Raw genomic sequence first — 72,089 nt, forward strand, 5'->3', positions numbered from 1 at the left:
CCGGAGATTACTTTACACTTGTTATTGTGTGCTGAATTAAATGATGATCATGTCATTACTTGTAGGCTATTATTAACAAATAGTTCATTTCAGGCACACATGTGAATGGTAAAATAACAGTGACATCCAAACAAAATGTCATCATTGAACACCAAGGCCCACTAGGTAATAGCCCTGTTACTTTTCAATTAAATAAAGTCTACAAAAGAGTCAGCAACCACATTGTTTTGAATGAAATTGACAGTTAAACTTATAAGGATCTGATCCTGCCTGTAGCTCAGGACCTGATGCAAGGATATGCATATCCTTGATACCATTTGAAAGGAAACACTTTGAAGTTTGTGTAAATGTGAAATTAATGTAGGAGAATATAACACATTAGATCTGGTAAAAGATAATACAAAGAAACATATATATTTTTTGTACCATCATCTTCGAAATGCAAGAGAAAGGACATAACGTATAATTCCAGCCCAGGTGCAATTTAGATTTTGGCCACTAGATGGCAGCAGTGTATGTGCAAAGTTCAAACTGTTCCAATAAACCATTACATATCTGTTCAAAATGTTGTATCAAAACTGTCCAAATGTGCCTAATTGGTTCATTAATACATTTTCAAGTTCATAATTGAGCACTCTCCTCAAACAATAGCATGGTATTATTTCACTGTAATAGCTACTGTAAATTGAACAGTGCAGTTAGATTAACAAAACTTTAAGCTTTCTGGCCATATCAGATACTTCTGTGTCCCACAGGGGGGGGCGATCCCGTAGAGGGTAATTATCATCTACGTTAGAAATACATGTCCCAGTTCCTACTGCTGTCCATTTATTGTGACTTTATGGCATGTCTGGTTCTGATGTTATTTCTGAAGTATTGTACTTTATGACTGACTGTCATACAAACAATTGTTTTGGGTTATGTCCAGTGTTGTTTGGCTTTTAATTTTGTAACCCTTATTTTACCAGGAAAATTGACTGAGAACACATTCTCATTCACAACAATGACCTGGGGAATAGGTACAGGGGATGAATGAGCCAATTGTAAGCTGGGGATGATTAGTTGGCCATGATGGCATGAAGGCCAGATTTGGAAATTAGCCAGGACACCGGGGTTAACACCGCTACTCTTACGATTTAAACATTTTAAATTGAACCTTTATTTAACTAGGCAAGTGAGTTAAGAACAATTCTTATTTACAATGACGCTACCCCGGCCAAACCTGTGCGCCGCACAATGGGACTCCCAATCACGGCCAATCATACTGTTTACCAGGGGGCAGGGCTACTGACGTTAAGGCTACGTTAAGGCTGTCTCTGGCCCCCTCCCAATGAGGGGGAGTAATGAGCTCTACAGCAGAGTCTCACAACTCAATCGATGGTTGAAAACTGTTTTCTGCCCCTATCAAAAGATAGAATTTGTAGATAATTGGCCATCTTTCTGGGACTCACCCACAAACATGACCAAGCCTGGCCTGTTGAGGAGTGACGGACTCCATCCTAGCTGGAGGGATACTCACATGTTATCTACAAATATAGACAGGGCTCTAACTCTCCTAGCTCCACAATGAGATAGGGTGCAGGACCGGCAGCAGGCTGTTAGCCAGCCTGCCAGGTTAGTGGAGTCTGCCACTAGCACCGTCAATGTAGTCAGCTCAGCTAACCCCATTTGAGACCGTTTCTGTGCCTCGACCTAGGTTGGGCAAAACTAAACATGGAGGTGTTCGCCTTGATCGCCTCACTGGAAAAAAGACCTCCATTCCTGCCATTATTAAAAGAGATTGTCATACCTCACATCTCAAAATAGGGCTACTTAATGTTAGATCCCTCACTTCCAATGCAGTTATAGTCATTGAAATAATCACTGATCATCATCGTGATGTGATTGGCCTGATTGAAACATTGCTTAAGCCTGGTGAATTTACTGTGTTAAATGAGGAATCACCTCCTGGTTACACTAGTGACCATATCCCCCGCGCATCCCGCAAAGGCGGAGGTGTTGCTAACATTTATGATAGCAAATGTCAATTTATCCAAAAAAAAGTGTTTGTCTTTTGAGCTTCTAGTCATGAAATCTATACAGCCTACACTTTTTATAGCTATTGTTTACAGGCCTCTTGGGCCATATAGGACCTACTGAAGAGATGAGTCTTCAATAAAGACTTAAAGGTTGAGACCGAATCTGCGTCTCGGTTCCTCACTGAGTTCCCTGAATTCCTATTGGACCTTGTAGTCATGGCAGATAATATTCTAATTTCTGGTGACTTTAATATTCACATGGAAAAGTCCACAGACACACTCCAAAAGGCTTTCGGAGCCATCATTGACTCAGTGGGTTTTGTCCAACATGTCTCCGGACCTACTCACTGCCACAGTCGTATTCTGGACCTAGTTTTGTCCCGTAGAATAAATGTTGTGGATCTTAATGTTTTTCCTCAAAATCCTGGACTATCGGACCACCATTTTATTACGTTTGCAATCGCAACAAATCATCTGCTCAGATCTGCCCATACCACAGATCATCAAAAAGTCGTGCCTGTCCAGACTCCCTCCGTCTACCCAAGGACATCAGAGTACAAAAATTGGTTCACCACCTAACTGAGGAACTCAATTTAACCTTGCGCAATATCCTAGATGCAGTCACACCCCTAAAAACAAAACAAAAACATTTGTCACAAGAAACTAGTTCTCTGGTATACAGAAAATACCTGAGCTCTGACGTAAGCTTTCAGAAAATTGGAACGGAAATGGCGTCACACCAAACTGGAAGTCTTCCGACTTCTTGGAAAGACAGTACCGTGCAGTATCGAAGAGCCCTCACTGGTGCTCGATCATCCAAAATGTATTCTTGATACTGTCGCAAAGCTAACTAAAAAGCAGCAACCCGCAAGAGAGGATGGCTTTCACTTCAGCAGTGATAAATTCATGAACCTCTTTGAGGAAAAGATCATGATCATTAGAAAGCAAATTACAGACTCCTCTTTAAATCTGCATATTCCTCCAAAGCTCAGTTGTCCTGAGTCTGCACAACTCTGCCAGGACCTAGGATCAAGGGAGACACTCAAGTGTTTTAGTGCTATATCTCTTGACACATTTATTATACTATATTTATGTTTAGGTATTTATAGGAAATTCTAAGTTAATCATCAATCAGGTCCCAAGAAACAAAGAGATATTCTGTTGAATCTGACAATTAATTTTGATTGTTGTACAGTCGTCTAAAATAAAACTGTGAAGGACCTCAGCGTTACTCTGGACCCTGATCTCTCTTTTGACGAACATATCAAGACCGTTTCAGGGACAGCTTTTTTCCATCTACGTAACATTGCAAAAATCAGAAACTTTCTGTTCAAAAATGATGCAGAAAAATGTATCCATGCTTTTGTCACTTCTAGGTTAGACAACTGCAATGCTCTACTTTCCGGCTACCCGGATAAAGCACTAAATAAACTTCAGTTAGTGCTGAACACGGCTGCTAGAGTCTTGACTAGAAAAAACATTTGATCATATTACTCCAGTGCTAGCCTCTCTACACTGGCTTCCTGTCAAGGCAAGGGCTGATTTCAAGGTTTTACTGCTAACCTACAAAGCATTACATGGGCTTGCTCCTACCTATCTTTCCGATTTGGTCCTGCTGTACATACCAACACGTACCCTACGGTCACAAGACACAGGCCTCCTAACTGTCCCTAAAAATTCTAAGCAAACAGCTAGAGGCAGGGCTTTCTCCTATAGTGCTCCATTTTTATGGAATAGTCTGCTTACCGATGTGAGAGACGCAGATTCGGTCTCAATCTTTAAGTCTTTATTGAAGACGCATCTCTTCAATAGGTCCTATGATTGAGTGTAGTCTGGCCCAGGAGTGTGAAGGTGAACGGAAAGGCTCTGGAGCAACGAACCGCCCTTGCTGTCTCTGCCTGACCCGTTCCCCTATCTCCACTGGGATTTTCTGCCTCTAACCCTATTACAGGGGCTTAGTCACTGGCTTACTGGTGCTCTTCCATGCCGTCTCTAGGAGGGATGCATCACTTGAGTGGGTTGAGTCACTGACGTGATCTTCCTGTCTGGGTTGGCGCCCCCCTTGGGTTGTGCCGTGGTGGAGATCTTTGTGGGCTATACTCGGCCTTGTCTCAGGATGGTAAGTTGGTCTTTGAAGATATCCCTCTAGTGGTGTGGGGGCTGTGCTTTGGAAAAGTGGGTGGGGTTATATCCTGCATCTTTGGCCCTGTCCGGGCGTATCGTCGGATGGGGCCACAGTCTCTCCCGACCCCTCTTGTCACAGCCTCCAGTATTTATGCTGCAGTAGTTTATGTGTCCTGTGTGAATTTAAGTACGCTCTCTCTCTCTTTCTTTCTTTCTTTCTTTCTTTCTTTCTTTCTTTCTTTCTTTCTTTCTTTCTTTCTTTCTCTCTCGGAGGACCTGGCCTGATGACTCCTTGCTGTCCCCAGTCCACCTGGCCATGCTGCTGCTCCAGTTTCAACTGTTCACTGGACATGCTACCTGTTCCAGATCTGCTGTTTTCAACTCTCTAGAGACAGCAGGAGCAGTAGAGATACTCTTAATGATCGGCTATGAAAAGCCAACTGACATTTACTTCTGAGGTGCTGACCTGTTGCACCCTCGACAACCACTGTGATTATTATTATTTAACCCTGCTGGTCATCTATGAACATTTTAACATCTTGGCCATGTTCTGTTATAATCTCCACCCGGCACAGCCAGATAGGACTGGCCACCCCTCATAGCCTGGTTCCTCTCTAGGTTTCATTCCTAGGTTCTGGCCTTTCTAGGGAGTTTTTCCTAGCCACTGTGCCCTCTGCAACTGCATTGCTTGTTTTTTGGGGTTGGGTTTCTGTACAGCACTTTGAGATATCAACCTGATGTAAGAAGGGCTTTATAAATACATTTCATTTGATACAGCCTGGATAAGTGTCATGGAATCTTTAGTGACCACAGAGAGTCAGGACACCCGTTTAACATACCATCTGAAAGACAGCACCCTACAGTACACAGGGCAACATCCCCAATCAGTGCCCTGGGGCATTGGGATATTTTTTTTAGACCAGAGAAAAGGGTGCCTCCTACTGGCCCCACTGCAAGCCAGCAGTGGGATGAATGGTGGTATGCTGCTGGTCAATCCTCTCAACTGTCTTTCATAGGTGTGTTACTGCCATCTTTTGGTTTGTGAGTTTCAGTAATAATATACAGGAGTGAGCAAGGTATTTATGTAATAACTGACTTTTTCACTAGATGGCACTATGTTCACTATTGATTATCATTCAAGCCTATATGGTATATGATTCAATCACTATAGATAATCTACAACTTGTTTCTGGTTATGTTCTGATTCTCCACCCTTTTCTGGAAGTGTGCACATGGGTTTAAATCCATATGAATGGTGTAAGCATTGGCAGTTTCCATCCGCCATTGTAAAATCCATGCAAGAAAGTGTTTAAATGCACACTTTGGGAGAAGGGTGATAATTGATATGCAGCTACTAATGGTCTCCAGAAAAGTGTCTTGTGAATTTAAATATCTGCTACAATTATTTTTGAATGGGACAAAAGTTGGTCAATTATCAAATGTAATTTATTCTTTCTTTTATTAATTATCTTCTTCTTTTTCTTCTTCTTCTTTCCATACTCTGTATTTTTGTTTTCCCTTGACATAACCTGAAGGTTATCAGTTCTCCAGATTAATGGGCTAATAAATTATGTGCCATAAAAATGACTCATCAGCAGAAAACCTCAAGGGGATATTCAATACTGTGCAATGTTCAGAACTTTACAGCAGAAGTCTAATGACCATAACTGACAAGACTATTCATTATGTGGAAGAAAAAGGACTGTGCACTTAATACAAAACACCTTATGCAATATTTTTTAAAGCAATAAAAACATGAAAGCCAATGCACCCCAGTTAAAACACTGCACTATACCCCAATCCAGACACCTTTTGTTTACCCAGTAAGTAAGAATACCTGCATCAGCATGGCAGAATGAAAATTACTTCAACTGGTTCACAGAGGAGTCAGTGCACCACATCACCAAGTAGTGCACTGCTTTGTTGGTAAGGAACTGATACATCCATCTCTCACATCAGGAGGGCAAAGGTCAACAACTACCCATGGAGCTTGACCAAGTGCTCTTTTAAGTTTCTATCGCTAAAGTGTTACAGATTGCGTTATAGAAATGTAAAGGTAATTTCTGATTGAGCCAACAAATGCAGCGTTTACCGTGAATGCAGTCTCCTCTGACGCGGGAACATTGCCTTTAAATTTCAATCATGTTGTAACGCTGAACTTTTGCGATACTGATTAAATAGAGCCCCAACTTTTATATATATATATATATATGTATATATATATATATATATATATATATATATATATATATATATATATATATATGTATATATATATATATATATATATGTATATATATATATAATCAAATTACACCCTATTTAAAAGTAGTACACTAAATGGAGAATAGGGTGTCGTTGAGACAAAGGCCGCCATGCAGGTACTGCATTACCAGCAATGTTAATTATGAGATCAGCTATAATTGTCTTTTTAGAATAATTTGTGAGAGAGAGTGAGAGAGAGAGAGAGAGAGAGAGAGCATTATTACAGTGGCATAATTACCCAGCCTCTTGCAGTGAGAGGTTGCCCTGGTTGCACCATGTGGCTCCAGAGAATCTGCAGAACACTTGAAAAGATAGATTATATTTGCAACAGCTAATTCCACCCTGAAAAAAAACCCTCTTATGGTGAAATGGTAAAGCGAACAAACAACCTACTTACAGCAGTCTATTTGGGCTAAACTATGGATAATTTTTTATTGCTTTGGCACAAAATGCATTCAATGATTACATCTTTCAAATTTCATGAAGAGTTGAAATTCCGTGTTGCCCAGCAACAGCCCCAAAACATCACTGCTCCAGAGTAGATCTGCATGGAGGAATGGGCCAAAATACCAGCAACAGTGTGTGAAAACCTTGTGAATACATACAGTAAACGTTTGACCTCTGTCATTGCCAACAAAGGGTATATAACAAAGTATTGAGATAAACTTTTGTTATTGACCAAATACTACAATGTGATTTTCTGGATTTTTTTTCTCATTTTGTCTGTCATAGTTGAAGTGTACCTATGATGAAAATTACAGGCCTCCCTCATCTTTTAAGTGGGAGAACTTGCACAATTGGTGGCTGACTAAATACTTTTTTACCCCACTGTATGTACAGTTGAAGTTGGAAGTTTACATACACTTAGGATGGAGTCATTAAAACTTGATTTCAACCACTCCACAAATTTCTTGTTAACAAACTATAGTTTTGACAAGTCGGTTAGGACATCTACTTTGTGCAGGACACAAGTAATTTTTCCAACAATTGTTTACAGACAGATTATTTCACTTATAATTCACTGTATCACAATTCCAGTGGGTCAGAAGTTCACATACACTATGTTGACTGTGCCTTTAAACAGTTCGGAAAATTCCAGAAAATTATATCATCAGAAGCTTCTGATAGGCAAAATTACATAATTTGAGTCAATTGGAGGTGTAACTGTGGATATATTGCAAAGCCTACCTTGAGACTCAGTGCCTCTTTACTTGACATCATAGGAAAATCAAAAGAACTCAGCCAATACCTAAAAATGTAGACCTCCACTAGTCTGGTTCACCCTTGGGAGCAAATTTCCAAACGCCTGAAGGTATCACGTTCATCTGTACAGACAATAGTTAGCAAGTATAAACACCATGGGACCACGCAGCCGTCATACCGCTCAGGAAGGAGACGTGTTCTGTCTCCTAGAGATGAACGTACTTTGGTGCGAAAAGTGCAAATCAATCCCAGAACAACAGCAAAGGACCTTGTGAAGATGCTGGAGGAAACAGGTACAAAAGTATCTATATCCACAGTAAAAACGAGTCCTATATCGACATAACCTGAAAGACCGCTCAGCAAGCCAAAGAAGCCACTGCTCCAAAACCGGCCATAAAAAAGACAGACTACAGTTTGCAACTGCACATGGGGACAAAGATCGTACTTTCCTCTGGTCTGATGAAACAAAAATAGAACTGTTTGAACATAATGACCATTATTATGTTTGGAGGAAAAAGCGGGATTCTTGTAAGCCGAAGAACACAATCCCAACCGTGAAGCACGGGGGTGGCAGCATCAAGTAGTGGGGGTGCTTTGCTGCAGGAGGGGCTGGTGCAATTCAAAAAATGGATGGCATCATGAGGCAGACACTTGGCCATCACAGAGCCCTGACTTCAATCCTATAGACAATTTGTGGGCAATAGTTTGTGGGCAATTAGTCAATAGTTTGGCAATAGTTTGTGGGCAATTAGTCTATGTGTCCAAGCCCTGCCACATAAGACGAGCATCAGAGCCGGTGTAGTATGATTCAATCTTAGCCCTGTATTGACACTTTGCCTGTTTGATGGTTTGTCGCAGGGCATAGCAGTATTATAAGCTTCTGGGTTAGAGTCCCGCACCTTGAAAACGGCAGCTCTCCCCTTTAGCTCAGTGCGACTGTTTCCTGTAATCCATGGCTTCTGGTTGGGGTATGTACGTACATTCACTGTGGTGACGATATCCTCGATGCACTTATTGATAAAGCCAGTGACTGATGCGGTGTACTCCTCAATGCCATCGGAAGAATCCAGGAACATGTTCCAGTCTGTGATCGCAAAACAATCCTGTAGTTTAGCATCTGCTTCATCTGACCACTTTTTTATAGACAAAGTCACTGGTGCTTCCTGCTTTAATTTTTGCTTATAAGCAGGAATCAGGAGGACAGAGTTGTGGTCGGATTTACCAAATGGGGGGCGAGGGAGAGCTTTGTACGCGTCTCTGTGTGTGGAGTACAGGTGATCTAGAATGTTTTTCCCTCTGGTTGCACATTTAACATGTTGATAGAGATTTGGTAGAACTGATTTAAGTTTCCCTGCATTAAAGTCTCCTGCCACTAGGAGCACCGCCTCTGGTTGGGTGGTTTCCTGTTTGCTTATTTCCTTATACAGCTGACTGAGTACAGTTTTAGTGCCAACATCTGTCTGTTGTGGTAAATAAACAGCCACTAAAAGTATAGCTGAAAACTCTCTCGGCAAGTAGTGTGGCCTGCAATTTATCACAATATACTCTACTTCAGGCACGTAAAATCTAGACTTCCTCAGATTTCGTGCACCAGCTGTTGTTTACAAATATGTAGACTGCCCCCCCCCCCTCGTCTTGCTGGTGCAGTGTATATCCCAATAGCTGAATATCCATGTCATCATTCAGCCACAATTCCGTGAAACATAGGATATTACAGTTTTTTATGTCCCATTGGTAGGATATTCGTGATCGTACCTCGTCTAATTTATTGTCCAATGATTGCACGTTGGCGAGTAATATTGACGGTAGCAGCAGCTTTCCTACTCGCCTTCTGCAGGTCCTCACGAGGCATCCCGCTCTTTGTCCTCTGTACCTGCTTCCTCTTGCAAATAACGGGGATGTTGGCCCTGTCATGTGTTTGGAGAATGTTCTGTGCGTCTTTCTTGTTGAAGAACAAATCTTAATCTAATCCGAGGTGAGTGATCGCTGTCCTGATATCCAGAAGCTCTTTGTTGCCGTAAGATACGGTTGTAAGAATAAGTTACAAATAACGCGGAAAAAACGCATAATAGCACAATGGGTTGGGTGCCCGTAAAACTGCTGCCATTTCTTCAGGCACCATTTTATTTGACCTATTTGACATAATACAGGGATTTTTTTTATGAGGTTTAAATGTAAAACAAACATTGAAAAAATGTGTTTAAATCTATTTGGCTAAGGTGTTTGTAAACTTCAGACTTCAACTGTACAGTACATGTAGGTAGAGTTATGAAAGTGACTATGCATAGACGGCAACAGAGAGTAGCAGTGGTGAAAAGAGGGGGAGGAGGAGGGCAGTGCAAATACTCTGGGTAGCCATTTGACTAGATATTCAGGAGTCTTATGGCTTGGGGGTAGAAGCTGTTTTAGAAGCCTCTTGGACCAAGACTTGGTGCTCAGATACCGCTTGCCGTGCAGTAGCAGAGAGAACAGTCTATGACTAGGGTGGCTGGAATCTTTGACAATTTTTAAGGCCTTCCTCTGACACCGCCTGGTATAGAGATCCTGGACACTAATATGATACATGTTGCACAAATTGGACAACTTAACATGAGCATCGTTATATGATTCACTCTAAGTATACACACTACAGTATAAGACATTTTCACATAAAACTCCCATATCATGGAGCAAATTTTGAGTCATATACTCTACCAACTGTGGCTTTCTGGGGGGGGGAGAGGAATAGCGCTCAAGCACCGTATTGTGTTTGAAGAGGAAAGATGAGAAAATGTTGAAATGTTCTGCCAAAAAACGGCTGTTTGTCAGTGAGGTATGGGTCTGCAACGCGTCACCAAGCTCTAATAGAATTGCTTCTGATCTTTCCAGAGTAAGCCATCATAACAAAAGCTCTCTAATGTTACAATCCTAAGGCAATGATTAGTCATTGTTATAAATAGATAACCCCAGGAAAGAGGTAGGAGCCAAAAGCACTGGAGGAGAAGCTGGCCACTTGAAAACGTAGTGGGAGCACTGCTGTTAAAAAATATATACTGAATTTTGTGTACTATACTTCGGGCTCCTCTTTACACTGAATTTAAATAGATTTACATTACATAAATATGCAGTAATTTCTACTACAAATGTGTGGAGCTTGTATGTGGAAACCAATTTGCAGTAGCCAGCTAGGAATTGCAATGTTCAATATTGTTTTTATACTACAGTAATCAGGCATATAATCAGGAATGTGATTGGAATAAAAAATAAATTCATGGGTAGAAAGGCTATCGGTCAACTTTGATTGTTAGACACAGGTGTGCGAAACAGCAGTCCTGATTTTCTAAGGTCAAACGGTCAGGAATTCCAGATCAGTCAGGAACGCCAGTAAGTAAAAGCCCATCTCTCAGTAGTTCTTAAGGCAGAAGAAATGTGGTGTACTTAGTCCTTACAAGGTCCTGCCTATGCCTTGTAATAGCATGTGTAGTAGCAGTGCTGGATAGTGGTTGGCCCTAACACTGGCCCTAATCTATCACTCTTGCACTTAAACAGTGGCGTTTGTAAAACACAAATACCTTTCCAAACCATCGTCATGAATAATGCAGAGTAGACACAACCACTCCATGGTTTCTCACAAGAGGACGACATTTAGTGATAAATGTACAAAAAACCTGCAGTTTTAATTAAAACCTTGACAAAGTAGGGCAAGCTTAATATAGGCCTTTTGAAGGGCTACAACTCCTCTGGTTTACAGTAGCTCCACAAAGACACACGTGTTCAATGTGTATGATTAAATAAGATTCTGATTTGCATTCATTATACACATTTGTAGCTTGTGCACCTGTTCATGTGAAAATATATGAATTGTGCAACTGCATGTCCCTTAAAACAGATTTTCCATTACTTTTGAAAGTAGCATTCACGAGTTAAAAGTGGTCCCCGAAAAGGGTGTACTACGTCACATGCAGATATGGGCACCATGACATTATTGCTCGCTCTGCTATCTGCACTGAGCCGTTGGGCCCACCCGCAACCTTATTGGATAACACTAGTTAGGCATCAAATGCGAGGGGCTGAAGTCCAGTGGCTAGAACTCTAAATTGATAGGGGGCTGGCCCCCGGTGGGGGGAAATGTAGGGACAATCGCACAGCACGGCTTCAAGGAAACAGTCGCTCTCAAACTAGGGATTTTGTGGCTAATTGATGTAAAACAGTAATTCTGCTCATAGATTATACATGTATGAAATACACCGACACATTGAGCCCAAAACGGGAGGTTTAAAAAATACTTTCTTAGTCGCCAAAGTACCAGAGCATGTCTTTAAAATGGTTGTGCAGCAATAGGCCCATTACATGCATTTTAATCAAAAACAAAAATGAACTCATGGTATTTGTAGAATCACATATGTTTATGATTATGAAAAGTAATGACGCAATTTAATATACTGATAGCTAGTTTGTGAAGAGAAAACGTGTTGCTGATTCATTCAACTGCAATATCACATATTGATCTGATCAGGATTGTGATCATGTAAAATGCCTCACTAGCTAATGTCTCAGTCTCCATACTGTCTCTAAGTACACATACTGTAAACATGTTAAATCTTATGGACATTAACCATAGCTAATAACCCAATCTCATGGAAGTATTAATATATGAAATGTGAGAAAATGTTTACAAAGCTTGAAATAGGGGCGGCAGGTAGCCTAGTGGTTAGAGCATTGGGCCAGTAACTGAAAGGTTGCTAGATTGACAAGGTAGAAATCTGTCGTTCTGCCCCTGAACAAGGCACACCCACTGAACACGGCACACCCACTGTCCATAGGCTGTCATTGTAAAGAATTTGTTGTTAACTAACTTGCCTACTTAAGTAAAGGTAAAATATTTTTTTTAAATAGAAGAAATGGTCACGTGATAATTTAAAACCAGTGGTGGTGAAGTTCAGTTTTCACCAAGGAAAAAGACTGAACAGAGAAGGGAACATACAGTGTCTTTGAGGCTTTACAAATAGTAGTTCATCTTTATTAATATATTAATATATTTATTAATATACTTTATTCATATTTTTTCATAAAACAAATTTAAGACTGTATCAAAAAATCTGTAAAAACATTAGATTTTTTCAACCATTGTTCCATATGATATAAGATATGAAACTTACATTATTCACTTGTTTTCATCCCCCCCATCGTATTCTTTGCAGTATGCAATATCTTCAGGTGATAGAAAAGTAAAATAAAAATAAATCTCCCTTCCCCCACAAACTATTAAAATTGTCTTTGTTTTATGAAAGCGTGATCATAAATCTAGACAAGCAAAATATAAAATGATTTCCACCCACCCACCCTCCCAAACCAACTCTACTGATAAAACAGTAACATTTTGGAGATCTTCAGTTTCATAGGCACACCATTATGTACATATACTTGCCCCCATGCCTCGTCTCAACTGATAATGACAGAGGCAGGCAGAACACTAACGATACAGTGCAGCAGCAGTGATATTACAGGGAGGGGGGGGTAATACTACAAGCAGGATCAATGAGTTATCCAGCTAACATATTCTGAAATAACTTGTTTTTTGGAAAGATAAGCTTGAAATGGGCATGGTCTAAATGACTCAACAACCAAAAACACATGTCTATGTTTAGCTTTCTTAATGAACCAGAAAATCGATATAATATAAATATATATATATATATTTTTTTAAATCAAAGTCAGCTACCCTACTCATTGATCCTGCTTTGTAGTATACCTCTCTGGTCCAAGGGAGACCTGGTCCCCAAAATTTGCATCAACAACAGCAACAAACAGTTGATCAATCTAGTAGCCTTATTATTTACTTCCGTCAGTTCTCTCTGTTATCTAGTCACAGCATCTCATTGGCCCAGCATTATGGGCCCGAGCCAGCCATGCTTTGCTTTGTCACTACCTTGGCAACCCCGGAATAATCAAAGTCAGCTAGCCTACTCAGTGATCTCTCCGTTTCAGGGACGAGATCAGCAGCAAGTTAATATGCTGAATATAATGTCATTATTACTCCTGTTTTGTAATCCCATTACATCAAGAACAAGTGTGGCTCACTCACTATGAGTCTATGATTTACTTGTTGATCAAGTACCTGTATAGCAGAGAATATTTCAGTCACATGATTTGTTAAAGAAAACATTTTTTTGAATCATGTCCTTTTTAGGCTACCAGTAACAAATTTTTAGTTCTACAAGACACAAAGGGCTAGTTTTATCAAGTGTCTTACACCTGTTATTTTCAAGAGGGGATACAACCGACAAGGATAAACAAATGGTAACATAAGATAAGTTTCCATCCAATTGGAGATAGATTTTCATGCAAATCTATAAAAAAAAATGGCATTAAGGAAACATGAGCAATTTCACATCAGTGGTGTTTTTCTACCAAAATGAACTTGTTGAGGATACAAATCAGTGCGTGATGGAGGAAGTGCACACAAAATGTACTTTTTCGCTTAAGTACAATGTGTTTCCATCGCATTTTGAACTCTATCAATAATTTTGTCCCGAAAACTGTTAAATAGCATATGTACCTTGGTACAGTATGTGTATAGATACAATGCGGGTATGCTGTGCAGGTAGGCTAGTCTACATGATGGGATTATTATGGATAAGAGCGAGAATATTTTTGTCAAATGGCAGTCAAGCATCGATCATCATTGTCATCAGAATAAGACACTCAATATTTATTAGAAAAGAGCATCAAGATCACCATGCACTTTCACCATCCTGTGAAGTTTGTCATAAATGATTTAATCTGTAGCCTAATAAACTGCATGGAGGACCACACACACACACACCATATCATTGTGTGACTCCAAGTTAACATCGATATGATTTATAAAGTGTAACCGAAACTACCTGTTTCGATCACAGCTGCCATGATTTTTATCTTTATTTATACAGATTGACTATACTCTGAGAAAAACTGTGGATGGAAACGTGGCTAGAGATTAAGAGAATAATATAAATGTAGATTATGATGTAAATAAAACATGGTTTTAGTCTGCCGTTTTGTCTTACTCCCTTCTAAAAATAACAGTGGCAAAATCTTAGTAGATCTAGCCCAAAGAAAGATAAAAGCAATACAATGTAATTTGTATAAAGATTCACTTTGTGAATGACAGCCTCCTAGTCTGTTGTCATGGTGACATTTGATCCAAGGCCTCTGCAGCCTGCTCTTCCGCATTTTCATTATTTTCTATACAATAGAAACAGTACATCTTCAAAGATAAAAATGATTATTCTTGGCAAGAACCGATTTAAAATAAGATTATTAAGCTAGATTCGAAAGCACAACTATGATGGACAACAAAAGAAAGAGTGCTGGAGTTTCAAACTGTCTCTGTACAGTTTTCCTGTGCCAGTAGTAGACTTATACAGTACGTTTTCATAGTGGTCGCTCATACAGGTGTGGTCGCCTACTCCATCCATGTCGAAGCCATCTTAATCTACAGTACGTGTGTAAAATCCCTACGTAAATTGTTTTCATACAAACAACTGCTCTCATCCATCCCAAAGCCAAGGCTTTTGAGAGCGTTACGGAGGAACATAGGGAGGTGGTGACCTGTATGATGTCATGTTCTTGGGGCGGGACACTTTCCCCTCAATGGGGACAGTGAAGGGTGGAGGGGGCTGATAGGGGGGTGCATTGGGGTCCTCATCCTGGTAGATGGAGTACTCCAGGAGATCCTGGTTAAGTAGGGTACTGTGAGGGCCAGCCATGTTGGGGTACTCTGGAGGGGGCAGGGGCGGCTTCTCTTCCTGCAGGATTAGGGGGATACTGGAGGGCGGGAGGGATTTGGAGTCGTCTAGCTCATCTGCAAAGATAATGGGCACGCCTTTCTTGATAAAGGTGGCCTGCTCCTCAATGGTCATCTTGCCCTTGCGCTTCTTGCGGTAGCAGACCATTGCGATGACGCCGGCGATCAGCAGTAGTGCCGCCACCACCACAGCCGGGATAACCGTGTGCAGGTAGACATCGTCACTGGTGCTACGACCCGTGCCAGGGGAAGGAGTGGCTGGAGGGGGAACAGGGATGATCACCTCTCCTGGGGGCACAAACGTGTAGGTATGGCACTTGTTGGTGCCGCGAACAGAGATATTGATGGGTTTGAAGTCTGGCTCCATGGCATTGGAGAAGGCCAGAGTTGGCCTGCCCTGGGGGTCTGAGATCTTTCTGCTGAGGACGGTGATCTGGTCCTTGGGACAGGGGCTCTGCTGGAGGCTGTTGTTGGTCCACTCCACCACAATGGAGCCCTTGGTGATGCTCCGCAGGGTCAATGTGCTGGTGTTCCGGTCGCCCAGTGCATATGCCAACTTCTTCGTCAGGAGGATCTTCTTGTGGACGTCGTTGGTCAGTGTATTGGGTTCGCCGTAAAAACGGGCAGCAAAAACGACCGAGGGTTTGTCGTTGACTGACAAACGGTTGACATGGACCTCAAAGGCGTCTATGGTGCTCATGCCTGCCTTGTCGGTGGCCAGCATGAAGTACTCATGTTTGCCCATGTGTTCTCTCTCTGGGAGACCGTAAAGGAGCTGGATGGTGCTGTTGAACTGGATCCAGGAGGTCTCGCTCACCGCCTCGTTGTGGCTCTTCCGCAGAGTCAGACGCAGCTTGTCTGTGGTGCCGTCCTCTTTGTCGAAGAAAGTATCTGGAGGAATCTTCACCTCAAAGTAGGTCCCGACCCAGGCGTTCACCTCGTCGATGGGATTGCGTAACTGGGGCTTCTCGTTGTTGTAGTCAGGAACCGGTGACAAATGGGTGGTGTGTCTGGGTGGCTTAGTCGTGGTTTTAGGTTCCTTAGGCGCTGGAGTGGAGATCTTGGGCTTCTTGGTTTTCTTGCTGGTGGAAGTCTTGGGCCTTCGAGTGGTGCTTGGTGGGGTGGGCAGTGCAGTAGCCTCTGGAATAGCAGGCTGGGTCATAGTAGGCTGTATAAGTATGGTACTGGTGGTGCCCAGGATCCTAGTGGGCTGAGGAACCCCTATAGTAGGAGTGTGGGCTATCTGATCTCTTAGCCTGATAGTGGGCTTCACCGGCAAGGGCAAGGGGCCACGGACAGGGGGGACAGAGCTGTCAGTGGCTAGGGAGATGGAAGGGGATGTGGGGGTAGGAATGATACGAGTAGGGGGCTCGGGATGAGTCGTTGGGGGAGAAGGGAGGGCACAGGAGTGGGGGTGTTTCCCAGCTGCCTCCTGACCCGTTTTACCAAGTGGGGCTTCTTGTTGACGATGTGCCAGCCCACCACTGGGTAGCCTAACTTGAACGACATGGACCCGTCTTTGGCAGGTGATTGGACGCTGTTGATATTCGGAATGTTGGACTGGTCAAGGGCACAGCCAAGCTTCCACGACAACAGGGCCCCATTCTCCACCACCTTCTTGGCATTTCCAGGCCCGGCCATGAAGGCGGACATGTCGAACAGGCGGTTGTTGACGACGGGTACCACCTTCATGTGCTCCAGAGTGACACCGGAAAACGTCTTCATGCTGGCCAGCAGGCCTACCCTCTGCTGGGCGTCCATCTTGGTGAGGTCAGCATCCAAGATGATGGTGAGGACAGTGACGGGCTCCTCGTTGCCGCAGATGAAGGACTGGAGGTTGTTGCTCTCAGCCTGGAGGGCAAAAAGGGCCGGCTCAGTGTCGGCTCGCTCTTCTAGATGCACCTCAATAGAGAAGGCCTCCAGACCATGGCCACTGTTAATCTCAGAGCGGGAGATATGGTGGACACCTTTGTCCTGCTCCAGGGCTAGGCCTTGTAGGATGCAGCTCCCAGTGTCCCAGTGCAGCCAGGAGGGTAAGCTGTCCTTTCCCACCTCAGTTAACTGCAAAAGGAGAGAAGAAAGCTTTAGAGATGAGGGGAAGTTATGGCTCATAGATAAAACACTGAAAAGAGAGGGTGTTTCACACAAAAGGTAGATTCTGCCAATAAAAACTTACCCAACTGTACAGTAATCTTAAGGGTATTATTATAAAAGGGTTTATCATACAGCCCTGAAGATGGAAAACCCAGTCTCACTTTTTCCATTCAATCATTTCATCTGTGTATTGCTGTCTCTACCAACCTTTTGTTGAAGTGAGCAGGAAGCTCTGCTCAGTTACCACCTATTCACAAAATGACAGCAGCCCGAGTCATCACCCCTTCATTTTGAGACATTACGATGTGACAGGATATCATTCCCAATAATACAAGGAGCCAATATTAATCTTATCCCATTCATAAACTCCTTATTGAACAAATTGCACTTCAGTAAAACTCATTCAGCAGTGATATAGTGAGAGAAAAAAACACACAGACATAATATTATGCATAGCATTGCAAATATGTAAATATTTGTATAGTTATTGAGAAGCCAAAGGCTGAAATAAATTGCTGCAACAGAATAATCTGGCCTAGAGTATGTTAAATATCACACAGAAAAATGTGCAGTAAGGTTCAAAATAGCCATACGAGCTGGGAGAAGTAGAAGGGGAAATAGGAAATAATCAAGCGGTTGTGGTTATGTAAAGTTAAGCTTATTGAGTTGGACTACAATACTTCCCAAAAAGTATTGGTTCTCTCCATTCTCCATGCACTCACAGATTTAAGGCCATTTTCTGTTCAGCTGTAATGGCTGTTCCCAATTACAAAGAGAGCTGGCTCTTATGCGCAAGGTAAACTCCTCAAACGTATTTCAGTATAAACAGGAAGACTGGAATAAGTACGGTATTGTGATCAAGCAGTTGGGCACAAAGGATTACAGAAATGAGGTAGAGGAACATACAGAGTAGAGGTCGACCGATTACCATTACCGATTATTGGGCCAAAAAAGCCGATACCGATTAATCGGCCGATTTTTTTTTTTAACATGTGTAATAATGACAATAACAACAATACTGAATGAACACTTATTTTAACTTAATATCAATCAAATCAATTTAGCCTCAAGTAAATAATGAAACATGTTCAATTTGGTTTAAATAATGCAAAAACAAAGTGTTGGAGGAGAAAGTAAAAGTGCAATATGTGCTATTTAAGAAAGCTAACGTTTCAGTTCCTTGCTCAGAACATGAGAACATATGAAAGCTGGTGGTTCCTTTCAACATGAGTCTTCAATATTCCCAGGTAAGAAGTTTTAGGTTGTAGTTATTATAATAATTATAGGACTATTTCCCTCTATACCATTTGTATTTCATTAACCTTTGATAATTGGATGTTCTTATAGGCACTTTAGTATTGCCAGTGTAACAGTACAGCTTCCGTCCCTCTCCTCGCTCCTCCCTGGGCTCGAACCAGCAACACGGCGACAACAGCAACCATGGAAGCAGCGTTACCCATGCAGAGCAAGGGGAACAACTACTAGAAGGCTCAGAGCGAGTGACGTTTGAAACGCTATTAGCGCACGCTAACTAGCTAGCCATTTCACTTCGGTTACACCAGCCTCATCTCGCGAGTTGATAGGCTTGAAGTCATAAACAGCGCAATGCTTGATGCACAACGAAGAGCTGCTGGCAAAACGCACTAAAGTGCTGTTTGAATTCATGTTTACGCGCCTGCTTCTGCCTACCACCGCTCAGTCAGATACTTGTATGCTTGTATGCTCAGATTATCAGATTATATGCCACACAGGACACCTAGATAATATCTAGTAATATCATCAACCATGTGTAGTTAACTAGTGATTATGACTGATTGTTTTTTATATGCTAGCTCGCAACTTACCTTGGCTTACTGCATTCGCGTAACAGGCAGTCTCCTTGTGGAGTGCAACGAGAGAGGCAGGTCATTATTGCGTTGGACTAGTTAACTGTAAGGTTGCAAGATTGGATCCCCCGAGATGACAAGGTGAACATCTGTTGTTATGGCCCTGAACAAGGCAGTTAACCCACCGTTCCTAGGCCGTCATTGAAAATAAGAATGTGTTCTTAACTGACTTGCCTAGTTAAATAAAGGTATAAAAAATATATTTATTTTTTTAAATCCGGAAATCGGGGCCCAAAAGTACTTGAAATCGGCCCTAATTAATCGGCCATTCCGATTAATCGGTCGACCTCTAATACAGAGTCAGGGTCTGACATTAACAATGGTCCGCAGTCAGGCCAGTAAATTTTCCGCGCATTTCTGCTTTCCAGTTCCAACATTTACCTGCCCTGTGGTGGTCTACCATTGCAAACAAATCAAGGCTACATGCAGGAATGTCGTGCTATTTGTATTTGAGATATAGGATGTTCATTCAAGCACCACCATGCTCCCGCGAGCCACAACTTCTCGAGCAGTACAGAAGTTGATACATTCACACAACACATACTGAACAAAAAGAAGTGCCAATCAATCTACTCACTGAGTTTATTTAGTTTAGGGAAAGTGCTTTACAAAAGTTAACCTTCAATAGTTAACATACTAGCAATGTGCTGGCTACTGTTGATAGTCTGCACAAAGATATTGTCACGCCCTGACCTAAGTCCAGTAAGTCCTGTGACTCCTCCTCACACTCGCCCTGATGTGCGTGTCTTCAGTCCGGTGCCACCTGTACTGGTCCCACGCACCAGGCCTCCAGTGCACCTCCAGAGTCCAGTACGTCCTGTGCCTGCTCCTCACACTTGCCCTGAGGTGCGTGTCACCAGCCCGGTACCACCAGTGCTGGCACCATGTATCAGGTCTCCAGTGCGCCTCCACAGTCCAGAGCTTCCAGCGACAGTTCCCAGTCCGGAGCTTCCGGCAACAGTTTCCAGTCCGGAGCTTCCGGCGACAGTTCCCAGTCCGGAACTTCCGGCGACGTATCACAGTCCGGAACCTCAAACGACGGGCCACACTCCGGAACCTCCAACAACGGGCCACAATCCGGAACCTCCAACGACGGGCCACACTCCGGAACCTCCACAGTCCGGGACCTCCAGCGACGGTCCACAGTCCGGGATCTCCAGCGACGTTCCAAAGTCCGGAACATCCAGCGGCGGTCCCCAGTCCGGGGTCTCCAGCGACAGTCCCCAGTCCGGGGTCTCTAGCGATGGTGATGATCCACGGTCCGGTTCTATAAAAGTGGAGGGATCAGCGTAAGGAGGGGGGGCTAGAGGGTCCGGGAGGGTGCGGTAGATGCCCACCCGGAACCTCCCCTATAGGTTCAGGTTTGCGGCCGGGAGTCCGCACCTTTGGTGGGGGCGAGGGGTACTGTCACGCCCTGACTTTAGATATCTCTGTTTTCTATATATTTGTGCATGTGTTTCAAATATTTAACTGTACTAGAGTGTTTAAGGGCGCTAAAAAATGTTATATTGGTTATCGGTACCGTGTTTTTTGGCAAGGAAAATATCGGATATTGGTAATGGCCGAAAGTTTCATATCGGTGCATCCCTAATTTTTATATATTTGCTAAAAAATCTAAAAACCTGTTTTCGCTTTGTCATTATGGGGTATTGTGTGTAGATTGATGAGGAAAAACATGTATTTAACATATTTTAGAATAAGGCTGTAGCATAACAAAATGTGGAAAAAGTCAAGGGGTCTGAATACTTTCTGAATGCACCGGATGTTCATGATATCGCCTCTGGAGAAAACTAAAGATCGTGTTTGTATTTTCAATATGAAGTCCATCAGGACTCTTTCAAGGCCCAGTGGAATCAACATAAGCATTTTCCTGATTAAACTATGCTCCTTTCCAATGAATATTAGAGGGTCTTATTCTGGTGACATGATGATCAATGCTTGACTGCAGTTTGACAAAGAAAAATATTATCCATAATAATCTCATCAGGTAGACTAGCCTCCCTGCACAGCATACACAACTCACATATCTGTGAGCTGTTGGCTAGAGTGTATGTGCCAAAAAAAAAAAAAAGTTTTTAGAATATTTGCATTAAAATGGAAACCTAGCTATAGGTCACCCATATCTATTTCCCTTAACTTTCCAAACATTTATAAAAAAAATCTCTTTCTTTCCATAAAATTTCCTTATCTGAAGAGAAAAAATATGTACACTATAAATCCCTAGAGCTGCAGTTACACAAACGGACAACAAAAACCCTCAAGAAAACCATTCTCAAATCCAGAACCCAGTCAAAACAAAACCATCAAAATCACAGCTCTGTACTCAGGTAAAACATTTTTTAGCCATAAGCACTCACTGAAATGGAACTGTTGCCATATTCTCCTCACTTTCCTCCACCTTAACAGCAGACCCACTAGGTCTACATGCTGCAGGAACTGTCAACAGCTCAACAACCAGAAGGGCCTCCAGAGTTGCACAGCGGTCTATGGCACTGCATCGCAGTTCTAGAGGTGTCACGACAGACCTGTGTTCGATCCCGGTCTGTATCACACAATTGGCCCAGTGTCGTTAGGGGAGGGTTTGGCCATGGAGACTTTACTTGGCTCTAGCAACTCCTTGTAGCGGGCCGGGTGCCTGCAGGCTGACCTCGGTCGTCAGTTGAACGGTGTTTGCTCAGACACACCAGGAGGCTGTTAAGAAGTGCGGTTTGGTGGGTCATGTTTCGGAGGATACATGACTTGACCTTCAACCTCCCAAGCACGTTGGGGAGATGCAGAGATAAGACAAGATCGAAACTGGGGAGAAAAAAGTAAAATAAAATAAAAAGTGACAAAACCGGTGAATCTAGCTTTTCCACCAGCTCCTGATTATCATCACAAGACACAGCTTTGTCACCCCGAAAACCCCAGAGTCAGTCTTCCTGTGAATACTCACTAATGAAACATGACTGGGAAGAATCTCCAAGCTCCCATAAGAATCTCCTCCCTCCCATAACCATGGTCACCCTCTTAGATATCATCCTGACCAACTTGCGACCGATTATGATTTTTCAACGCCGATACCGATACCGATTAAATAAAAGGTATAGAAAGTATATATATATATAAAAAAAAAAAATGGAAATCGGCGCCCAAAAATACCGATTTCCGATTGTTATGAAAACTTGAAATCGGCCCTAATTAATCGGCCATTCCAATTAATCGGTCGACCTCTACTCTGGACGGTTCTGACTTAGAATATGTGGACAACTACAAATACCTATGTGTCTGGTTATACTGTAAACTCTCCTTCCAGACTGACATTAAGCATCTCCAATCCAAAATTTAAATCTAGAAACGGCTTCCTATTCTGCAACAAAGCCTCCTTCACTCATGCTGCCAAACATACCCTCGTTAAACTGACTATCCTACCGAACTTTGACTTCAGCGATATTATTTACTCAGCAAATTGGATGTAGTCTATCACAGTGCCATCCGTTTTGTCACCCAAGCCCCATATAGTACCCACCACTGCTACTTGTATGCTCTCGTTGGCTGGCCCTCGCTACATATTAGTCGCAAAACCCACTGGCTCCAGGTCATCTATAAGTCTTTGCTAGGTAAAGCCCCGCCTTATCTCAGATCACTGGTCACCATAGCAACACCCACCCATAGCACGCGCTCCAGCAGGTATATTTCACTGGTCATCCCCAAAGCCAACACTTCATTTGGCCGCCTTTCCTTCCAGTGCTCTGCTGCCAATGACTGGAACGAATTGCAAAAATCACTGAAGCTGGACACTTATATCTCCCTCTCTAACTTTAAGCATCAGCTGTCAGAGCAGTTTACCTGTACCTGTAAACAGCCAATCTGTAAATAGCACAACCAACTACCTCATCCCCATATTGTTATTTATCTTATTGCTCTTTTGCAACCCAGTATCTCTACTTGCAAATCATCATCTGCACATCTATCACTCCAGTGTAAATGCTAAATAGTAATTATTTTGCCTCTATGGCCTATTTATTGCCTTACCTCCCTAATCTTCTACATTTGCACACACTGTATATATATTTATATATTGTGTTATTTACTGTACATTTGTTTATGTGTAACACTGTGTTGTTGTTTTTGTCGCACTGATTTGCTTTATCTTGGCAAGGTCGCAGTTGTAAATGAGAACTTGTTCTCAACTGGCCTACCTGGTTAAATAAAGGTGAAATATATATATATTTTATAAAATAGCACACAGAGAAGTGTCAGCTAAATCAAAACCTGATGAACCTCCTCTACCGTGACAAAGTACATGTCAGCTAATGGAACAAAAGACTCACAGACAAACTGACTTCAAAAGATCACTTGGGGAAACCAACTAATTTCTCAGAACACAAATAGAGCCTAGCGTATCAGTGTCACTCAACCCAACAAAGAACGTCTCTCCTAAATTGACACATGAATCAACCTTATTCTTAACCTTCAGAGGGTACACTAGATATGATTTCTCTGCCCAGGTCTCAGCTAGAGACACAAGAACCACCTTTCTCACTGGGGAGAACCATTTGCTGGAAACCACTTTCTAGTTTGACAAAGAAAGTCCCCACACAACTAATTATCCTCCCTATCTGGTTTCAAATCAGCACTAATCTGAACATGAGTAACTTCACAAACTGGGGACACCTCAAAACTCTCCTTGATAGCCTCATTAAGATTTTTCTAAAACTTGATTGGGGTCCACCTGTGGTAAATTCAATAGATTGGACATTAATTGGAAAGGCATACACCTATCTAGATAAGGTCCCACAGTTGTCAGTGCAAAAACCAAGCCGTGGTAGAAGGAATTGTCCGTAGAGCTCCGAGACAGGATTGTGTCAAGGCACAGATCTGGGGATCTGAGAAACAAGATTCTCTGGTCTGACACCAAGATTGAACTCTTTGGCCTGAATGCCAAGCTTCCCTATGGTGAAACATGGTGGTGGCAGCATCATGCTGTGGTGATGTTTTTCAGCAGCAGGGACTGGGAGACTAGATGAACAGAGCAAAGTACAGAAAGATCCTTCATGAAAACCTGCTCCAGAGCGCTCAGGAACTCAGACTAGCTTGAAGGTTCACCTTCCAACAGGACACGACCCTAAGCACACAGCCAGGACAACCAGGAGTGTGGAAAAGGTGAAGGGGTCGGAATGCTTAACCTTGTTGATTTGATGATGTTTAAAATGTTTAAGTTGGAATTGGCGCTGAAATAGTGGAGGCAGTGCTCCTGTTGTCTTTGTCCTGACTTGTAGTAATTCCGTTGTTCTAAATCAGTAGTTGCTAGGTAAACTATCAAATATTAGCTTGCTTGACCATGTTGCAGGTCATATAAACTGTTTGTTACTTGCAATTTTTACTTTGTGGACTTCACAGGACAGACGTTGCTCTCTGGTTATTAATGAAGCAGACTTATGTATAGTTTAATTTGTTCTGCCACTGTGTGACTGTTGTCTTTTTATTGTCATGGCCTTATTGTATATCACGCTGGCATATGAACTAATAGATTATAGAGCAAACAACACAATTATCACAACATAGGTTGTAATATGGATTTTTTACTGGCTTGGCTTCCTCTGTAATTTTACCTAGCACTGCTACTGGTCCAGCTCGGTCTCTCTTGACCTTGGTCGGCCAGTCCAAGCGGATTACTATTGTTCAGATGGTGACGAAACATAAATACGTACAAAAAAGGAGAAATACAAAAGGCATGCCCAAACTAAAGACTCAAAAAACAAACTAAAGGCCATGAAATGGCTTGCAAGCTGGGACACTGACTGACAATCATGTTAAAATGGCAGAAAGGGAAATACCTAGTCAGTTGTACAACTGAATGCCTTCAACTGAAATGTGACCTGTGCTAAAAAGGGATACTTTGGGATTTTGGCTATTATCTACTTCCTCGGTGTCAGATGAACTCGTTGATACCATTTGTATGTCTCTGTGTCCAGTATGAAGGAAGTTAAGAGGTAGTTTTGCGAGCCAAGGCTGACTAGTGTTAGCGTGTAGCAACTTCTTCAAACTGCACGCATACACATAAAAATGCTATCCACAAGATCATCGGACTCTGTCCTCATTGCCAAAATCCTAAAGTATCCCTTTAAGTATCCCTTTAATGTAACCTTGGCAACCCTTGGACCCGGCTGATGCTACCCAGGATCAAGTGTGGATGTGTTACCTAGATATGTTACCTAGATAGTGTGTTGCCTACCTGTGTGCTAACACTACACTACCTACTACATAACAATAGCCCCTCTAGTAATTTAATAGGAACGTCTCAGTAATCCTATTTGGTAGTAACATCCTACTCATGAGTGCTTACCTGAACATTACAACTGCCATTCGTCAACCTGGGTGGAATCCTCAACTGGAACCCCTGGCCCACCACCGCTGAAGAGTCTGGAATGCCTACGGGGGCCACCTCTGTGACCGCAGCCAGGGATTCTGGGATACCCATGGAAGGTCCCTCTGTGACAGAGGCTGCAGCATTCAAGTCGGAGAGGACAGAGGAGTGCATGGAGGCTTCCAGGTCCACCAACACCATCTCCCCCAGGCCCTCCACTACCGGTCCCCCAGGTACAGTGCCCTGGACCAGAGTCACCAGGACACCCAGCACCAGGGGAATAGTTCTGCCTGGAGGCCTGGTTCTCCCTACACCTCCATAGTCCCAGCCTCTCTGTTTACAGTGCATAGTGGTAGGCCTATGTGTTCCCCACCTCCTCTCTTAGGAATGTTTCAGGGCCACATGCACTGGAAGTCAAAGTGATGGAATGATGGAGGGTTGTTATTTCTAGATGTTTAATGTCTTTGTTGATAATTAATGAGGTTTTATTTTGTGTTTCCTTTGTTGTTTTCCTCTATTATCCATGAAGAGTCCGTGGCAGGTCAGCCATGTTAGTCAGCCACTGCAAAGAAAGAGAATCTTGTGTAAGAATCTGATAGTTATTTAAATTAATAAACTCATCAAGCATTATTTGCCTCCAAAAGACCTCTCATGCTTGTGCTAGCATGACCTTTTTCAACTGTATAATTGGGTTTTACACATTTTTTAGAGAGTGAGAAAGAACCTTTTGCCAACAATATTTCAATGCAATGGCCCATGAAGTGGGCGAATGTATCAATGACAACAAAACAAACGACTGGGGCAAAACTGAGAGCTAAAACATATTTACGAGTATATTTACATATGTACAAGGTTGTTTTTGCCTTTGTCACAGTAATGATGAACTAGCAATCTAATGGGAGATCTGACTAAATTAACAAACAGAATCTAAAACAATAGATTCAGTACAAACAGGTGCGAAAAAATACAGAAGATCAAGCAAAAAGTAGTATTACGATACTGACTGAGAAAATCGAAAACATTTCAAGTGCCATAATCATTTGCTAAGGGGGTATGTTGATCTCCCACTAATCTCCTCTTTGCATGTCATGGAGTTTTTAGAATAGCAGTTCTCGTGAAATGGCAGACAGAGTCAAAGGTCATTTGTCTTGGTTGTAAGTTTTAATTAGGTGCCCTGGGGGTGGGTAATAGAGCCTCGACTGTGCCAACCACAATCCTGTAGTGCTGAGACAGGCAGCCCAGGGTCGGCCAATCGCCTGGAATCCTAACGCTAAGCAAACTAGGCTGTGAAGTCAGCTCATCAGAACTATAACAGACCATCTTTAGGAGGAACATTTGCATAGAAAAGAGCATTTACATGGCCTATTAGGGAAAATTAGACCTACTCTTTACAACTCTGACAGCTGTTATTGCCTGGTTGCTAATTAAAGGAGAATGTTCAGCACCACAGACATATATATATATATATATATATATTCCCTGGTCTGTTGACTCTGTTCCGCCAGCCCGGCCAACGCTGCTCAGAGGCCAAACGCTGTCATCACATTGCTTTCGCTATCAGATGCGATCGATGGCAGAACCTCAACTTAGATGCAAAGCCAGCAAATCATCTAAAATTAGGGTTAAGTGTTTTCCAAGAGAGCCTTCACTCATAGTGATTCAGTCTACAGTCAAAGATGAGAGCCGATCATTTAAGCATGGAATGAAAATTGTAACGTTTTCGTGCTTTGATTCATTCAATATATCATACCTTTAATCTCAGTCGGGCACCATCTCTTACTTCTACACTTTTTGATGTATGTATATCTTTACAGAGGTAAGTAGAGATGGATATCTTTACAGAGGTATGTATAGATGGATATCTTATTTTTATTTTACCCCTTTTTCTCCCCAATTCTGTGACATCCAATTGGTAGTTACAATCTTGTCCCATCGCTGCAACTCCCTTACGGACTCGGGAGAGGCGAAGCTCAAGAGCCATGCATCCTCCAAAACACGACCCTGCCAAGCCGCACTGCTTCTTGTCACACTGCTCGCTTAACCCAGAAGCCAGTCACACCGATGTGTCAGAGGAGACACCGCACAGCTGGAGACCGAAGTCAGCGTGCATACGCCCGGCCCGCCACAAGGAGTCGCTAGATCGCGATGGGACAAGGACATCGAGGTAGATAGAGATGGATATCTTTACAGAGGTAGATAGACCATTGCCAGCAGCAAGCACTAGTGTTTTTGCCACAGAATGGGATTGTTATGACTAGATCACTATCTGGGTAAACTGGAAAGTTAAATTAAGCCCCATCCATAGGGTTTCTTCGATCGGCACTGTCCTGCATCTAATCTGCCTTGCTGGATGCAGGCACAACACCATATCAAATGCATGGCTTACTCAAAAATGTACCGCTACAAGGCAAGGATACATATTTCCCATTTGTTGATGAAGCATAATTTGAAGCAATTGGCAAGTTCTTAAATCTCTATTAGACTTGTCAGTCTATTAGAGTTGTCAGTCATCTGCTTTTCAACTTGAGAAGATGAATGTTAACCATTTGTTTGACCAGTAGATGGCTTGTTTTTTTTGGCCCACTGATGCTACTCCTTAACCATGTTGAGACATGCAGAAGTAGGCTACAGATCCCAATCAAACCATCAGAGATGATTCTAGTCTGCACTCACCCGATACTCTCCACGCATGAGGCTCTCTCCTCTCTTCTGCTAGGAGACCCTGACTCAGAGCAGTCTGAATAGAAACACAGTTGAGTCACGCTTTCTATAGGTTTCTAAAGCTGCCTCCTTGAAAGAGACAAGGCCAAGCTGGCAAACTGGTAGGGACTACGTTCGAAGAGGTTGTTAAATTCCAAATAAATAGAAAAACAGCCCTAGGCCTACATTATGGACTGTTAGACTCGATCATCCAATTCACTTCCCTTTACTTAAAATGTAAGAGCACAAACAAATAAAACACACCTGTCATTTTTACATAAAAGTGTTTATATTTTGTTTAGCTAATACACCTTGCAATGCTCTACAAAAATCTCTTTGTGCCACAGTATGCATCAAAGTGAGCGCTCTAGTCACTGTGGCCTAGATTCTATCATATTCCCATTTCCTCAACATGATTCAATCATCATGTGTTCAAACCAAGGCTTGATTTCAAAGCCCATTTCCTAAACAAGCAAGACAAGTATTTTATGTGTTGCTGTTCGCACCATATGTAACTACAGTGCAATAGCAAGGAGGTATATAATGCAATCAAAACAAACACAAAAGCAGTGAATATCATAAGGAGTCAGATGTGTCACACCCAATTGTAAAGACTTGAGTAGATTTTAATTAATGTGTCTAATGTGTCTGTCTGTTCTCCTAAAACAAGTGCATCTCTTTTCAGTCGTAGCCTGTATCCAACAGCCATTCCTGAGAACATAGATCATTGACATAGGCCCTAGTTGGAAGCCTCAGTTAGCCAAGATTAGGCCATCTGTTAAACAGCAGGTGCTTTATATTCAACAAAATGCCAAGGAGCATTTCACTATAGAGTAACACACATCCTCATATAATAGGCCTTGGTGATATAGGCCTAAGAAAGAACATCCTCTGGAAGCTTTATAAAATTGATACTTTGAAGATTTCAAGTTTGGCAAAGTTGCAATCAGGGAAAGTTGTAATCTTGAGAAGGTTTGTCAGTCACCAAAATCACAACCAAACTGTGAATATAGATCCTCCCCACTCATACAATAGCATAAAACATCAATTAATCATTTGAATAAGGCCTTGGGGCTGTGCAAATAATTATGTTAGGCCTTCAATGTCTTGCGTAAGGTAAAGCAAATGTTATTACCATGCCAATGGTTTCCTACCTACTGTATATTTGCAGTCAGAATAGTATAGCTCTGTTCATCCCCATATAGAGTGTGTGCTCCATACGGTTCCTACCGAGGAAGAAGAGTTTACATTAAATTCTATGCTTCATTCCCCTTCACAATTATTTGCCTGTTATTTGACCTGTACAGTGGGAAATAATTTAAAACAATAAAAAATAATTGGGCCTCAAATGCAGTGGCATTAAGAGCAAATTTAATTGGCTGAAGTAAAAGATCCCAGAAATGTTCCATACACACAAGAAGCGTATTTCTCTCACATTTTGTGCACACGTTTGTATACATCGCTGTTAGTGAGCATTTTTCCTTTGCCCAAGTAATCCATCCACCTGACAGGTGTGGCATATCAAGAAGAGGATTAAACAGCATGATCATTACACAGGTGCACCTTGTGCTGTGGACAATAAAAGCCCACTCTAAAATGTGCAGTTTTGTCATAACACATCCACCAAAGCAGCCATTGGATAACACATGATCTGAATATTAAATATATCCACTAGACAAGTGTGCCTTGCAATCTCAGATGACTGGATGTTCCATATCCCTCTCTAAGAAGTTAACCAGTCAGACCCCAACCATTGAACAGCTAGCTCGTTGCAGGGCAAGTCATTTCGCTAGCTAGTAGTAAGTAGGCTTATCAATGTTGACCTTGACATAGGGGGTATGTAAGCTACCTTTAAAAGGGGTGAAAGTAAACTAACATTGCTGCGAAATCCAAGCAGCAGTGTCATGTGATTAAAATTGTAAGACAATATAGCCAATAAAACAGAGTTAGAGAGAACTCAACTGATTTAGCGAGTTATTTGAGTTGATCAGGAATGTAAGAATGAATCCAAACTGTTGAAAAACGTTCAACTAAAACGAGAGATTCTACTGGACAAATTAGGGCAAGTCCCCCCCCGTTTCGTTCCATTTGCTTCCGTTTATGAAGCGTTTGGCAACAGAATTGCCGTAATGAATACATCCCAGGTCTGAAAGCCAAACGATTAGCTGTAGGGCGAGACAATGTAGCTAACTAGTCCTAAATTAAATATCTAGCTAGCTAAACGAGTCTAGGTCAAATAAATAAAAACCCCAAGTATGCAAAATATGCGCGCTAAAAATAAGTAGCTAACGTTACTTAAATACGTTCATATTAATATAGCTATCAATAACCCTATATTCACACAACTGGCAAACGGCTAACATAGCTACTAAATTAGGTCATCAATTATTTAACATTGATTTCTCGAAATAGTAGATACACCAAAATAATAAGAATCTGTCATTACAAAGGAGGGCCCTGCCTGCCCCGATTCGCGTGGACTGTTCGCAAGCTAGACATTGCTAACTAGCTAGCTTCCTTTTTAGACTTCAACATTATAACGTTAGCTAGCTAAACACTTGCAACACGTCAATCGCAACACAACCTTTTATCGGCGAAAATGCATTTTCGAACGTGAGTGGATTTGTTTTGGTAGCAAATATGTAATAAATGAGTTGTAATAAAGTATTTGGAAATAATTCCATGCAGATTACAGTGCTCGAGCGAGAGATGCACCTGTTATACGCGGAAAACGGCTCGCGCTTTTAGCCAGCTAGTCGTGTGCTCGACCTAGGTAGGCTCAAGCTACACTAAAACCCTATCTTGCCCAAAGTAGTTAGCTAATTAGGTTAGTTATGAAATCCACGTAGACAATCGATTGAATGCAAAATACGAACGTGTGGCTTATTTTCTCCCGTTTCCATCTATTATTTGGAGATGTTGACGAGAAACGAAGTATGACCACTGTTGTTAACCTTCCGTTGAGAAGATGCAGTCTAATCGAGGAGTGTGCTAGCTAAGTTAGTCTTTAGAATGGATGGTAATGAAAGAGACTAATAATTTAGGAAACAACGTTAAATATGACACTGCTGAATGATACAACTGATTAATTTTGTGAAATAGCTACCTACACTATTGAGAGATGCAGAAGATGAAACCCCAAACTGACCTTGTTATTTTTGGTAAGACATTCCTCTTTTCTCCCGTTCACTTTCTCATCTGTATGAAAATAAAACCAACTCAAAAGCCTACATATCCATCATTTAAACTTATTGGGTGTCACAAGTAATAAAGGAAAATTGGTAGGTCAAACCTGAAAAGTCACCGCTATCCTGCTTAGTTGTCAAGGTATTTTTAAACATCGTAGCATAGTCAGCTGAAAAGGTTACCACTGTGCAAGTCTCCTCCCCCACTGCTGCTCTGCTCTCCCGTCATTTTCGGATCTTCAGGTTGTGGCCATCATTTTTCTGCCTGTAGATGACTCCTCCCCTTTTCAGATTCGCACCCTCATTTGTTTTTGATAGGGCCCAGGTAAAATGGGCCATTCTTTAGAATGGATGGTAAAATGGGCCATAAATGCATCTACACTGAACAAAAATATAAACGCAACATGTGAAGTGTTAGTCCCATGTTTCATGAGCTGAAGTAAAAGATCCCAGGAATGTTCCATACACACAAGAAGCGTATTTCTCTCACATTTTGTGCACACATTTGTATACATCGCTGTTAGTGAGCATTTTTCCTTTGCCCAATTTATCCATCCACCTGACAGGTGTGGTATATCAAGAAGAGGATTAAACAGCATGATCATTACACAGGTGCACCTTGTGCTGGGGACAATAAAAAGCCACTCTAAAATGTGCAGTTTTGTCACAACACAATGCCACAGATGTCTCAAGTTTCGAGGGAGCATGGATGCTTACTGCAGGACTGTCCACCAGAGCTGTTACCAGAGAATTTAATGTTCATTTCTGTACCATAAGCCACCTCAAATGTCATTTTTGAGAATTTTGGCAGTACGTCCAACCGGCCTCACAAACACAGACCACGTGTAATCACGCCAGCCCAGGACCTCCACATCCGGCTTCTTCACCTTCGGGATCGTCTGAGAACAGCCACTCGGAAAGCTGATTAAACTGTTTACACAACCAAAGAATTTCTGCACAAATTGTTATTTTCCCACTGACTGGATGTTCCATATCCCTCTCTAAGAAGTTAACCAGTCAGACCCCAACCATTGAACATCTAGCTAGTTGCAGGGCAAGTAATTTAGCTAGCTAGTACTAAGTATGCTTATCCATTTTGACCTTGACATAGGGGGTATGTAAAATAACAAGCAGTGGGAAAATGCTTACCTTCGATGGCCACTGGCACTCTGGAGAAGTGTATTCTTCACGGATGAATCCTGGTTTCAACTGTACCGGCCAGATGGCAGATAGCATGTGTGGGTGAGCGGTTTGCTGATTTCAACGTTATGAACAGAGTGCCCCATGGTGGCGGTGGGGTTATGGTATGGGCAGACACAAGCTATGGACAATGAACACAATTGCATCAGATCAATGCCAAGATCCTGAGGCCCATTGTTGTGCCATTCATCCGCTGCCATCGCCTCATGTTTCAGCATGATAATGCATGGCCCCATGTCGCAAGGATCTGCACACAATCCTGGAAGCTGAACATTTCTCAGTTCTCCCATGGCCTGCATACTCACCAGACATTTCACCCATTGAGAATGTTTGGGATGCTCTGGATCGTGCACCGCAGAGTGTTCCAGTTCCAGCCAATATCCAGAAACTTTGCACAGCCTTTGAAGAGGAGTGGGACAACATTCCACAGGCCACAATCAACAACCTGATCAACTCTATGCGAAGGAGATGTGTTGTGCTGCTTGAGGCAAATGGTGGTCACATCAGATACTCACTGGTTTTCTGATCCACCATGCCCCTACCTTATTTAAAAAGGTGTCTGTGACCAACAGATGCATATCTGTATTCCCATTCATGTGAAATCCATAGATTTCCATTCATGTGAAATCATTTATTTCAATTGACTGATTTCCTTATATGAGCTGTAACTCAATAAAATCTTGGAAATTGTTGTATATGGTGCGTTTATATTTTTTCAGTGTACTTCAAAGTTAAAAAATAATCCTCAACCTTCTAAGGAACAACCCACAGGCACATACAAGATTTCAACGTCTATTCCACATTGGTTCAACGTAATTTCATGTGAGCCCAGTGGGAAGGTGGTAATTGTTTTTGCAACACTATAGTTTGAGAAGAAGATATGTGCCGATTCAACATTTAGCCAACATTATTTGATACAAAACCCTCTTCAGATTATTTTTGATGAATATGTAATTTTGATAAATCTATGAATCTTACAAATGTAAGCGAGCCAAGTTCATAATTTTATTTTGCATACAGATCACATAGCCTAGCCTACAGTCTGTGGATGTTTTGTAAGATCATTCAATGATGGCATTAAAACCATAGTCTTTATCATCATATAACATAACAAATGCTGTTTTTATTTGTATGTTATATTCAAATGTGATTGGGAATGATTGCACAAGAACTTTGTACTTCCACCTAATAAGAGGTGCACTTCTACTTAAATTAACCTGAACAGTCCTTGAGTGGAACACTTTCCCTACTAAATAATTGAGGAACATGAGGCAAAAATGAAAGCTATTTTTGGACTCCTGCACTCCATTCACACTTTTCATTTAATAATGAAGATTGAAAAAGGTATTCCTTTCCATGTGCCTTTTTACCTCACATAAAAATGTGATCTCTCTGATGAAGTGCCAGAGACAAATTCATTCTCTAATGTTATATTCAAAGTTTAAGGGTATAGGTTACTTAAAGATATTAGTATATATCATGAATCCATAAACAAATGCACTCAAGAAGCCATCTATTTGTGGTTGGTGATTCTTTGGTTGAAATGTACTGCTTGTCATCAAACAGCCGGTCAGTCATGATCATCCATTACTCTGGGAAAACAACTATAGAAAGAGAAACAAGTTGCCTATTACATCTGAAGGTTTATGTCTGTCTTGCTGTTATTGGCAACTAAGATTAGGAAATATTTACAAGTGGAGTGGTACAGATTTTTCGTTTGAATAGGCTACTTGCATAGGCTACTTCTTTTAAGTAGTTTTTTGGGCAGTGCCTTGTCTTTTCATTTATTATGCAAACATTCCATTGTGGCTTCCCAATAGGTTTTTCCTATAAACCTCACTACAAAAGACACTTGTTAATTGATCTGTAGGGTCCTCCTGGGGTAGTGGAAGAAAAGGTCCCAGATGTCCAGATGAAGTCCTATTCACGATCATGACATTGATTTATCTGTATCTGCTCTGAGAGATGATAACAAGCATGTAATATCCAAACCAACAGGCCTACAAACATGATCAATTTGTACAATAACATAAAAGGCAGTTATTGGCTGAGTGAACACCTAGCTGGAAGATCAGAAGGTTCAAATACAATGTGCAGGTTGAAAATTTAAAGGGCCAAAGGCAAACCATACATGCGGTGCACATTGACTTTCAGAAAAGTATGCTCATAGTAGTGCACTAAACACCATGGTACAACAATATCTCAATATGCTTCCTGAATATTTGAGCAATTGCACAATTGTCTGTGAAGAGACTTCTCTGTTTTAATCAAGCCATTCTGGAAAAAGGGAAAGGTGCCTATTCTGGCTGTGTTGTTGGTCAGGGCCTGTCAAACAGACATGGAAAACGTTGTTTTATTAGCCAGGAATAATGCTATTGATTGTTGTGTCAAGTGGGACATCACTTGCTAGTAACACACTCATGCATTGATCAGTGCAGCAATTCCTCGGGAGCAAGGTTCAGTTAGTCCGTTTTGTCAGATGGCAGCTGTTTTCACGCTGGTCAATCCTTGCCCTTTCACGCTGGTCGATCCTTGCCCCTGTAACGGTTCTCGTCTGTCGAAGGAGAAGCGGACCAAAATGCAGCGTGGTAGTTATTCATGTTCTTTAATAAATGAACTAGACATGAAATAATGAACAAAACAAAGAACGAGAAAACCTATACAGCCTATCTGGTGAACACAAACACAGAGACAGGAACAATCACCCACGAAATACTCAAAGAATATGGCTGCCTAAATATGGTTCCCAATCAGAGACAACGATAAACACCTGCCTCTGATTGAGAACCACTCCAGACAGCCATAGACTATGCTAGATAACCCCCACTAAGGCACACACCCAATACCTAACAAAACCCCAAGACAAAACACACCACAATAAACCCATGTCACACCTTGGCCTGACCAAAATAAATAAAGACAAACACAATAAACTTCGACCAGGGCGTGACAGCCCCTTCATAAAATTATTGCCCATTATTCTCTATTTAGGGTTGCTCTCACTCATTTCTATATTTGCCCCCAAACTACATCAATAAAAAATGTGACCATATCTTTATTAAATAGAATTCATCCTTAAGAACAATAACATCTTTATTTGTAAGTCAGTGCTTCTGCTCCCAATGCCAGCTCTGGATCCGGAAGCAAGTTCTTGTCTTTCTCCTTATGGATACTCACTGATCCTTACTGATCCTCACCAGCCTCTCACAGATCCTGTCTGACATCACTTCTCTCATCTCCTTCATTCTTTCCTCCATCCTCCTACAACACCTGCACAACCGCTTCCTCTCCATCAGCAGGGTCTCAGGGCCAGGTTGGCCCTCCTGGCCTCCAGGTCTGCTCAAGGCAGGATACGCAGAAGCTGTAGCTACAAGAGAGGATATAGTCCCTGAAGATGTCACAGCGGGTTAGATCCTCCAGGGGAGAGAAACAGTCTGGGGCCGCTGGCAACATCCTTTCTGCCTGACAACTCAACGGGGGGGGGTTCAGTCAACTGTTTGGACCTCCCAACACACAACACTCTCTGTCTCCAAACACCTGGGCCAAAGTCTGAGTAGACTTTCGCGCAAACATGTCTTCAACCAGACTGCTAAATATGGTCGACCTCAAGACACATCCTTCAGAAACACTATAATTATATATTTGTCTGCGTCCTTTTTTATATGGGGTGGTTCCAGGTAAAGATAATTAAAGTTATTGGCCCTTTTGAGTTGATGTGAGTGGCTGATTATATTAACCAACACAATATGTTTTTAAATAGGACATGAAAGAGGGAGAGAAAGTTTGGAGGCATAATGACAGCTCACAGCCACATCCTCAAGCTATGACAGCAATAACCAATTTTCATCACACACCCTGCCTAGAAAAAAGACCTTGAAAATAGGCAAATGCCATAATGACAATATTCTAGGCTATAAACAATAATGATCTGTTTTTCAAGATGGCCTGTTAAAACAGAGAAGTCTCTTCACAGACCATTGTGCAATTGCTCAAAAACTCAAACTAGACACTAATGTACTTGTCCTCTTGCTCAATTGTGCACCGAGGCCTCCCACTCCTCTTTCTATTCTGCTTAGAGCCAGTTTGCGCTGTTCTGTGAAGGGAGTAGTACACAGCATTGTACGAGATCTTCAGTTTCTTGCTAATTTCTCTCATGGTATAGCCTTCATTTCTCAGAACAAGAATAGACTGACGAGTTTCAGAAGAAAGTTCTTTGTTTCTGGCCATTTTGAGGCCGTAATCGAACCCACAACTGCTGATGCTCCAGACGCTCAACTAGTCTGAAGAAGGCCAGTTTTATTGCTTCTTTAATCAGAACAACATATTTTAGCTGTGCTAACATAATTGCAAAAGGGTTTTCTAATAATCAATTATAATTTGAAAATTATAAACTTGGGTTAGCTAACACAACACATTTCTAAGTGAATCTAAACTTTTTATGATAGTGTATGTGGCAGAGTCTACAGGCAATTACGGACTACAAAAGGAACCAACCACGTCAGAGACACCGATGTCTTGATTACAGACAAACGAAACCCCTTCTTTTCCCGCTTTGAGGATAATACGGTGCCACCGACGCGGCCCGCTACCAAGGACTGTTGGCCCCCCCTCTCCTACTCTGTGGCAGACGTGAGTAAGAAATGTAAACGTGTTAACCCTCACAAGGCTGCTTGCCCAGATGGCATTCCTAACTGCGTCTTCAGAGCATGCGCAGACCAGCTAGCTGGTGTGTTTACGGATATATTCAATCGTTCCCTATTACAGTCTGCTGTCCCCACATGCTTCATGATGGCCACCATTGTTCCTGTACCCAAGAAGGCAAAGGTAACTGAACTAAATGACTCACATCTGTCATCATGAAGTGCTTTGAGAGACTAGTCAAGGATCATATCACCTCAATCTTACCTGCCACCCTAGACCCACTTCAGTTTGCATATGCCCCACAGGTCCACAGACAACGCAATCGCCATCACACGGCACACTGCCCTATCCCATAACGGACAAACTGAAATGGTCCACCCACACAGACAGTGTGGTGAAGAAGGCACAACAGTGCCTCTTCAACCTCAGTAGGCTGAAGAAATATGGCTGCAACCTCAGTAGGCTGAAGAAATATGGCCTCAGTAGGCTGAAGAAAAACTTTTACAATTGAGAGCATCCTGTCAGGCTGTATCACCGCCTGGTACGGCAACTACACCACCCTCCCCAGAGGGTCGTGAGGTCTCTGCACAACGCATCACTGTGGGCAAACTATCTGCCCTCCAGGACACCAACAGCACACGGTGTCACAGGAAGGCCATAAAGATCATCAAGGACAACAACCACCCGAGCCACTGCCTGTTCACCCCACTACCATCCAGAAGGTGAGGTCAGTACAGGTGCATCAAATCTGGGACCAAGAGACAGATTCTTTCTCGAGGCCATCAGACTGTTAAAACTTGTTCACGCTACAGGTTCCCCAAGGGGAACCACGCCCCCCCGCTCAACTCAAACCGTGGCGCACAGAATGCAAAAATATTCTTAGAAATATTTAACCTCCACACATTAACAAGTCCAATAGCACAAATGAAAGATAAACACCTTGTTCATCTACCCAGCGAGTCAGATTTCTAAACTGTTTTACGGCAAAAACATAGCACATATTTATGTCAAACCACCACAGACACACAGACGATATGCAGCCATTTTGTCAAGCAAAAGATGCAATCACAAACGCAGGATTAAAATAAAAATAATTCACTAACCTTTTGAAAAACTTCATCAGATGACAGCAATAGGACATGTTACACAGTACATTTATGTTTTTTTCAATAATATGCAATTTATATCCATAAATCTCCGTTTACATTGAGCCATGTTCAAAAAATGCTACAGAAATGTACGGAAAAATTATAGATAGCTCCGCCAGATAACGCCAGATAACAGCAATACACATAATAAACTTTGACTAAATATACATGTTCTACATATAGTTAGAAAGATACACTGCTTCTTAATGCAACCGCTGTGTTACTTTTATTTTTAACGTTACAGAATTCGTTCACTAGGCAATAATCTGAGGCGGCGCTCAGACGTAAGCAATATTTCTGTGCTATGTTGGAGTCAACAGAAATACAAAATTACAACATAAATATTCCCTTACCTTTGATGGTCTTCGATCAGAATGTAGTGGAATGAGTCATACTTACCCAATACATCGTTTGGTTTCAGGTTGTGTGTCTTTGTATTAGCATATGCTAACAGCTTCAGCTGAAATGCACCCAAAATGACTTCTGGTCCCGCACAGTTGCGCATCAAAACTTCAGAATTACATATTATATGTTGACTAAACTGGTCAAACTAAGTGCAGAATCAAGCTTTAGGATGTTATTAACTTACAAAACAATTGGCGATTCAACCGAAAGAACGCAACTCTTCTCAGACGAGCTGGAACAAAGAATACCCTGTGTACAATTGCGCCAGGACACACAGCTATATTCTCGTGACACTTCAGTATTTTGGGCCAAAGCTCGCGGGATTTTCTCCATTACTCGCCCTATTGAAAGAACACATCACGCTGAAGACACGGAAACTGTTCCCAGATCCGTAGCTGGTTGGGAAGGGTGGGGGCGATGACGTCAAAGTTGGGCCAACTTTCCTGATGAGAGAAATAGTTTGGGAGAATAGCTGCCCTGTGAGTTCTGCTTTACATACAGACATAATTCGAACGGTTTTAGAAGCTTTAGAGTGTTTTCTATTCAATAATTGTTATTATATGCATATATTAGCAATTTTGGACAGATTTGTTTTCTGTTTACTATGGGCACGCAATTCCTCCAAAGGGGGCAGTATTGTCCTGAGCCTTAACAGGATATTATTTAACAGCCATCACTAACACAATGAGGCTGCTGCCTACTTAAAGACTCAAATCATTGAAAACTTTAATATATGGATCACTAGTCACTTTAAATAATGCCACTTTAATAATGTTTACCTATCTCATATGTGTACAGTCGTGGCCAAAGGTTTTGAGAATGACACAAATATACATTTCCACAAAGTCTGCTGCTTCAGTGTCTTTAGATATTTTTTGTCAATTACATGAAGTTGATGCAAAGAGTCAGTATTTGCAGTGTTGACGCTTCTTTTTCAAGACCTCGGCAATCCACCCTGGCATGCTGTCAATTAACTTCTGGGCCACATACTGACTGATGGCAGCCCATTCTTGCATAATCAATGCTTGGAGTTTGTCAGAATTTGTGTTTTTTTGTTTGTCCCCCCGCCTCTTGAGGATTGACCACAAGTTCTCAATGGGATTAAGGTCTGGGGAGTTTCCTGGCCATGGACGCAAAATATCGATGTTTTGTTCCCTTAGTTATCACTTAGTTATCACTTTTGCCTTATGGCAAGGTGCTCCATCATGCTGGAAAAGGCATTGTTCGTCACCAAACTGTTCCTGGATGGTTGGAGAAGTTGCTCTGAATGTTGGTACCATTCTTTATTCATGGCTGTGTTCTTAGGCAAAATTGTGAGCCCACTCCCTTGGCTGAGAAGCAACCCCACACATGAATGTTCTCCGGATGCTTTACTGTTGGCATGACACAGGACTGATGTTAGCGCTCACCTTGTCAGCTTTTTTCCGGATGCCCCAGACAATCGGAAAGGGGATTCATCAGAGAAAATGACTTTACCCCAGTCCTCAGCAGTACAATCCCTGTACCTCTTGCAGGATATCAGTTTGTCCCTGATAATTTTGAATCAACTTTAGGAGACAGGCCTGGCGCTTGCTGGACTTTGTTGGGTGCCCTGAAGCCTTCTTCACAACAATTGAACCACTCTTCTTGAAGTTCTTGATGATCCGATAAATGGTTGATTTAGCTGCAATCTTACAGGCAGCAATATCTTTGCCTCTGAAGCTCTTTTTGTGCAAAGCAATGATGGCGGCATGTGTTTCCTTGCAGGTAAGCATGGTTGACAGAGGAAGAACAATGATTCCAAGCACCACCCTCCTTTTAAAGCTTCCAGTCTGTTATTCAAACTCAATCAGCATGACAGAGTGATCTCCAGCCTTTTCCTCGTCAACACTCACAGCTGTGTTAACGAGAAAATCACTGACATGATGTCAGCTGGTCCTTTTGTGGCAGGTTTGTGGCAGGGCTGAAATGCAGTGGAAATGTTTTTGGGAATTCAGTTAATTTGCATGGCAAAGAGGGACTTCATCTGATCACCCTTCATGACATTCTGGACTATATGCAAATTGCCATCATACAAATTGAGGCAGCAGACTTTGTGAAAATTTATATTTGTGTCATTCTCAAAACTCTTGGCCACGACTGTACATTGTAGCCAGATCAAGGGTGTGGGGTTTCCACGTCACCAAGTTCAATAACAAACAGGCAATAGTAGCACAAATAGAATGCTAAGGGGAAGTTTATTAGGGATTTTTGTACATCGGGAATTTCACAAATCGCCCCACAGTCCACAAGCTGTTCTCTTTGTATGTCCCTTTTCCCTGGGGTAATCCTCACACTCGGGTTCTCAGCCAATCCAGTCCGGTACACAAGGGGGTAAACCGGACAGTCCAGGTCACAATGTGTAATCTCACAGATAGTATGTTCTCTTCTCCCACTCTTCATATCACGCTTGGTTCTCTCCTACTCTCCCCTGTTTTGCAGGCTGCTTCCTCCTTTTATCTCCAAACCCTCCCTGGCTTAACGAGTTACAGTCTTTGTCGTTGGGGCAAGAAGTCCATATAAGGCCTGGGGGTGGAGCCAACGGACTGCCAGATATCTCCCCTCAATCACCACTCCCTGCCACAATATGTATATACTGTATCGTATACCATCTATTGCATCTTGCCTATGCCTCTCGGCCATCGCCCATCCATATATGTATATGTACATATTCTTATTCCATCCCTTTAGATTGGTATGTATCAGGTAGTTGTGGAATTGTTAGACTACTTGTTAGATATTGCTGCACTGTCGGAACTAGAAGCACAAGTATTTCGCTACACTCGCATTAACGTCTACTAACCATGTGTATGTGACCATTACAATTTGATTTGATTTATGATCCCAGTACTGACAAGAATCACAGTTACCCTCAGCCTTGAAAAAGAGATATGATACAATAGGAAAAAAAGGGAGAGAGAGAGAGAGAGAGAAAGAGAGAGAGAGCACAGTATCTGCTTAAATGGGAGCTAGAGAGTGTGTCTGTAAGAGAGAGAATATCTAACATTATAAAGCATTACATAACTATACTGTACTGTGCACAAATTATAAAACTGACATCATCCTTCTTTGAATGTGCATAAAGATTGGTGGTCTGTGGGTCCTTGTCCTTAATATAACAGTACCACATTCAGCTGTGCACATATTACATAAGGTTACTATTTTTGTGTTTCTCATTGTGGGTTTTCTTAAACTAATCAAAGTTAGGCATGTTACTGAAATCATCTCGTCAGAAAATGTTTGTTTTCCAGCCAACCTCCCTCGATACAGTGGACCATTAAGTCACAAGTAAATTATTTCACCTGATTGCAATAAACAGATCTCCCTACACACACACACGCAGACACACACACGCAGACACACACACACACAAAACAAACACACACTCCTTGTGCAGATCTAACATAGCATGATTGTCAAGGGGCTTCCATGTGATTGCACAGATCAATCTGACGCTTGATGTGTGAGCACAGAGCGAAAAGGGGAGCAGATTAGGAATCAGCTGACACCCCATGTCCTTCCAAGAGACTTGTCTGCACTGTTCAAATTTAGGTGCAGGAACACTGCAATAATGTTTAGCTAGTATTCTATAAGAGGGACAGGTGCTCAAGCAGTGAAACATTTGAGGTGCCAGTACTCAGCTCCGGTGAGTTCCTGCCCAAGTCAAGCACTGAGTACGGGGTTGTTGGGGTTATCTTTAACCATTCTCTCTCTCGTTACATACACCAAAGAAACTACAAATATGTATTCAATGTCCTTTTTTATTTAAGCAATACTATAATTGTATATACATGTACATAAGATCTTTCAGGTTTGCATTTATTACACTAGAAGGTCATGCCAATATCTGCAAAGTTGGTTACGAGCAGTGACTATACATTGTTGTAGATACTGTGATGGAATCTGCCTCCAGTTATTAATCTTAATTTGCTTTGATGTTTACTTTTCATATAAAGACTGGACTTGGATGAGCTGTTATTTGTTACAGAGGTGGCAGGTAGCCTAGTGGGTAGAGCGTTGGGCCAGTAACCGAAAGGTTGCTAGATTGAATCAATTAACTGACAAGGTGAAAATCTGCCATTGTTCCTGGGCCGCCATTGTAAATAAGAATTTGTTCTTAACTGACTTGCCTAAGTTAAATGAAGGTAAAAAATACAATATGTGATGCTGTAAAGGGAACAGGGGGATTTGTATTTATTATGGATCTCCTGTTTGCAGCTACTTTTCCTGCTGTCCAGCAAAAGTAAGGCAGTTAATACAATTCTAAAAAATTACAATACATTCACAGATTTCACAACACTCTATGCCCTCAGGCACCTACTCCATCTCTACCACATATCTACAGTACTAAATCCATGCGTATGTATAGTGTGTGTGTGTGGGGGGGGGGGGGGGGGCATGTGTCTGTGTCAGTGTTTGTGTTGCTTCACAGTCCCCGCTGTTCCATAAGATGTTTTTTTAATCTGTTTTTTAAATAAAATTTTACTGCTTGCGTCAGTATCCTGGAAGGACATTGACCTCATCCCGTCAGTTGAGGATGCCTGGTCATTCTTTAAAAGTAACTTCCTCACCATTTTAGATAAGCATGCTCCGTTCAAAAAATGCAGATCTAAGAACAGATATAGCCCTTGGTTCACTCCAGACCTGACTGCCCTCGACCAGCACAAAAACATCCTGTGGCGGACTGCAATAGCATCGAATAGTCCCCGCGATATGCAACTGTTCAGGGAAGTCAGGAACCAATACACGCAGTCAGTCAGGAAAGCTAAGGCCAGCTTCTTCAGGCAGAAATTTGCATCCTGTAGCTCCAACTCCAAAAAGTTCTGGGACACTGTGAAGTCCATGGAGAACGGGAGCACCTCCTCCCAGCTGCCCACTGCACTGAGGCTAGGTAACACGGTCACCACCGATAAATCCATGATTATCGAAAACTTCAACAAGCATTTCTCAACGGCTTGCCATGCCTTCTGCCTGGCTACTCCAACCTCGGCCAACAGCTCCGCCCCCCCCCGCAGCTACTCGCCCAAGCCTCTCCAGGTTCTCCTTTACCCGAATCCAGATAGCAGTTGTTCTGAAAGAGCTGCAAAACCTGGACCCGTACAAATCAGCTGGGCTTGACAATCTGGACGCTCTATTTCTGAAACTATCCCCCGCCATTGTCGCAACCCCTTTTACCAGCCTGTTCAACCTCTCTTTCATATCGTCTGAGATCCCCAAGGATTGGAAAGCTGCCGCAGTCATCCCCCTCTTCAAAGAGGGAGACACCCTGGACCCAAACTGTTACAGACCTATATCCATCCTGCCCTGCCTATCTAAGGTCTTTGAAAGCCAAGTCAACAAACAGGTCACTGATCATCTCGAATCACACCGTACCTTCTCCGCTGTGCAATCTGGTTTCCGAGCCGGTCACGGGTACACCTCAGCCACACTCAAGGTACTAAACGATATCATAACGGCCATCGATAAAAGACAGTACTGTGCAGCCGTTTTCACCGACCTTGACAAGGCTTTCGACTCTGTCAATCACCATATTCTTATCGGCAGACTCAGTAGCCTTGGTTTTTCTGATGACTGCCTTGCCTGGTTCACCAACTACTTTGCAGACAGAGTGCAGTGTGTCAAATCGGAGGGCATGCTGTCCGGTCCTCTGGCAGTCTCTATGGGGGTGCCACAGGGTTCAATTCTCGGGCCGACTCTTTTCTTTGTATATATCAATGATGTTGCTCTTGCTGCAGGCGAGTCCCTGATCCACCTCTACGCAGACAACACCATTCTATATACTTCCGGCCCGTACTTGGACGCTGTGCTATCTAACCTCCAAACAAGCTTCAATGCCATACAACACTCCTTCCGTGGCCTCCAACTGCTCTTAAACGCTAGTAAAACCAAATGCATGCTGTTCAACCATTCGCTGCCTGCACCCGCACTCCTGACTAGTATCACCACCCTGGATGGTTCCGACCTTGAATATGTGGACATCTATAAGTACCTAGGTGTCTGGTTAGACTGTAAACTCTCCTTCCAGACTCATATCAAACATCTCCAATCGAAAATCAAATCTAGAGTCGGCTTTCTATTCCGCAACAAAGCCTCCTTCACTCACGCCGCCAAACTTACCCTAGTAAAACTGACTATCCTACCGATCCTCGACTTCGGCGACGTCATCTACAAAATAGCTTCCAACACTCTACTCAGCAAACTGGATGCAGTTTATCACAGTGCCATCCGTTTTGTCACTAAAGCACCTTATACCACCCACCACTGCGACTTGTATGCTCTAGTCGGCTGGCCCTCGCTACATATTCGTCGCCAGACCCACTGGTTCCAGGTCATCTACAAGTCCATGCTAGGTAAAGCTCCGCCTTATCTCAGTTCACTGGTCACGATGGCAACACCCACCCGAAGCACGCGGTCCAGCAGGTGTATCTCACTGATCATCCCTAAAGCCAACACCTCATTTGGCCGCCTTTCGTTCCAGTTCTCTGCTGCCTGTGACTGGAACGAATTGCAAAAATCGCTGAAGTTGGAGACTTTTATCTCCCTACCAACTTCAAACATCTGCTATCTGAGCAGCTAACCGATCGCTGCAGCTGTACATAGTCTTATCGGTAAATAGCCCACCCAATTTTACCTACCTCATCCCCATACTGTTTTTATTTATTTACTTTTCTGCTCTTTTGCACACCAATATCTCTACCTGTACATGACCATCTGATCATTTATCACTCCAGTGTTAATCTGCAAAATTGTAATTATTTGCCTCCCTCCTCATGCCTTTTGCACACAATGTATATAGACTCTCTTTTTTTTCTACTGTGTTATTGACTTGTTTATTGTTTACTCCATGTGTAACTCTTTGTTGTCTGTTCACACTGCTATGCTTTATCTTGGCCAGGTCGCAGTTGCAAATGAGAACTTGTTCTCAACTAGCCTACCTGGTTAAATAAAGGTGAAAATTTAAAAATAAAAAAATAAAGTACTTGATGTGGAATAGAATAGAGTTCCATGTAGTCATGGCTCTATGTAGTACTGTGTGCCTCCCATAGTCTGTTCTGGACTTGGGGACTGCTTGATGAATGTCTTGTGGGGTATGCATGGGTGTCCGAGCTGTGTGCCAGTAGTAAATAAAAGCAGTGATGAAGTCAGATTGACATGCATATTATTAATACTGGTGCTCTGTGTACATCCAAGGGCCAGCTGTGCTGCCCTGTTCTGAGCCAATTGCAGTCTCCATAAGTGTCACGCCCTGACCTTAGTTATCTTTGTTTTCTTTATTATTTTTGGTTTGGTCAGGGTGTGACGAGGGTGGTATGTGTTTTTTTCTTCTTGTCTATGGTTTTTGTACATCTATGGGGTTTTGGTATGTCTAGGTAAATGTAGGTCTATGGTGGCCTGAATTGGTTCCCAATCAGAGGCAGCTGTTTATCGTTGTCTCTGATTGGGGATCCTATTTAGGTTGCCATTTCCCATTTTGGTTTTGTGGGTTATTGTCTTTGTGTAGTTGCATGTCAGCACTCGTGTTTATAGCTTCAAGTTTGTTTTGCTATTTTGTTCGTTTGTTTAGTGTTCTTCTTTTAAATAAAGAAGAATGTATTCTTATCACACTGCGCCTTGGTCTCCTCGTTATGACGGACGTGACGATAAGTCATTTTTTTGTGGCACCTGACCCCACGACTGAACAGTAGTCAAGGTGCGACAAAACTAGAGCCTGAAGGACCTGCCTTGTTGATATTGTTGTTAAGAAGGCAGAGCATTGCTCCCCATCATAGCTACTACTGCATCAATATGTTTTGACCATGGCAGTTTACAATCTAGTGTTACTCCTAGCAGTTTAGTCATCTCAACTTGCTCAATTTCCACATTATTTATTTCAAGATATAGTTGAGATTTTGGGTTTAGTGAGTGTTTTGTTCCAAATAAAATGCTTTTAGTTTTAGAAATATTTAGGGCTAACTTATTCCATTCCACCCACTCTGAAACTAACTGCAGCACTTTGTTGAGTGTTGCATTAATTTCAGTCGCTGTAGTAGCTGACATGTATAGTGTTGAGTCATCCGCATACATAGAAACTCTGGCTTTACTCAAAGTCAGTGGCATGTCGTTCGTAAAAATTGAAAAAGCAAGGGGCCTAAACAGCTATCCTGGGGAATTCCTTATTCTAACTGGATTATATTTGATAGGCTTCCATCAAAGAACACACTCTGTGTTCTGTTAGATAAGTAACTCTTAATTCTTCATCCACATTTTAGCAGGGGGTGTAAAGCCATAATACATACGTTTTTCCAGCAGCAGACTATGATCAATAATGTCAAAAGCTGCACTGAAGTCTAACAAGGATTAGGGGGATTTCCTAGTCTCAGAAGGTACAGAGACGGCTGTGCTTGTTTGTACCTGCCCCAAGTTATTCTCTGCCTAAGTCTCTGCACAAAAATACAATTTCCCAAGAGGCACTATCATCAGTTCTTTGTGGACTTGAAAAACAGTGTGCTATTCAAACAAACCCTGAATCTGGTAAACAGCAGCAATGACATTTCCCCCCAGATCCTGGGTGTGTTTGAATAGCATTCTAGGATACAATTTCCTTTCCTCCTATTAGCATATATTCCAGTGTAATTTAAACTCTAAGTCCAAGTGCTGCTGACACAAGTTAGTTTTGCTGATTATTCGCAAATTACCATCAGAGACCCCAGAAGGCAATTACAAGAAATTGGTCATTAACAGTCCTGTGCAATGGACCAGAGGTAGAGGGGAAGGCCTCTCTATTACAGCGTAAACAACTTTCTCTCCAGTAGTCCTGTGCAATGCACATTTCCAATAACGTTAAATGGAGGTCAGTAGAAACCCCTCTAATGGGTTTTTGTGACTGAGGCAATAGTTTGTGTTATCAAAGACAAATGGGCCTTATGCTTTTCGAATCAAAAGGACATCAGCGAATGTACAGATCAGCTAAGGGGATGGCCACTGAGTGACCCCCATGAAAAACAGAGAAATTGAAGCCTTGACTAAAGCGGCAACTAAATGGGAGCTCTATAACCCCTGAATATGCATTGTAACTCTCTCATGGTGATATGGGAAAGACCCGTAAATGCACATAAAATCTCTCAAGACAGAGGATGATAAAGTGGATATTAAATGTGGGTATTCAACAGAGCTGAATACAGTCAACACTTCCCACAGAATGACAACTGTACTGCACCTGTCAGCCTAGCTTCGGTGAAGACTTGATGAATGCTTTATAAAGCATTTAAATGTTGTGGGTCATTTTAGTTGGACCATAATGTCTACTATTTTATAATTATTTCTCTTGAGATCAACAGAAACAACAAATTAAGTAAATTACCGTTGCACCATTTCAAATGATTGCTCAGGTAGAAAACATTACACCATTATTCCCTTTAGTCTACTCTACTCTACTGTACAATCCTAGTATTAGGTTTGGATGTAAATCTCATCTCAATAGGCATACATACCTCTGAGTCCTAAATTCTGACAGTGTGTGATATACCTGTCAGGGGCAACATGAACCACTGTCCTCTTCTGTTACCTCCCAGATAGAGAGAGAAGCGGTGATCCAACCACGTCTTTCTCTCTCTCTCTGTCTCTCTGTCTCTCCCTCTCTCTCTGAATAGGGCAGGAGATTTATTAACCCCAGAGCCTGCGTAAGGTCTCAGGAATTTGCTCCAGTTTCAGCCATTGGAGTTGACTGTGAGTGGCACACACGCCTAACTTGGCAGGCAGCCCTGTCTCATTATGTCTGTGTGTGCTGACGTGTGTCCTACGATATGAATGTCTGTACACTGCCTGGGCTAGGGGATAGAGGATGGGAGCCCAGAGAGTGCACTGCCGGGTCCCTGGTGTGCATTTACCACTACCTATCAATTTCAGGCAGGGGTGAGAGAGGCTACAGCCAGATCAAATCATGAGTCAGAGCTTCAGGATGCATTTCTGCCAGGCTGATTGCCTGCGCGTTCACATAGATCAAGGACAGAGTGAGATGGAATGAGTCACAGGCGAGCAGCACCCACCGCAATAAATTCATCCAGGTGATGTGTAGGAGGAAGGGAGTGTGGAAGAGGATTGAGAAGTTAGGGCATATCCCTCATTATCCCAGGTGACAATCATATGTATTGATAAAAGCTGGATAGAAAGACAGTAAAAAACAACCTTCAAAGAGAATGAATGACTGAGTCTGAAGTTCCTTCTTGGTCTAAGGCTGTCTGTCTGTGTTGCCTGGCTCCACTAGCTATATGCTCTCAAACTGTGGTCTACACTGTAGGAGAGCAACGAGCTCAATAGATTACAGACAGAATCCATGCATTCCTGCCAAAGTCCGGGAAAGAGACCTTTGGAGACAAGTCCTCTCTTGTCGTTCTCTCACCATTCGCAACATTCCTGTAATATATACAGACATATGCAGACAAAGAAAGCCTTGAGGATATCTTCTCATCTTCTCTCATGGCTTTATACCTCTAACCTCAAAAATATTTTGATTCTAGTTTACTAATATGTAATGTGATTATTTCATTATTTATAATTTGTATTAGAAAGAGGCACAAGCGAATAGACCGTGAAAGAATGATCTCGTTTTCTTAGGGATAATTGAGTTGACTGTTTGCATCTGATCATGTACTGTGAACGCTCAGTGTTCTTCTGCAATGTACATAACTGAAAAACACCAGACTCCAATGACCATTAGAGTCTGTAGTTCTTCCTGAGCAAGAACAAATGCCCCTCTACTAATAGCCTATAACAGCCCTACAATTTTCCTGGTCACAAAGTCAGGAAAAGGTCATCATATCATCTGTATCACCTATGTCCACCATATGAAAAGCTACAATGGTCACACACTTCATTCTCTTCCATTGGATGGCTTTTGTATAGGGTTTGACCCAACAATTTCTATGTGGTACCGAATGGTTTGTCTAAGATGAGCCATTGTGAAATGACTGGTTTCAGTGAGCAAGGACTTTTGAAATGTTGAAATTTGACCAATTTAGAAAATGTTATAATTACATTTAACCTTCTCAAATCTCTGCAGATTCAACTCAACTTTAATCCTGCTTCCTGGTTGTCTTTTATTCTCCGCAAATGCACATCTCTGTCATGAATACACAGGTTAGAACGACTGACCCCTCTAATTGAAGCCACGGAGGTTCATGGCCAATTGTGGTACTGCAGGCATTGTTAGCAGAAAACAGGATCCCCATTTATCGTGAATAGAAAAAATGGCAATCTTTGTGTAAATAAAAAATGTTGCGTAGACAATCATAGTAACAATAATAGATTTTTAATACACCCAATGTATTTCCTTGAACCAATTATTTCTTCGGACACTGAAGAAGTTATACAGATAATTTATTTGCTAATGAGTACCCCGGTCGGCTTTCAACCTGAGTTACTTAATAACAGGGGGAGGACTGAGCTAGCCTGCAGCGTCACTTCCTGGATGGAGGAATGAATGGTGTCATGTGATTGATGGCTTTGTTCATTCCTATATAGGCTACAGTCATTGTGAATGCACCCCCTTTCCACACTTTCCCCCTTTTATCTCATCTCAGTCCTGCCTGAAGGGTATATCCAACCACAACATAGCAACCCCCAGTCATAATGCTGCCCTGAATTGAATATGTGAGCACCTGTGGATGATAAAGCGTCCGCTGGTCTGCACTAGACAGTCTGAAACACATAGCCTGCAGGAACACTTCCTCCCCCATCTGCCATGACCTCATCCTCTCTTATCAAAAACCGGATAAGCTGTGAAGGCCTCTGGCACCGGACTGTGGTTTGAACCCTGTCTCAATGCCGTGGAGTTGGGATTTTTGAAGAGAGACCCAAATGTCACTTTAACCATTTAGGGGTGTATTTTAATACAAGTTGGTGTGATCTGTGTTGTTTGGGATACAATTGTTTAAGTGTAGGCCTATGTACTTTATCTAACCCTTAAACTAACCGTTAGTCTCTAAACTTTAGTCTGACTAAACTCCAGCTGTAGCTACATAGCCATGTAATATATCTAACCCAAGAACATGTCGTAGCTGACTTAGCAAGACCTCCTAAACAAATTCATGCCTTAGCCCAAACCTTAGCTAATATTCCAGGCCTAATCCTAGCTAAACACACAGCAGGTGCCTTTGCTTTGCTGTCCGAGTTCTGTGCCAGTGACTCACACATCCATACTTAAAAACTGTGGGTTTCCTTTGAATAAAACGTGTATTACCTAAGTCTCAGAGGAGCTCAATATCATTGAATGAAAGAGAACCCCAATAAAGTGCTGCATCTCTTATAACGGTAGTAGAATATACCGTAGCATTACAGAACTGGGAAGCAGCCTCCAGACAGAGGAGAAATCTTCGTTTCCATCTCACTGTTTAAATCAAGGGGTCCTTGAGTGTTATGTGGTGTTTGGTGTCATATTGTAAATAATGGACAATATGAATGTGATTTATATGCTATGTCCCTGTACAGCAGATATCACATACTTTCAATTTCTGCCTTCACCATCGACTTCTCACAGAACATTGGAAATCACAAAGCATTGTGGTCGATGAACACTTTTGTAACCAACTTTTAAATGTTTCTCTGTCAATGAACATAATGAACAAAACTTTGGGTTGTTGCGTATTAAAGTAAACAGTTGCTGCTCAGGTTAGAGTTGTGTGTGTATTTAATATGAAAATGTTGTAGAAGTAAGACTCAATAGAGTCCAATATAACAACTGTTACAAATCGAAAAAGGGAGGAAATGTATCATTTAGTCAAATTATTTGAAAGGGTATTGTTGATTGTTTTTTAAATGACTCACAGGAATTTGACTCATATAATAAATTATAGCAGCGAGGATGGCGGAGTTAGCGAGGAAAAAGGGCCCAGGATTACACAGGGTCACGGCTGGCACGAAAGACCGGGAGGCCACTTCCCCAAAATATTTGGGGGAGACACACGGGGAGTGTGGCAGAGTCAGGATTCAGACCTGAGCCAACTCCTCGTGGTTACCTTAAGGAGCGTGGTACTGGTCAGGCACCGTGTTATGCGGTGGAGCGCACTGTGTCTCCAGTGCGCGTTCACAGCACGGTGCGCTACATTTCAGCTCCCCGCATTGGACGGGCTAGAGTGGGCATCCAGCCAGGACAGATGGTGCCGGCTCAGCACGCCTGGCCTCCAGTGCGTCTCTTCGGCCCAGGATATCATGCGCCGGCTCTGCACACTGTGTCTCCGGTGCATCTGCACACCCAGTGCGCCCTGTGCCAGCACCCCACATTTGCCGGACGAAGGTAACGTGTTGAAGCCAGGACGTGTTGTGTTGTGCCGGCTCTACGCTCGAGACCTCCAGTGCGCCTCCAAGGCCCAATGTATCTGGTGCCTGCTCTAAGAACCAAGCCTCCAGTATGTCTCCCCAGCCTGGTGAGTCCTGTGCCTGCTCCCAGAACCAGGGCTCCTGTATGTCTCCCCAGCCTGGTAAGCCCTGTGGCAGCTCCACGCACCAGGCTGCCTATACGTCTCCTCACTCCAGTGATGATCCATGGCATGAAGCCTCCAGTGATGATCCATGGCACGAAGCCTCCCGTGATGATCAATGGCACAAAGCCTCCCGTGATGATCCATGGCACGAAGCCTCCAGTGATGATCCATGGCACGAAGCCTCCAGTGATGATCCATGGCCTGGAGCCTGCAGTGAGGATCCATGGTCTGGAGAATCCAACGACGGTCTCCAGTCCGGAGCCTCCAGCGACGGCCTCTAGTCCGAAGCCTCCAGCGATGGCCTCCAGTCCGGGGTCTGCAGAGAGGGTCCGGGGTTGGCGACAAGGGTCCCCGCACCAGTGGTGCCACTAAAGTGGGGTGAGCCAGGAGTGGAGCAGTGTCTGCTTCCCGCCCGGGGCCACCACCGAAGTAGATGCCCACCCGGACCCTCCTCTATAGGTTCAGGTTTGCGGCCGGGAGTCCGCACCTTTGGTGGGGGGAGGTACTGTCACGCCCTGAACTTAGAGAGCCGTTTTATTTCTCTATTTGGTTCACCATGCTGCACCTTGGTCTTGGTCCGGTCATTTCCACCCTGACGACGATCGTGGCAGGATTAGTATTCCGTCAACAATGTATTCTGTTGTTACACTGCCTTGATCACTTCAATCATTCTCTTTCAAAAGCTAGCTTCAAAGCAGTCACATAATCCATATTTAAAATCCCTGTCCTCACTGCAATTATGCGGAGTTGTTGCATGTAAATAATGGCTACTAGTGCATTGTAACTATCAAGGGGAACATAAGCAGGACGTGTGTGTGTGTGTGTGTGTGTGTGTGTGTGTGTGTGTGTGTGTGTGTGTGTGTGTGTGTGTGTGTGTGTGTGTGTGTGTGTGTGTGTGTGTGTGTGTGTGTGTGTGTGTGTGTGTGTGTGTGTGTACTGTGTGCTCTTGCATGCGTGTGCGGTGTAAGCTGGCATATAATGGATATGAGCCTACTGTGGGTCACACAAAACTCCAAAGTATATATATACTGTATATATATATTTTACTCTTTCTGATGCCACTGAAATGCTCAGTCTGACTGTGTGGGCATGGGGATACACATTTGAACATATTTACATACACAGCTCTGATTGGCTGATAGAATCGAATTTAGAGCCCATCCCCTTTAACCACTTAAATACAACAACAACAAAGGCACATGGTATTCAACCTGTCAATTGGAGTTGGACGCTGAAAGCGATAAACTTCCACAGGTGTGGAGGCTACTTTGTTTTGAAATCAAAACCAAAGGCACACATCACGCATCTTAATTTGCAATATTGTTGTTTTACTGTTTTCAAATCAAATCAAAGTTTATTTGTCACGTGCGCCAAATACAACCGTGAAATGGTTACTTACAGGCCCTAAATAACAGTGCAATTTTTAAGTAAAAAATTGGTATTAGGTGAACAATAGATAAGTAAGGAAATTAAAAGAAAAATGTAAAAAGACAGTGAATAATAACAGTACCGAGGCTATAGACAGTAAGGAGGCTATAAAAGTAGCAAGGCTATATATAGGCACCGGTTAGTCAGGCTAATTGAGGTAGTATGTACATGTCGGTATGGTTAAAGTGACTATGCATATATGATAAACAGAGAGTAGCAGTAGCGTAAAAGAGGGGTTGGCAGGTGATGGGTGGCGGGTGGCGGGACACAATGCATATAGTCCAGGTAGCCAATGTGCAGGGACACTGGTTAGATGGACTAATTGAGGTAGTATGTACATGAATGTATAGTTAAAGTGACAGTGCATATATGATAAACAGAGAGTAGCAGCAGCATAAAAGAGGGGTTGGGACACACACACACACAATGCAATGTCTTATGGCTTGGGGTAAAAACTGTTGAGAAGCCTTTATGTCCTAGACTTGACGCTCCGGTACCGCTTGCCATGCAGTAGTAGAGAAAACAGTCTATGACTGGGGTGGGTGGGGTCTTTGACAATATTCAGGGCCTTCCTCTGACACCGCCTGGTGTAGAGGTCCTGGGTGGCAGGCAGCTTAGCCCCAGTGATGTACTGGGCTGTACGCATTAACATCTGTAGTGCCTTGCGGTCGGAGGCCAAGCAGTTGCCATACCAGGCAGTGATGCAACACACCAAGACAGTCATGAAGAGGGCAACACAAAGCCGATTCCCCCCAGGAAACTAAAAACGCATGTTCTTGATTTTGCAGCAATAGAACCTTTTGAGGATCTGAGGCCAAATCTTTTTAGTTTCCTGGGTGGAATCGGCTTTGTGTTGCCCTCTTCACGACTGTCTTGGTGTGTTTGGACCATTCTAGTTTGTAGGTGATGTGGACACAAAGGAACTTGAAGCTCTTAACCTGCTCCACTACAGCCCCGTCGATGAGAATGGGGGCATGCTCGGTGCTGCTTTCCTGTAGTCCACAATAATCTCCATAGTCTTGGTTACATTGAGGGACAGGTTGTTATTCTGGCACCACCCGGCCAGGTCTCTGTCCTCCTCCCTATAGGCTGTCTCTTCATTGTCGGTGATTAGGCCTGCCACTTTTGCCACTTTTGTCGTCTGCAAACTTAATGATGCTGTTGGAGCCGTACCTGGCCATGCAGTCGTGGGTGAACAGGGAGTACAGGAGGGGACTGAGCATGCACCCCTGAGGGATCAGCATGGCAGATGTGTTGCTACCTACCCTCCCCACCCGAGGGCGGACCGTCAGGCAGTCCAGGAACCAGTTGCAGAGGGAGGTGTTAAGTCTAAGGATCCTTAGCTTAGTGATGAGCTTTGAGTGCACTGTGGTGTTTAACCTCTTGAAACTCCCCATCCCGGATCCGGGATTGTGACTAAGCCTCAGGCTCATTAGCATAACGCAACGTTAACGATTTCTGAAAATCGCAAATAAAATTAAAATAATGCGTTTGCTCTCAAGCTTAGCCTTTTCTCAACAACACTGTCATCTCAGATTTTCAAAATATGCTTTTGAACCATAGAAATTGACTAATTTGTGTAAGAGTATGCAAAGCTAGCATAGCATTTTGTGTAGCATGTAGCACGCAACATTTTCACAAAAGCCAGATAACCAAATAAATAAAATCATTTACCTTTGAAGAGCTTCTGATGTTTTCAATGAGGAGACTCCCAGCCACATACCAAATGCGCAGTGTTTCCTGAAAGCGTCTGTGTGTAGGAGAAATCGTTCCGTTTTCTACATTGCGCCTGGCTACCGAAACGAACCGAAAATGCAGTCACCTACAACGTGAAACTTTTTCCGGATTAACTACATAATATCGACCGAAAACATGGCAAACGTTGTTTGGAATCAATCCTCAAGGTGTTTTTTCACATATCTCTTCATTGACATGCAGTTCGTGGAAGCTTGCTTCTCTCTCTGTGCCCCATGGAAAAATACTGGCAGGTGACTTTGCGCACCAATTTCGGCGCAGGACACCGGGCGGACACGTGGTAAATGTGGTCTCTTATGGTCAATCTTCCAACGATCTGCCTACAAATACGTCACAATGCTGCAGACACCTTGGGGAAACGACAGAAAGGGCAGACTCATTCCTCTTGCGTTCACAGCCATATAAGGAGATCATGAAAGACAGAGCCTCAAAAATCCTTGTCATTTCCTGGATGCCAAGTCATCTTGGTTTTGCCTGAAGCTCACGTTAAAGGGCACGCACAGAGAAGATATTTGTATTTCTGGACACGTCAGAGTGTTTTCTTTCGAACAGTAGCAATTATATGCATAGTCGTGCATCTTTTTGTGACAAAATATCTTGTTTAAAACGGGAACGTTTTCCAAAAATGAAATAGCGCCACCATAAGTGTAAGAGGTTAACACAGAGCTGTAGTCAATGAATAGCATTCTCATGTGAGTGTTCCTTTTGTCCAGGTGGGAACGGGAAGTGTGGAGTGCAATAGAGATTGCATCATTTGTGGATCTGTTTTGGCGGTACACAAATTGTCATGTTGAAAATGTCAGTGAAGATACCTGCCAGTTGGTCAGCACATGCCTGGAGCTCACATCCTGGTAATCCGTCTGGCCCCGCAGCCTTGTGTATGTTGACCTGTTTAAAGGTCTTACTCACGTCAGCTATGGAGAGTGTGATCACACAGTTGTCCGGAACAGTTGATGCTCTCATGCATGCCTCAGTGTTGCTTGCCTTGAAGCGAGCATAGAAGTGATTGAGCTCGTCTGGTAGGCTTGTGTCACTGACCAGCTCATGTCTGTGCTTCCCTTTGTTGTCTGTAATAGTTTGCAAGCCCTGCCACATAAGACGAGTGTCGGAGCCAGTGTAGTATGATTCAATCTTAGCCCTGTATTGGCGCTTTGCCTGTTTGATGGTTTGTCGGACGGCACAGCAGGATTTCTTATAAGCTTCCTGCACCTTGAAAGCGGCAGCTCTATCCTTTAGCTCAGTGCGAATGTTGCCTGCAATCCATGGCTTCTGGTTGGGGTATGTACGTACAGTCACTGTGGAGACGACGTCCTCGCTGCACTTATTGATAAAGCCAGTGACTAATGTGGTGTACTCATCAATGCAATTGGAAGAATCCCGGAACATATTCCCGTCTGTGATAGCAAAACAGTCGTGCAGATTAGCATCTGCTTCATCAGACCACTTTTTTATAGACCAAGTCACTGGTGCTTCCTGCTTTAATTTTTGCTTGTAAGCAAGAATCAGGAGGATAGAATTGTCGCCAGATTTACCAAATGGAGGGTGAAGGAAAGCTTTGTACCCGTCTCTGTGTGTGGAGTACAGGTGATCTAGAATGTTTTTCCCTCTGGTAGCGTTTTCTCCACTGGTAGTTAAATACATGTTGATAGAAATTAGGTAAAACTGATTTAAGTTTTCCTGCATTAAAGTCTCCGAATAGTTGGAGCGCCGCCTCTGGGTGAGCGATTTCCTGTTTTCTTATTTCCTTATACAGCAGACTGAGTGCGGTCTTTGTGCCAGTGTTCGTCTGTGGTGGTAAATTAACAGCCACGAAAAATATAGATGTATGGGTGAGCCATAGAGGAAATCACTAACTATAGTTTCAATGGCTAGGATAAAACTAATAAACGTAGCAAAAAAAACATCAAAGCGTAAGGAGATAGCTCCCTGTTTTAGATGTGGGACTATCGGGCATTGGAAGAATGAGTGTAAGCTGATACTGGAACCTAGTGCACTAGCAGGAATTGCAGCTATACAATAGTTTGCATCTTTTTCAAAAGAGCAACAGCTACTCTTTTGAGGTTAGCAAGAATGGAACTTTCACATAGCGGTGTATAGTTCTGTTCGATCGATGTGGTTCATAGAGATTACGGTTTCTATGTGATGGAAGACGTATTAGATCACGTTTTACTTAACTTTTAGTATTTGATTTACAAATAGTCCCACGTGGTATCATTTGGCATTGAAACAATTGTTAAAAGGGTGTTAATTGTAGGTTCTGTGTTGGTACAATATGTGGATGATTTGTTATTAGCGAAGAAACTCACATACGAGACCGCACCACATTGGTAGACAATTTGGCATAAAGCATGTATGACAAAGCACAACTAGCAAAGCAAAAGGTAACATATTTTAGGGTTTTGATTTCTAAGGGCAAGATACACATTACCCGAAGATCAGGTAGAAACAATGCGTTCTTTGACACGGCCAAACACTCCTCACACGCTCAGGAAAACTTTAGGTGTTTTCAATTTTGTTAGACATTTTATTTCGTCATTCTCTGAAATTGCTAAGCCACTTACAGAGTTAACGAAAGGGGGGAAGGGTCCTCATGAGAGGATAGAATCAAGAGTGTGAGGAAGTGTTTGTCAGGTTAAAGAAGCAATTGTGTCCAGCACCAGCATTGGGATTGCCAAACCTAAAATGACCTTTTAAAATTTTTGTTCATGAACAAGAAGGACATTATAGCGCGGTGGTCACACAAAATCATGGGGGTAGAGAGAGACCAGTAATGTACTGGAGTAAATCGCTAGACTCGGTGGCAAAGGGAATGCCACCGTGCCTTAGGGCAGTACAAGTGAGAGAAATGGTGTTGCATAACACGGCTTCCATTACATTACAATGGGTAAAAAACAAAATAGATTTGTATGTTCCACACGCAATAGTAACCATAGTGGACAGCGCGAAAGCACAACATGTTACTAGTAGAAGATGGACAAACGTTAAATGGGGAAAATCTACAGTTTCATAAGATTGGTGCTTTGAATCCTGCTTTGTTAATTAATGGCGTTGCATGGGGAGGGTGAATCGCATACATGTGACCCAGATCAGATTATTCCAAAACCTAGGCCTGATTTGCAAGAGACAGCATTGGAATCAGGAAGAGTATTGTATCCAGATGGCTCTAGTTACATGAACACAGAAGGGAATAGAGTAACAGGGTGCTCTGTGTGTGGTATGCATTTGGAGTAATTCATGATTTGGGTATATTGTGGTCACCACCGGGCATGTTAGCAGCGACAGGAACACCAATAAAAATGGTCTGAAGGTAGATGTATTATTAGAGTAATGTCAGTTAACCAGTAAATTAGCAGTGGTGAAATGCGAAGCTCATACCAGTCGTACAGATAGGTAATCGTAAAGCAGACGAAATGGCTGCCTTGGTGAGAGAAACTGTTATAGATCCACATGTAAATATTGCAGATTCCTCACGATGAGACATTGGCTAAATTGAGACATTGGCTAAAGTATTTTGGGTTGAAGATTCTAGGCGAAATGCCAGGGGAATGGATTCTAAAGGTAACACATTTGAATTATATGACCGAACACTTATTGCAAATGCAGAAGGCCTTAGGGTTTGTATATATATTTAGACATTTTATGTGGTTTTATTTTTTAAATACATTTACATTTGATGTCGTCTTATTCTGGAATGGGATTCTAGAATGGACGAAAGGGTGGAGGTGTCACGAGGAATTAGCAATGGGGTTACCAAACCTAAAATTAACCTTAATTTTTTTTATGTGGTATGATGGTTACAGAGAAGTGGATGCAATGTTTTGAAGAGGTATTTAAATGGTTTCCAAAGGACAGAGAAAGAACGGGAAAGGAAAAATGTTAATGGTGTCAAAAGCCATGAATATAAAAATATCCTAATGAAGAATGATCAACTACTCTGGGCATTAAATAGACGGTGTGGGAGGGGGGTTCATTATAAAATCCATGAGAAACATCATTTTCTATCCAAATTATACCATTACTTTAGGAGATTATTATTATTTACATAGGGTGTTGTAAGGAGTTGTAATTCTAAATTGATTAGCGAATTGGTTTATTTTTGATTTAACATGTTTTTTTTATTACGTGTTTGAAAGGGGTAAATGACCAGTTCCCTGAGGTCCTGGTTTTCGGGGGAATTATACAATGGTACTGTGTTCAGGCTGTATATGGGGCGGCAGGGTAGCCTAGTGGTTAGAGCATTGGACTAGTAACCGAAAGGTTAAAAGTTCAAATCCCCGAGCTGACAAGGTACAAATCTGTTGTTCTGCCCCTGAACAGGCAGCTAACCCACTGTTCCTAGGCTGTCATTGAAAATAAGAATTTGTTCTTAACTGACTTGTCTAGTAAAATAAAAAAATATATTGAAAGGAAAATATATGTTAATAAGGGATGACAGTAACTTCAAATGGACTGTGATATATGTATTGCTAATTTCATGTTGTGTTTTTGTTCTGATATAAATTTCACCAGATTGGGATCGTGGTGTGGGAATTCTGTGAGGGGTTAGGGTGTTCTCTTCATGATCTGGTAACTCTTCCTAGAGGTCGCCAGTAGAATAAGGGAGTATGGACTCATTTAGAAAATGTTTTTTTTAGCAGTAACATTGATTTTTTTTTACATTTGTCTTAGAGATGTTATTAAGAAAAGGTTCATGTCAAAATTCGTCATATAGTCAATGTTTGTCTGGTTTCCTGGAACAGAAATGTAATGAACTTAACTGTTGTTATGCTCTGTGCTTTTTTTGAGGTTATCATGGAAGGTGACGTCAGATCGTGTTTTAATGCATGGTAGAAATAATTTGACCATAGACAGGGTGTGTCGACCTCAAAACCCTCCCTAACCGGCTGAAGAAAGAGCGACAAAGGCGTGAAATGAGAGACAATTACTTTTACCACTCCTACCTGAGTCTGAACCATAAACCAGGGCCAGAGTGCTGAGAGCGTGTGTGGAGAGAGAGAACAAGCTCAGGTGAGAGACTCGTGTATGTGGGAGGAACGGAAGTATCTACTTGGATATTATAATTGTGACAGGCAAAAGTTACATGTGCCGTTGGGAAAATGAACTGTAAACGATATCTGAAGAAGACACGCTAGAATGATAAGTGCCGGCTGAAGGAAAGAGGGGGGTGGTGACTGTTGCTGATGCCATTTCCGGTCACAACTTGCAGACTTGTTTACGTGTTGCTCTGCGTTTTGTTGCCAACCTTACTTTGCTACCTGACAACTTTACGGTTTTTACTTTTTTAACTTTTTAATTACCGTTTATATTTTTGTTTTTTCCCTCACTCAACTTTTTTTCATTCAACTTTTTCACTCCGCTTTATCTGGACATGGTTCGTCAGGACCTCCAACAGCCGAAGCTAAGTAGTAACATTAACATGATGCCTTCTAATTGCAGTCGCTGTACTTATAATATGCAGGAGAACGATTGCCTTATGGCGAAGATAGCTGTGCTGCAAGCCCAGCTTCAGATGCAATCGTTAGGCAAGGGTAATTTCAGTGAAGGAAAGGATGTAACAGCGTCTGTGCCACCAGTAAGTACAGATAGTAACGTTAGTATAAATCCACTCGCACAGTCCCCGCAGCAGGACAACTTTCTCACGGTTTCTGGAGGGAAATGCTGTAGGAATGCTCAACCTGTGTCGCTCATTCAGCAAACAGAAACTTTCAACCGGTTTTCCCCATTAAGCAGCTTGTCGGAGTCTGAGGTTGAGCCTTCTCTTGTCTCTACTCCTCCCGTTATGGGGTCTGAGACGCCGAAGCTTCCCACCATTAGCTCTGACAAATTGAAAATACTGGTCATTGGCGACTCCATTACCCGCAGTATTAGACTTAAAACGAATCATCCAGTGATCATACACTGTTTACCAGTGTGCAGGGCTACCGACGTTAAGGCTAATCTGAAGATGGTGCTGGCTAAAGCTAAAACTGGCGAGTGTAGAGAGTATAGAGATATTGTTATCCACGTCGGCACCAACAATGTTAGTAGGAAATAGTCAGAGGTCACCAACATTGCTTCAGTGTGTAAATCAGCTAGAAAGATGTGTCGGCATCGAGTAATTGTCTCTGGCCCCCTCCCAGTTAGGGGGAGTGATGAGCTCTACAGCAGTCTCACAACTCAATCGCTGGTTGAAAACTGTTTTCTGCCCCTCCCAAAAGATAGAATTTGTAGATAATTGGCCCTCTTTCTGGGACTCACCCACAAACAGGACCAAGCCTGGCCTGCTGAGGATTGACGGACTCCATCCTAGCTGGATGGGTGCTATCATCTTATCTAACAACATAGACAGGGCTCTAACTCCTCTAGCTCCACAATGAAATAGGGTGCAGGCCAGGCAGCAGGCTGTTAGCCAGCCTGCCAGCTTAGTGGAGTCTGCCACTAGCACAGTCAGTGTAGTCAGCTCAGCTATCCCCATTAAGACTGTGTCTGTGCCTCAACCTGGGATGGGCAAAACTAAACATGCCGGTGTTCACCTTAGCAATCTCATTAGGATAAAGACCTCCTCCATTCCTGTCATTATTGAAAGAGATTGTGATACCTCACATCTCAAAATAGGGCTACTTAATGTTAGATCCCTTACTTCAAAGGCAATTATAGTCAATGAACTAATCACTGATCATAATCTTGATGTGATTGGCCTGACTGAAACATGGCTTAACCTCTTGAAACTCTAGGGGCGCTATATCATTTTTGGATAAAAAGACGTGCCCGTTTTAAGCACAATATTTTGTCACAAAAAGATGCTCGACGATGCATATAATTGATAGCTTTGGAAAGAAAACACTCTGACGTTTCCAGAACTGCAAAGATACTCTCTGTGCGTGCCCTAGAACGTGAGCTACAGGCAAAACCAAGATGAAACGGCATCCAGGAAATCAGCAGGATTTTTGAGGCTCCATTTTCCATTGTCTCCTTATACGGCTGTGAATGCGAGAGGAATGAGCCTGCCCTTTCTGTCGTTTCCCCAAGGTGTCTGCAGCATTGTGACGTATTTGTAGGCATATCATTGGAAGATTGACAATAAGAGACCACATTTACCAGGTGTCCGCCCGGTGTCCTGCGCCGAAATTGGTGCGCAAAAGTCAGCTGCAAGTATTTTTCCACAGAATTCAGAGAAGAATGCAGGCTTCCACGAACGATATATCAATGAAGAGATATGTGAAAAAACACCTTGAGGATTGATTCCAAACAACGTTTGCCATGTTTCGGTCGATATTATGGAGTTAATTCGGAAAAAGTTTGACGTTGTAGGTGACTGAATTTTCGGTTCGTTTCGGTAGCCAAATGTGTCCTACACAAAGAATCTTTCAGGGAAAACTGAACATTTGCTATCTAACTGAGAGTCTCCTCAATGAAAACATCTGAAGTTCTTCAAAGGTAAATGATTTTATTTGAATGATTTTCTTGTTTTTGTGAAAATGTTGCTGGCTGAATTCTAGGCTTATAGCTATGTTAGCTATCAATACTCTTACACAAATGCTTGTTTAGCTATGGTTGAAAAGCATATTTTGAAAATCTGAGATGACAGTGTTGTTAACAAAAGTCTAAGCTTGAGAGCAAATATATTTATTTCATTTCATTTGCGATTTTCATGAATAGTTAACGTTGCGTTATGCTAATGAGCTTGAGGCTATAAATAGAATCCCGGATCCGGGATTGCGCGACGCAACAGGTTAAGCCTGATGAATTTACTGTGTTAAATGAGGCCTCACCTCCTGGTTACACTAGTGACCATATCCCCCGTGCATCCCACAAAGGCGGAGGTGTTGCTAACATTTACGATAGCAAATTTCAATTTACCACAAAAAAATATGTTTTCGTCTTTTGAGCTTCTAGTCATGAAATCTATGCAGCCTACTCAATCACTTTTTATAGCTACTGTTTACAGGCCTCCTGGGACATATACAGCGTTCCTCATTGAGTTCCCTGAATTCCTATCGGTCCTTGTAGTCATAGCAGATAATATTCAAATTTTTGGTGACATTAATATTCACATGGAAAAGTCCACAGACCCACTCCAAAAGGCTTTCGGAGCCATCATCGACTCAGTGGGTTTTGTCCAACATGTCTCTGGACCTACTCACTGTCACAGTCATACTCTGGACCTAGTTTTGTCACATGGAATAAATGTTGTGGATCTTAATGTTTTTCCTCATCATCCTGGACTATTGGACCACCATTTTATTACGTTTGCAATTGCAACAAATAATCTGCTCAGATCCCAACCAAGGAGCATCAAAAGTCGTGCTATAAATTCAGAGACAACACAAAGATTCCTTGATGCCCTTCCAGACTCCCTCTGCCTACCCAAGGACGTCAGAGGACAAAAATCAGTTAATTAACCACCTAACTGAGGAACTCAATTTAACCTTGCGCAATACCCTAGATACAGTTGCACACCCAAAAAACTAAAAACATTTCTCATAAGAAACTAGCTCCCTGGTATACAGAAAATATCCGAGCTCTGAAGCAAGCTTCCAGAAAAATGGAACGGAAATGGCAACTAGCTTGGAAAGACAGTACCGTACAGTATCGAAGAGCCCTTACTGCTGCTTGATCATCCTATTTTTCCAATTTAATTGAGGAAAATAAGAACAATCCGAAATGTATTTTTGATTCTGTCGCAAAGTTATCTAAAAAGGAGCATTCCCCAAGTGAGGATGGCTTTCACTTCAGCAGTAATAATAGGACACTTCTGAGTGTTTTCTATCCAATGGTAATAATATATGCATATCTTAGCATCTGGGACAGAGTAGGAGGCAGTTCACTATGGGCACGCAATTCATCCAAAGTGAAAATGCTGCCCCCTATCCCTAAAAGGATAAACATCATGGTTGGATTGGGGTTTAGCTCCTTTATGGGTTAATGCATCATATGATAGAGGATACAGGGGTAATTGTACTGTGAACAATATGTTGAAGGCATTGATGTGGAAGCTGAGTTACCTCACGAGGATGGAACGTGGATTAGGGATACACACTTGCATATCAGGTGTTGTGCCTATCAGATGAAATGGAGAAGTGAAAATGACATGACTTGGGAACACTTCTCGGAACCTGTGGTCTAAAGGGGAAGACTGGGTGAAAGCATGAGTAAGCTTTTTAGAGCTTTCATTTTTGTGGAACTCAGCAGGAAAGTATCCTGGAGGCATAGAGTCAGGTGAAGAGAGAGTGGGAATTGTCATTGTTTCAGACTTTGGTTTTCATGCATATATAATTATGCATAGCTTATCACATTGTTAATACTGTTATGTTTTTTGTTGCTTTCCAAGTCTTGTGCTATCTTAGGAACCAGAAGGGGAGAAAATAAAAGCTGCCCCATCTGCCACTGAAGGAGACCGCAGATTCAGCTGGAATGGCATTTTGTTGGGTGATCATAGTTTGGAGGCCATAAGTCTCTGAATTTGTATTGTTTGTTCATTGTTTGTTTGTTTGTTTAAGTCATGTTTTATTATCATTTCTTAGTTTTTATATTCATGTTTTATTATCATTGTTTATACATTTATTGGTCATTTCCAAGTTTATATGAATTGAACATTGTTCACGTAGTGGTCTGTGTGTAGCTGGTGCAGAGGAGTCATGCGCAGGACAGCAGAGATGAGTAACACAAGTAACTTTACTCAAAATTTCCAATAACATGTCGTAATACCATGCCCACAATAATGGACTGAACGTACATAAAACAATCACGCACAATCACGCACAATCACGGACCAACTTCAACGGAAGGGACGACCCGGGGGACGAGGCGCAGGGCGATCCAGATGGAGACAGTGGAACTCCTGCAGCAACGAAGGGTCCAAAACATCCTCCACCGACACCCAGCATCTCTCCTCCGGACCGTACCCTTCCCACTCCACGCGGTACTGAAGGCCCCTTGCCCGACGCCTTGAGTCCAGTATGGCTCGAACAGCATACGCCGGGTGCCCCTCGATGTTCAGAGGGGGCGGAGGAACCTCCCACACCTCAGACTCCTGGAGTGGACATGCCGACACCAGCCTAAGGAGAGACACATGGAATGAGGGGTTAATGGGGTAATCTTGGGGAGCTGTAACCTGTAGCACACCTTGTTCAGTCTCCTCAGGGCAAACCGCGGGCCCAGCTTCCTGCAGAGGAGGCGGAGGGGCAGGTTTCGGGTCGAGAGCCAGGTTTCGGGTTGAGGCCCTGGTGCGAACACCGGGGCCTCACTGCGGTGGTGGTCGGCGCTCGCCTTCTGACGCCTCAAGGCCCATTGCAGGTGCACATGAGCGGCGTCCCAAGTCTCCTCCGAGCGCTTAAACCATTCGTCCACCGCAGGAGCCTCAATCTGGCTCTGATGCCAAGGTGCCAGAACCGGCTGATACCCTAGTACGCACTGGAAGGGGAGAGGTTAGTGGAGGAGTGGCGAAGCGAGTTTTGGGCCATCTCTGCCCAGGGGATGAACGCCGCCCACTCCCCCGGCCAGTCCTGGCAATAAGACCGCAGAAACCTACCCACATCCTGGTTAACTCTCTCCACCTGCCCGTTACTCTCAGGGTAAAAACCCAAGGTAAGGCTGACCGACACCCACTAAGACAGCACACCGTCCGACCGATGCCAGGATGACCAGTGACCATAGGAGGGTGACGTGTGGGCCCAATAGATCAAATGGTCGCGGACAGCCGACAGAACGTAGCTGGGAACTGGAGGGTAGTGGTACGCAACGCCCGCTCGATGTCCGCGTCCAGCTCCCACACCACCGGTGCCACCAGGCAAGAGGCCGGAAATATGTGAGTGTAATCTATTGACTGTTCCTCTGTGTCATACATCCGGGACAATGCATCTGCCTTAGCATTTTGGGAACCTTGTCTGTAGGACAGGGTGAAAACAAAACGGGTAAATAACATGGCACACCTTGCCTGGCGAGGATTCAGTCTCCTAGCCGCCCGGATGTACTCCAGATTGCGGTGGTCAGTCCAGATGAGAAAAGGGTGTTAAGCCCCATCAAGCCAATGTCGCCATACCTTCAGAGCCTTGACAACAGCCAACAGCTCCCGGTCCCCCACATCATAGTTTCGCTCCGCCGGGCTGAGCTTCTTCGAAAAGAAAGCACAGGGGAGGAGCTTTGGTGGTGTACCCGAGCGTGGCTCCTATCCCAGCCTCGGACGCGTCCACCTCCACTATGAACGCCAAAGAGGGATCCGGATGAGCCAGCATGGGAGCCAAGAGAAAACAGAGCCCTCAGGTGACCAAAAGCCCTGTCCACCTCAGCCAAACACTGCAGTCGCACCGGTCCCCCCTTCAGCATTTGTATGGATGGGACAAATGTTAGGTTGTCTGATTACAGCTGTACAGAACCTTTGGGCAGAATTAAACTTGGTTAAAACTTCTCTAGTGTCCGTGAGTTATTTACTCTGAAAAATAAGAACCTAACATAAGAAAGGGGATCATTAATGGAAGGAAATTGTGTAGCTACAAGTTATCAACCTGTTTGCAAGATGACAAAGTCACATGTTGTAATCCTAAGGTTTTCACTATAAAATTTGAGATAACATGTAACAATTTAATATCTGATAGTCCATAACTAATCATATATGCCTGTAAGAAGCAAAGTCACAAACCAGCTAGACCAGGCAGGATGATTTAGTTATCAATCTGACCACAAAGCTTGATCTTTCAAATGATCTATTATCATAACGGTTAGGCAATACAAAGACAAAATATCTGAAGTACTGCTTTTTCACCCTCGTGCTTTCACTGGTGGAGGACAAGCAGATGATTTTATGTTGAAGACAAATTCCAGAAAAATAGGTTAGAGTTAAAGTATTTATTCATTCATCTCCTTTAGCTTGTTATTGCCTGTTTACTGCTACAGCTGTACTAACATTCACCAGTTAACCTCTTGATACTCCCCATCCTGGATCCGGGATCGTGACTAAAGCCTCAGGCTCATTAGCATAACGCAACGTTAACGATTTCTGAAAATCGCAAATAAAATGAAAATAATGCGCCTGCTCTCAAGCTTAGCTTTTTCTTAACAACACTGTCATCTCAGATTTTCAAAATATGCTTTTGAACCATAGCAATTGACTAATTTGTGTAAGAGTATGCTAAGCTAGCTTAGCATTTTGAGTAGCATTTAGCACGCAACATTTTCACAAAAACCAGATAACCAAATAAATAAAATCATTTACCTTTGAAGAGCTTCGGATGTTTTCAATGAGGAGACTCTCAGTTACATACCAAATGCGCAGTTTTTCCTGAAAGCGTCTGTGTATAGGAGAAATCGCTCCGTTTTGTACATCACATTTGGCTACCGAAACGAACCGAAAATTCAGTCACCTACAACGTCAAACTTTTTCCGAATTAACTCCATAATATCGACCGAAACATGGCAAACGTTGTTTGGAATCAATCCTCAAGGTGTTTTTTCACATATCTCTTCATTGATATATCGTTCGTGGAAGCCTGCATTCTTCTCTGAATTCTGTGGAAAAATACTTGCAGCTGACTTTTGCGCACCAATTTCGGCGCAGGACACCGGGCGGACACATGGTAAATGTGGTCTCTTATGGTCAATCTTCCAATGATATGCCTACAAATACGTCACAATGCTGCAGACACCTTGGGGAAACGACAGAAAGGGCAGACTTACTCCTCTCGCATTCACAGCCATATAAGGAGACAATGGAAAACAGAGCCTCAAAAATCCTGCTCATTTCCTGGATGCCGTCTCATCTTGGTTTTGCCTGAAGCTCACGTTCTAGGGCACGCACAGAAAATATCTTTGCAGTTCTGGAAACGTCAGAGTGTTTTCTTTCCAAAGCTACCAATTATATGCATAGTCGAGCATCTTTTTGTGACAAAATATCTTGTTTAAAACGGGAACGTTTTTCATCCAAAAATGAAATTGCGCCCCTAGAGTTTCAACAGGTTAAAAAAACTATTCTCAAAGGTTGCCTGCACTGTACACAACCTGCATCCAGCCGAACCAAGCAGACACAACAAGATAACTAGCTACAGTAGATTTAGCCTCTACGGGAAGGGTGTCCCTATACCGGGACGGTTGGTGCTAAAGTGTGCTAATGTGACTTATAGTGGCATATTTTCTCTATTCCATCCAATAAATATGACCACTGCTCTGGCTAGAGAGGGGCTATTTTGGACACACGCTCACTGCAGGCTTTACTGCACGTCCGTAGTGGGTGCAAGTATGATCCCTTTTGTGTTTTACACCTCCAGCAGAGGAATGACATTTCCAAGTGCAGGTAATTCAGTTTCACTGGCATATAGTACATTCTATGCATGGCCTTAAAATGCAGTAATTTATGTCTGAGATTATATGAACATGACTGGGCATTCAAACATATCTGTATCCATTCATAATCACCAATAGCTTATACCAGGTCTTCCTCACATTGTTGTTTAAAATGGTTTGTGTCATAGGGAAAAGCCTACATCAACACTTAATACAGTCTGGAAGTCAACTTTAGCGGTTTGTCAGACTTCCAGTCGGCTGGGTAGGGTAGGGGGCTCACACCCCCGCTTCCCGCTCTATCATCGCTTGGGTTTGGGCTCCAAACTGACCTACTGCCATCCTATAAAACTAAAACATGACCTGAAATGGGCCTTAGCTCCGACTAAAACCAACGTTTTTTTTAAAGAATACTTGGGTTACCAAGTACACACTGTATGGGTCAGAGGCCAGTCTGTGAGAGGGAAGCAGAAGTGTAGAGGAGGAGATGCAGGGTGAAAGGTCCACCAGCACCTGGTAACCAAGGTGTGGACTTAGTCTCTGAGCGGAAAACTGGACGGGTCACCAGGTGCACGCAGAAGGGCCAGGGGCCAGGGGCCAGAGTGAGAGGGCAGGCAGGTGATTAAAGGGTGAGACGCAAGTTGAAGGTTCCACCAGCACCTGGCAACCCATATGTGTGGACTTTCTGAGTGGAAAAGCAGTCGGGTCACCAAATCCAAAGAGCCTGTTTCAGGTCACCAGGTGCACAGAGACAGTTTTGGGTAACCAGGTGCACAAAGCCTATTTTATGTTACCAGGTGCACGTTATTCGTGAAAGCAGGTTTATAGACATCTTAGTGTCCGGGGAGGGGTGCTTAAGTGTGGGTTCCCCGGTTCGCCTGGTGGGCGAGGTTATGGAGGTGGGTAAAAGCCCCGGCAGGGACGCATGCCCAGAGAGAGGGGTGTTGACCTGGGTAGGGAGAATAGGTGTGGAGGCCTGGAGGTCAGGAAGGTCATGAGAAGTGTGACTCTGTTGTTTTTCCTCCACTCAGGCCCAGAGAGAGGGCAAGCAGGCAGGCTGGGAGTGTAGGCCTATAGGAGACAGTTTTGGGTAACCAGGTGCACAAAGCCTATTTTATGTTATCAGGTGCACGTTATTCGTGAAAGCAGGTTTATAGACATCTTAGTGTCCGGGGAGGGGTGCTTAAGTGTGGGTTCCCCGGTTCGCCTGGTGGGCGTGTAGGCCTATAGGTCTGGAGGTCAGGATGGTCAAGGCAGGAAGCTAAACACTCTCAGGCCCAGTGAGATGGCAGGCAGGCAGACTGGGAGTGTAAGCCTGGAGGCCTATAGGCCTGGAGGTCTGTAGTTCCAGGGAATACGGTCACACCTGGTAACCCATTCAGTCACCCTGTGCACAGCTGGACTGCGATGAGAGAGAAGTGGGACTCTGTCGTTTTTCAGCAAAGCTCTCTCATTGATTTACATTGGGTTCCCAGGTGCCCATGGTTAAAACGGCCTAGAACGACAAGTTGTGTCCTCCGGTGTCTGGTCCCGTATAGGGGTGTTAAGGGGTCTCCCCCAACCCGGCCATGGAGCCCTACCCCACCCCTGAGGGCCCCTGGAGACATTTCCCCCATCCCCCACCCATCCGGCCACCCTGTGCACGGCTGAACTTAGTCTCTGGGGGCGAAAGTTAGTAGTTTTTCAGCCAAGCTCTCTCATTGATTTACATTAGGTTCCGAGGTGCCACCCTTTGGCCGGTCCTGGAATAGCAGCTGAGAACTAATGATTTACAAAGGTTCCCTGGTGCCGACTTGTGGCTGGTCCTGGAATTGCACCTGGGAACCCAATGCAAATCAATGAGTCCCACTTCTCACTCATCGATCCACAGGCTACCTGGAACTTCAGACCCCCAGGTCTCCATAACTACTCAACTGTGACCAAATGACACACACATACACGGGTGAATTATAAAGTAATACACTTAATTTATTTAACAGTGGATCATGTATTAATTTGTCCCTCAATTAGTAACTGGGCCTGGCTGGTATTACGAGGCAAATTATGGTAGAGTGAGACATATGGTCGGCCACGACACGGCAATCTGTAACCGACTCTTGATTAAAGTTCATTGTAGCAACACTTCGTATAGAAGTGTAACGAATGTCACTTTACTTCCAATGCCTAACTCAAAAAATATCTGGGCCACATACTCCCTGAGATGATCGTATGTTTTGCCGTAGGAAATGAAAAAGAACTGCTCCGTGTCTGAGCTGAAGCCACTCAGATGAGGCCTGATTTGATGGAAGCGTTTAAGCCAAGTGTACTCCTCCTCTGACATCACAAATCTGTCAAAGTTTAACCTTATCAGTCGAGAACCCAGTAAAAACGGCTTTTAATTGATCTGAGTTTAATTTATTTGCATGTCTAGCACTTACATTTAGCCTAACAATTACGCATTTTACTATTATTTTCAGGACAACCAATACAAAACAATTTGCATTCATGAGTTTTATTGACAAATGTCAATAAAAAAGATGAGGTCCACCAAAGCATAAACCTGATAAAAAAATGTATTTACATGAATGGTATAAGAACAGAAATTGTATGCTCAACGGGATATTAATATCCAACTAATCAGTGACAACGAAGTGAAGTTTGGAATTTGTGACTGAATGCATTCAACCGTAATGTGTCTTCCGCATGTAACCCAACCCCTCTGAATCAGAGAGGTACTGGGGGCTGCCTTAGTCGACTATGGGAGCTCATTACAGTATTATAGACACCATGTCCTTGGATGTCCTATGATTTGATATCCTATGTAGAAGAACCCCTTTCCTTTTAACAACATTTGTGCAGCTTGTGAGAGCAAAATGTTAGATAGTTTGCAGCTCAAACCACTTGGATTCTACAGACGTTTCTGTAAAAATACCATTCAGGATCCACCCGAGTCTCACTAGCACATTTTGAACCTCAGCTGTGGTTATTTATTGGTACCAATGAATGCAGAAGAAATAGACAAATCCAATTGTACAACTAAGAAGTCTGTAGCTCAAAAACAGACAGATAAACATAACAGTTAAACTACTCACACATCATTTACCTGTAATCCTGCAGTACCTCAAGTATTCTCTTGACAACAGACTGACATTTTAGGCTTAGATTCATTTCCTCTCAGACCTAAAGAAAAAGGGTCTTATGATGTGATTTAAGCA

General features: G+C 42.9%; 1 pseudogene; it reads right to left on the reverse strand.

Moving 5' to 3' along the window:
* Positions 1-12,593: 12,593 nt before the first annotated feature.
* On the reverse strand, positions 12,594-31,819 carry LOC135504679 (dystroglycan 1-like; annotated as a pseudogene).
* Between the last annotated feature and the right edge of the window lie 40,270 nt (positions 31,820-72,089).

This window comes from Oncorhynchus masou, chromosome 18 (genome assembly GCF_036934945.1).
Source record: "Oncorhynchus masou masou isolate Uvic2021 chromosome 18, UVic_Omas_1.1, whole genome shotgun sequence".
In the NCBI taxonomy this organism is placed as follows: domain Eukaryota; kingdom Metazoa; phylum Chordata; class Actinopteri; order Salmoniformes; family Salmonidae; genus Oncorhynchus; species Oncorhynchus masou.